The sequence below is a fragment of the Pristis pectinata genome, chromosome 11 (assembly GCF_009764475.1).
Source record: "Pristis pectinata isolate sPriPec2 chromosome 11, sPriPec2.1.pri, whole genome shotgun sequence".
Classification (NCBI taxonomy): domain Eukaryota; kingdom Metazoa; phylum Chordata; class Chondrichthyes; order Rhinopristiformes; family Pristidae; genus Pristis; species Pristis pectinata.
In genome coordinates, this window is record NC_067415.1 from 5,457,641 (window position 1) to 5,518,588 (window position 60,948).

A 60,948-nucleotide genomic window follows, 5' to 3' on the forward strand; every position below is an offset into this window, starting at 1 on the left:
TCTCACCTTAAACCTATGCAGAATTGTGCAGAAAATTATGAGGGGCATAGATAGGGTGGACCAGCAATATTTTTTTCCCATTATTGAGAGATCCAATACCAGAGGGCATGCATTTAAGGTGGGGGGGGGGGGTAGGTTCAGAACAGACATGAAGGGTACGTTTCTTACTGAGAGAGTGGTGGATGCCTGGAATGCGTGGAGGCAAATTCATTGGGGGCTTTTAAGATGGTCTTGGATGAGCACATGAATGAGAGGAAAATAGAGGGATATGGGCATTCTGTAGGTAGGAGGGGATAGCTATGTCGGCGCAACATTGTGGGCCGAAGGGCCTGTTCTGAGCTGTACCGTTCTATGTTCTATGCCCTCTAGTTCCTGATTCCCCCACCTTCGGAAAAAGATTGTGTGCATTCACCCTATCTATGCCCCTCATGATTTTATACACCTTTATAAGATCACCCCTCATTCTCCTATGCTCCAGTGAACACAGTCACAACTGCCCAACCTCTCTCCATAACTCAGTCCCCTGAGTTCCAGCAGAATCCTTGTAAATCTCCTCTGCTCTATTTCCAGCTAGAGGATGAGCCAACAGGCTGAGGAAGTGCTTCCTCTTTCAAAGGTGATCCAAATGTTTATGTGGTCTCCTGGGTTTTTGCCAATAGGATTATTTTAATCTGCTTTGTATTTAGTTTTGAAGGTTAACACTTTAAAGTTTGTGTTTATGAATATGTTGAATGCAATGTATACAAGTTGAATAGAATTAGTTACAAATCTTAAGTATCATTGACAATGTGTTAAATTTTCAGGTTTTTGAACATAAATACTTTCCCCGTGTGCAGTGGTTATTGTGTATACCGTGTATATATTAGTCCTTGGAAGTTAACTGCACTGGTTGGTATTTTAAAACATGCAAGTTTACAATGAATCTGCGTTGACTTGGTGTATGCAAGCCTCCAGTGTAAATGCACAGCAACACAAGAAAATAGAAGCAGGAGTAGGCCACTCGGCCCCTCAAGCCTGCCCTGCCATTCAATATGATCAGGGCTGATCGACACTGCCCTCAGTCCTCTTCTGTGTGCCAGTTCCCCATAACCCTCAGTTCCCTGATCTTTCAAAAACGTATCTACCGCCACCTTAAATACTTCCACATGAATACCAATCCAGCCCCCACAACCCTCTGGGGTAGAGAATTCAAGAGATTCACCCCCCTCTGAAAATTCTGTTTGAAATGATCGCCCCCTTATCTTGTAATTATGTCACCTGAGGGACTGCTCTCATTGTCTTACCGAAACGTGGTTTACACCTGCTTCACCTGACTGCGCCAGTCAACCTGAGGGCTCCTCAAGTCACCCGATGGACCATACAGCATCCTCGGGCAAAGTCAGAGGCAGAGGGGTTATTAATTTATAATTAATTAATTAATTATTAATCAATAACTTGTGATGCTCGGACGTGACGGTCCTGGTGAGCTTCTGCTCACCCAGCCTGGAATATCTAACGGTGAAGTGTCAACCATTCTATCTGTCACTGGAGTTCTCTTCAGCTATCCTGATGGCAGTCTACATCCCACCCCAGATGGACATGAAGCCTGCACTTGATGAACTCTACTCTGTGGTCAACAGCCTTGAAACAGGATACCCTGAAGCCCTCTTCATTATTGCAGGTGACTTCAACCAGGCCAACCTCAAGAGTGTGTTACCGAAGTACTACCAGCATGTCTCCTGTCCCACCAGGGGATCAAACACCCTTGAACATTCCTATACAACCACCAAAGATGCCTTCCGAGCCACCCCTCACCCCCACTTTGGTAAATCAGACCACCAGCCTGTGATCCTTCTCCCTGCATACAAACAGAAACTGAAACGGGAGGATCCAGTACAGAGAGTCGTGCAGTGCTGGTCTGAGGAAACAGATGAGCTTCTACGTGACTGCTTTGAGTCAGTGGACTGGTCCATGTTCAAAGACTCAGCTGCCAGCCTAGATGAGTATGTCACCACCATCGCAGACTTCATCAGCAAGTGTGTGGAGGACTGTGTACCAAAGAGGACAATCCGAGTGTTCCCAAACTGGAAACCGTGGAAGAACAGGGAGATCCACTCCCTACAGAAGTCTAGGACTGTAGTGTTCAAATCAGGTGATCCTACCTTTACAAGAAACCAAGATACGACCTCCATAAAGCTATCAGAGATGCCAAGAGAGTCCCAGCCGTCAGCCGTGATGGGGCTTACACGCTATAACCGGCTACAAAACAAGGTCGGGCAGCATCATCGACAACAATGCATCCCTTCCCGATGAGCTTAACGCATTCTATGCATATTTTGAACAGAAAGGGATTGGTATGTCACCACCCACCCTGACAGCCTCCGATGCAACTGAACCCATGGTCACCATCAAGGACGTAAGATCAGTCTTCTGGGGAGTGAACCTGAGGAGAGCATCTAGCCCAGATGGTGCCCCTGGCTGAGTGCTCAGATATTGTGCTGATCAGCTGGTGGGGGTATTTGCAGACATATTTAACCTCTCCCTGCTTCAAACTCAGGTTCCCACTTGTTTTAAGAAGACCACTATCATTCCAGTACCTAAGAAAAACAATGATGACTGACCGGTGGTTCTGACATCCACCATCATGAAGTGCTTTGAGAGGCTGGACATGGCACACATCAACTCCAGCCTGCCAGACAACCTCAACCCATTGAAATTCGCCTACCGCTGAAACAAGTCTACAGTGGATGCCATGTCCTTGGTCCTACACTCAGCTCTGGAGCATCTGGGCAGTAAAGACACCTATGTTAAACTGTTGTTTATTGACTACAGCTCTGCCTTCAATACTATAATTCCAAGCAAACTCATCACCAAACTCCGAGGCCTGGGACTCAACACCTCCCTCTGCAACTGGATCCTTGACTTTCTGACCAACAGACCGCAATCAGTGAGGATAGGCAGCAACACCCCTGGCACGATTATTGTCAACACTGGTGCCCCACAAGGCTGTGTCCTCAGCCCCCTACTCTACTCCCTATACACTCACGACTGCGTGGCCAGATTCTGCTCTAACTCCATCTACAAGTTTGCAGATGATACCACCGTTGTAGGCTGTATCTCAAACAGCGACGAGTCAGAGTACAGGAAGGAGATAGAGAGCTTAGTGACATGGTGTCATGACAACAAACTTTCCCTCAATGTCAGCAAAACAAAAAAGCTGGTCTCTGACTTCAGGAAGGTGGGGCGGTGTACATGCACTTGTCTACATCAATGGTGCTGAGGTCGAGAGGGTTGAGAGCTTCAAGATCCTAGGAGTGAACATCACCAATAGCCTGTCCTGGTCTAACCATGTAACACCATGGCCAAGAAAGCTCACTACTTCCTCAGGAGGCTAAAGAAATTTGGCATGTCCCCTCTGACACTCACCAACTTTTATCAATGCAGCACAGAAAACATCCTATCCAGATGCATCGCGGCTTGGTACAGCAACTGCTCTGCCTGGGACCACAAGAAACTACAGAGCGTTGTGGACACAGCTCAGCACATCACAGAAACCAGCCTCCCCTCCATAGAATCTGTCTAAACTTCTCGCTGATTCGGTAAAGCAGCCAACATAATCAAAGACCCCACCCACCCCGGACATTCTCTCTCCTCCCCTCTTCCATCAGGCAGAAGATACAAAAGCCTGAAAGCACGTACCACCAGGCTCAAGGACAGCTTCTATCCCACTGTTATAAGACTATTGAACAGTCCCCTAGTATTATAAAATAGACTCTTGACCTCTCAATCTACCTCGTTATGACCTTGCACCTTATTGTCTGCCGGCACTGCACTTTCTCTGTAGCTGTGGCACTTTACATTCTGTATTGTTTTACCTTGTACTACCTCAATGCACTGTAATGAATTGATCTGTATGGACAGTATGCAAGACAAGTTTTTCACTGCACCTCAGCACAAGTGACAACATTAAACCAATCCCATTTGTTCAAAACCCTTCCACTAGTGAAAACATCTCAACATCTCATGCCCCTCAGGATTTTATATGTTTCAATAAAATTAACCCTCATTCTTCTGAACTCCGAAGAACACAGAAACAATCTGTTTAATCTGTCCTGGTAGTAACATCAAACGCTCCTCATATGTTAAGCCTTTCATTCCCGGGATCATTCTTGTGAACCTCCTCTGGACCTTCTCCAGGGCCAGCACATCCTTCCTTAGATACAGGGCCCAAAATTGCTCACAATATTCCAAATGTGGTCTGACCAACACCTTATAAAGCCTCAGCCGTACATTCTTGTTTTTATATTCTACTCTCAAAATGAATGCTAACATTGCATTTGCCTTCTTTACTACCAACTCAACCTGCAAGTTAACCTTTAGGAAATCCTGCACTAGGACTCCCAAGTCCCCTTGCACCTCTGATTCCTGAATTCTCTCCCCATTTAGAAAATAGTCTATACCTTCATTCTTCTTACAGAAGTGCATCACCCCACACTTCCCCTCGCTGCATTCCATCTACCACTTCTTTGTCCAGTCTCCCAACCTGTCCAAGTCCTTCTGCAGCCTCCCTGCCTCTGCAACACCACCTACTCCTGCACCTATCTTGAATGAGTGAGATGAATGAATGATATTCATTCCATATGAATTAATGTAAAACAGAAAGTGCTTGGAACACTCAGCAGTTCAGGTAGCTTCTGTGGAAAGAGGGAGTTAACACTTCAGCTCAAAGATCCTTTGTCAGAACAGGGAGGGGTCTTTGATCTGAAACATTGACTCTGTTACTCTTCCCACAAATGCTGACTGAGCCGCTGAGTGTTTCCAGCATTTCCTGTTTTTGTTTCAGGTTTCCAGCATCTGTTTTTTTTATTTTCACTTACTGCATGGATGAGGGTCTGAGTTACAGGGAGAGCTTCAGCAGGCGAGGACTTTGTTCCCTGGAGTGTAGGAGACCTTACAGAAGTGTATATAGTCATGAGGGGCATAGATACAGTGAATGCACACCGTCTTTTTCCCAGGGAAAGGGAACTAAAAACTATAGATTTAAGGTGAAAGGGGAAAGATTTAAAAGAGAGCTGAGGGGCAAATTCTTCACGCAGAGGGTGGTGTGTATTTGGAATGAGCTGCCAGAGGAAGTGGTTGAGGCAGGTACAATAAAACATTTAAAAGACACTTGGACAGGTACATAGTTAGGAAACATTTAGAGGGATATGGGCCAAATGCGGGCAAATGGGATCAGCTCAGATGGGCATCTTGGTCAACATGGATGAGTCGGGCCAAAGAGCCTGTTTCCGTTCTGCATGGCTCTACGATTCTCTGAAGTATAGTTGTATTTAAACAGGTAAATTTTTTTTTATTGTCACATCTGCCAAGGTACAGTGAAAAACTTTGTTTTGCATGCCATCCATACAGATCATTTCATTACACAATGAGGTAGTACAAGAGAAAACAATAACAGAATGCAGAATAAACAGCTACAGAGAAAGTGTAGCAGGTAGACAATAAGGTGCAAGGTCATAGCGAGGTAGATTGTGAGGTCAAGAGTCCATCTTATCGAACGTTCAATAGTCTTATAACAGCAGGATAGAAACTGTCCTAGAGCCCGGTGGTACTTGCTTTTAGGGTTTTGTATCTTCTGTCCAATGGGAGGAGGGAGAAGAGAGAATGTCTGGCGTGGGTGGGGTCTTTGATTACGTTGGGTGCCTTAATGAGGCAGCGAGAAGTGTAGACAGAGTCCATGGAAGGGAGGCTGGTTTCCGTGATGTGCTGGGCTGTGTCCACAACTCCCTGCAGTTTCTTGCGGTCACGGGCAGAGCAGTTGCCGTACCAAGCCGTGGTACATCCAGATAGGATGCTTTCTATGGTGCATCGATAAAAGTTGGTGAGTGTCAACGGGGACACTCTGTTCATCTACTTTATCCTGTTTGTGTTTATGTAAATCTCAAATATACAAGAAGAATCCAAAGTACTCTACAAGCCTCAACAGTTTCTTGGGGAAATGCTCCTCATCTCCTGTATGTGAAGACGATATTCACCTCAGCTATATTGAAAACACTTCCCAAATCCATGCCCTCTAACACCAAGAAGAACAGGGGCTGCAGGCACAGGGGAACACCACCACCTACAGGTTCCCCTCCAAGTCATACACCGTCCTGACTTGGAAGTATATCACCAATCCTTCATCATCACTGGGTCTAAACCCTGGAAGTCCCTCTCTACCAAGACTGTAGGAACACTTTCACCACTAGGACTGCAGCAGTTCAAGTAGGTAGCTTGAACCTTCTTGAAGGGCTAGAAGTTTCAAGCCTCCTTCTTGAGGGCATTTAGGGATAGGTAATAAATGTTGGCCTTGCCAGTGATACCCACAGCCCCCAAGAAAGAGCAAAGAATCAAAAGGTACTTCCTGATATCACTCTGAATCTCATGGCCCTAATTTCTACCTCCTCATCCCATGGTCTGTGCTCTAAGTCCCACCACAGAAAACTGTTTCCTTCTCTCCTTTCTCATTGCTATAAACACGCCAGCCAGACCACCCTTAAAACTGCAGAGAGTTGTGGACACAGCTCAGCACATCACGGAAACCAGCCTCCTCTCCATGGACTCTGTCTACATTTCCCACTGCCTCAGTAAAGCAGAAGAACCCCACCCACCTCAGACAAACTCTATTCTCCCCCCTCCCATTGGGCAAAAGCCTGAAAGCACGTATCACCAGGCTCAAGGATGCTTCTATCCCGCTATTATAAGACTGTTTAACAGTCCCCTCATACAATACGATGGACTCTTGACCTCACAATCTACCTCGTCATGACCTTGCACCTTATTGTCTGCCTGCACTGCACTTTCTCCGTAACTGTAACACTTTATTCTGTGTTCTGTTATTGCTTTTCCCTTGTACTACCTCGATGTACTGATGTAGTGAATTGATGTAGAGACCCTGACATTGCCATCATGCCCCCTTCCACTCCATCACAGATACGTCAGGCCTCGGCCTCCTCCACTGCCAGGAGAATTCCAAGCGCAAACTGGAGGAACGGCACCTCATTTTCCGTTTTGGAACCTTGCAGCCTAACGGCATGAACATTGAATTCTCCCACTTTAAGTAATCCCCACACCCCTTCCTCCCCCAACACCCACCCCCAACCATGTATCCCCATCATCTTTTCTTCCCTTTCCTGGCCTCTTTTTTCCACCCTCCCCTTACCTTTGACCCATCCCCCAGTGGATCTGCTCTCCCCTGCTCCCCCGCACCTGCCCATCACCATCTCTTACCTGCATCTACCTATCACCACCTTGTGCCCACCTCACCTCCCCTCTTTTGCCCACCTATCACTTCTCTGCTTTTCCCTCCTATATATTGGGCTTCCCCTTTTTCCTATCTTCAGTCCTGAAGAAGGGTCCTGACCCGAAACGTTGGCCGCCTGCTTTTCTCCACGGATGCTGCCTGGCCTGCTGAGTTCCTCCAGCATCACCGTGTTTCTCATCATGAAGAAGTGATCTGTATGGATGGCATGCAAAGCGAAGTTTTTCACTGTACCTCAGTACATGTCAAAATAATGAAACATTTTAATTTTAATTTAATATTTTATGGAGGATTTCAAACTTGTGTAAGGGAAAAACCATAGAGAGGAAGTCAGGCAGGAAGCCTACCATTATCCATGACGTCTTGTAAAAAGATAGTTGTTGTGAAACAAGATGAGGGCAACAACAAAGATTTGTATTCATATAGCACTTGTAAGGTAATTAAAAACATTCCAAAACTCTTTGCTGGAGCCTTAATAAATAAGTGTTGAAATATTGTTGCATTGAACATGTTAAGGCAGGTAGCCAAAAAAAAATTCTGGTCAAGAGGTAGATTTCAAGGAATAAAAAACAAACTGTTGGAGGAACTCAAAGAGCAACTGGGGAGGCAAAGAAATGGTCAACTTTTTGGGTCGGGACTCTGCATCAAGACTGAGTGTAGAGGGGAGATAGCCAGTATAAAGAGGTAGAAGGGAGGGGTGAGACGGGGACTGGTAGGTGATAGGTGGAACGAGGTGAGGTGGGGGATGATGGGAAGATAGAGACAATCACCTTTCCCTCCACAGAGCTCCCCCCTCCGCTACCTCTTTTGCAGGGAGTGAGGGCCGTGACTTGGAGAGAGAAGCGGGACTCTCGGTGCGAGAAGTGGGAGCCATATAAAGAGGTGAGTGTCGGGACCTAGTTCTTTTCCAGGTATTTCCAGACAGTATAAGAGGCAGAGCTGTGAATTGTGAGGTGATAATTGAAAGGGAAATGAGCTAATTGGCAACAACCAATAAAAAGAAGGAAGGGGGGGGGGGTGGGGGGGGTCAAGCGGAGTAGCCATTTTGAATGGCCATGGTTAGAGTGGACCAGTGTTAGAGTGGGGTGCTGAGGCTTTGGCTCAAGAGGCATCGGCGAGAAGAGGGTAAGGTAAGTTTCTGGTCAGTTTCTTACTTTCTCTGTCTTTTAGTGCCTAGCTAATGTAGTGACAATGGATCCAGGGTCAGGATCAAGGCACGGTAGTAGGGCAGGGACGGTAGTGTTGTGGTTAGCGTAACGCTATTACAGCGCCAGCGACCAGGGTTCAATTCCGGCTGCTGTCTGTAAGGAGGTTGTACGTTCTCCCCGTGTCTGCGTGGGTTTCCTCCGGGTGCTCCGGTTTCCTCTCACATTCCAAAGGCGTACGGGTTAGGAAGTTGTGGGCATATTATGTTGGCGCCGGAAGCGTGGCGACACTTGCGGGCTGCCCCCAGAACACTCTATGCAAAAGATGCATTTCACCGTGTGTTTCGATGTACATGTGACTAATAAAGAAATCTAATCTTCTTCTTTGGTGGTGTGTTCTTCCTGCCAGATGTGGGAGATCTGAAGTCTCCCTGATAGCTACATTTGTGCATCCAGCTGCAGCTCCTTACGGACCCATATTACGGAACTGGAGCTGCAGCTGGATGACCTTAGGCTCCTACGGGATTATGAGGAGGTGATAGATAAAATCTACAGGGAGGTAGCCACACCTAAGTTGCAGGAGGCAGGTAGCTGTGTGACTGTCAGGAGATGGGAAAGGAATAGGCAGGTAGTGCAGGGTACCCCTGTGGCCGTTCCCCTCACTAACAGGTATACTGCTTTGGATACTGTTGGGTGGACGACCTCCTAGGGGAAAGCCGCAGCACTCAGGTCGCTGGCACTGAGTCTGGCTCTGTGGCTCAGAAAGGAAGGGGAGAACAATAGTGATAGGGGACTCTATAGCTGGGGGATCAGACAGGAGATTCTGTGGATGTCAAGAAGTCTCCCGGGTGGTATGTTGCCTCCCAGGTGCCAGGGTCAGGGACATCTCAGGTTGGGCCCACAGCAATTCTGAAGGGGGAGGGTGAACAGCCAGAAGTCGTGGTACACATTGGTACCAATGACGTAGGTCTGAAAAAGGATGAGGTCCTGAAAAGTGAATATAGGGAACAAGGTAGGAAGCTGAAAAGCAGGACCTCAAGGGTAGTAATCTCTGGATTACTGCCTGTGCCACGTGCCAGCGAGAGTAAGAATAGGTTGATTTGGTGGATGAATGTGTGGCTGAGGAGTTGGTGCAGGGGGCAAGGTTTCAGATTTGTGGATCATTGGGATCTCTTCTGGGGAAGGTAGAACCCGTACAAAAGGGATGGGTTACACCTGAACTGGAGGGGGACAAATATCTTTGCAGGCTGGTTTGCTAGAACTGTTGGGGAGGGTTTAAACTAGTTTGTCAGGGGGATGGGAACCCGAGTGATAGGTCAGAGGATGGGGTAGTTGGTATACAGATTGATGCAGTGTGTAGAGTGACTGTGAGGAAGGATAGGCATTTGATTGGGCAAAATACAGTTGGATGGGCTGAAGTGTCTATTTTAATGCGAGAAGTATCAGGAACAAGGGTGATGAATTTAGAGCATGGGTTAGTACATGGAACTACGACGTGGTGGCCATTACAGAGACTTGGCTGTCACAAGGGCAGGAATGGCTGCTGGATGTTCCGGGGTTTAGATGTTTCAAAAGGGACCAGGAGGAGGTAAAAGAGGTGGGGGAGTGGTTTTGCTGATCAAGGACAGTGTCACAGTTTGTAGAAAGGGAGGACGTCCTGGATGGATCATCCACTGAGTCAGTGTGGGTGGAAGTCAGAAACAGGAAGGGAGCAATCACTCTATTGGGAATATTCTATTAACCTGCCAATAGCAACACAGACACTGAGGAACAGATCGGAAGGCAGATTTTGGAAAGGTGCAAAAATAACAGGGTTGTTGTCAAAGGATATTAATTGGCACCTCCTTAGTGCAAAAGATTTGGATGGGGCGGAATTTGTTAGGTGTATCCAGGAAGGATCGACAAGAGGAGAGGCCATTCTGGATCTGGTACTAGGCAATAAACCTGGTCAGGTGTCAGACCTCTCAGTGGGTGAGCATTCCGAGACAGTGACCACAACTCCCTAACCTTTACCCTGCCTTGGGGAGGGATTGGAGCAGATGGTATGGGAATGCATTTAATAGGGGGGAGGAGAATTATGATGCTATTAGGCAGGAATTTGGGAGTGTAAATTGGGAGCAGATGTACTCAGGGAAATGCACAATGGAAATGTGGTGGTTGTTAAAGATTACTTGCAGGGGGTTCTGGATAGGTTTGTCCCATTGAGGCAGGAAAAGGATGGTAAGGTGAAGGAACCATGGTTGACAACAGATGTGGAATATCTAGTGAAGAGGAAGAAAGAAGCTTACTTAAGGTTTAGGAAGCAAGGATCAGACAGGGCTCTAGAGTTACAAGGTAGCCAAGGAGGAGCTTAAGAATGGACTTAGGAGAGCTAGAAGGGGGCATGAGACCTTGGTGAGTAGGGTTAAGGAAAACCCTAAGGCGTTCTACTTGTATGTGAAGAACAGGAGGATGACTAGAGTGAAGGTAGGACTGATTAGGGATAGAGGGGGAGACATGTGCTGGAGTTGGAGGAGGTAGTGGAGGTCCTTAATGAATACTTTGCTTCAGTATTCACCTGTGAGAGAGACCTTGATGTTTGTGAGGACAGCATAAAAGAGGCTGATAAGCTAGAACATATCGATGTTAAGAGGGAGGATGTGCTGGAACTTTTGAAAAACATTAAGACCGGACGGGGGATATTCCAGGATACTATGGAAAGCAAGGGAAGAGATTTCTGAGCCCTTGGCAATGGTTTTTGCATCCTCACTGGTCACAAGAGTAGTTCCAGATGATTGGAGGGTGGCAAATGTTCCTTTGTTCAAGAAAGGGAGTAGGGATAACCCTGGGAATTATAGACCAGCGAGTCTTATTTCAGTGATGGGCAAATTATTGGAAAAGATTCTTAGGGACAGGATTTATGAGCACTTGGAGAAGCATAGGCTGATTAGGGATAGGCAGCATGGCTTTGTGAGGGGCAGGTCGTGCCCTCACGAGCCTGATTGAATTCTTTGAGGATGTGACAAAACACATTGAGGGTAGAGCATGGATGTAGTGTATATGGACTTTAGTAAGGCATTTGATAAGATTCCTCATGATAGGCTCATTCAGAAGATTGGGAGGCATGGGATCCATGGAAACTTGGCTGTGTGGATTTGGAATTGGTTGCCCATAGGTGGTTGTAGATGGAGCGTATTCTGCCTGGAGGTCAGTGACTAGTGGTGTTCCGCGGGGATCTGTTCTGGAACCCACGCTCTTTGTGATTTTTATAAATAACTTGGATGAGGATCTGGAAGGGTGGGTTAGTAAATTTGCAGATGACATGAAGGTTGGTGGTGTTTTGGATAGTATAAAAGGTTGTCGAGGGTTATACAATGGGACATTGATAGGATGCAAAGCTGGGCAGATGGAGTTCAACCTGGAAAAGTGTGAAGTATTTCAGTTTGGAAGGTCAAATTTGAAGGCAGAAGACAGGGTTAATGGCAGAATTCTTAGCAGTGTGGAGGAACAGAGGGATCTTGGGGTCCACGTCCTAGATCCCTTAAAGTTGGCCGGGCAAGTTGATAGGGTTGTTAAGAAGGTGTATGGCATGTTGTCCTTCATTGGTCAGGGGATTCATTACCACGAGGTAATATTGCAGCTCTTTAGAACTCTGGTTAGACCACACTTGGAGTATTGTGTTCAGTTCTGGTCACCTCACTATAGGAAGGATGTGGAAGCTTTAGAGAGGGTGCAGAGGAGATTTACCAGGATACTGTCTGGATTGAAGAGCATGTCTTATGAGGATAAGCTGAGTGAGCTAGGGCTTTGGAGAGGAGGAGGAGGATGAGGGGAGACATGATAGAGGTGTACAAGATGATAAGAGGCATAGATCGAGTGGACAGCCAGAGACTTTTTCCCAGGGCAGATATGGCTAACACGAGGGGACGTAATTTTAAGGTGATTGGAGGAAGGTACACGGGGGGATATTAGAGGTAAGTTTTTTTTACACAAAGTGGTGGGTGCATGGAACACTCTGCCAGGGATGCTGGTAGAGGCAGATACATTGGGGACATTTAAGAAAACTTTAGATAGGCATGTGGATGATAGAAAAATGGATGGGCATGTGGAAGGGAAGGGTTAGATTGATCTTAGAGTAGGTTAAACATCGTTGGCTGAAGGGCCCTGTAATTTGTTCTACTATACTGTAATATTCTATGTTCTAGATGCTGCTCGACCCACTGAGTTTCTCTAGCAGTTTGTGTGTTGCTCCAGATTGCAACATCTGCAGCATCTTTTCAGGACAGTAATGGAGGAGACTCTTGGCGTGAAGGAGGGAGTTCTTGAGAGAAAGGTTGAGTAGGCTGGGCGAAGGAGAGGTGATCTCATTGAAACATATGGGCTTGGCAGGTAGATGCTGAGGGAGATGTTTCTTCTGGTTGAGCAATTCTAGAACTGGGGGCATAGTTTCAGAATAAGAGGTCACTCATTCAAGAAGAGGAGGGATTTCTTCTCTGAGAGTTGTTAATCTTTGCAAGTCCTAAACCCAAGGGAGTTGTAGAGGTCGAGCCATTGAGTCTGTTCAAGGAAACAAATTTTTGTCCGACAGGGGAGTTTGAGGGTTATGGGTTACAGGAAAGTAGAGTTGAAGTCAACATCGAATCAGCATAATGCTATTACAGTGCCAGTGACCCGGGTTCAATTGCCGCCGCTGTCTGTAAGGAGTTTGTACGTTCTCCCCGTGTCTGCGTGGGTTTCCTCTGGGTGCTTCGGTTTCCTCCCACATTCCAAAGACGTACGGGTTAGGAAGTTGTGGGCATACTATGTTGGCGCCGGAAGCCTGGCGACACTTGCAAGCTGCCCCCAGAACACTACGCAAAAAGATGCATTTCATTGTGTGTTTTGATGTACATGTGACTAATAAAGATATCTTATCTAATTGAATTGTGTGGCAGTCTTGAGGGGTCAAAGTGCTCCGACTTAGTCATAGTTGTTTCTTAGGTAAAAATGTGAAGAAGGCATACAGCGTGTTTGCCTTCATCGGTTGGGGCGTTGAGAATAAGAGGCAGGAAGTCATGTTACAGCTGCTATATAAATCTTTGATTAGGCCACACTTGGAGTATTGTGTGAAGTTCTGGTCACCCCATTACATGAAGGGTGTGGAGGCTTTGGAGAGGGTGCAGAAGAGGTTTGCCAGGATGCTACCTGCATTAGAGGATATGAGCTGGAAGGAAAGGTTGGACAAACTTGAGTTGTTTTCTCTTGAGCATCAGAGGCTGAGGGGAGACTTAATAGAGGTTTATAAAATTGAGAGGCACAGATAGAGTAGACAGTCAGAATTTTTTTCCCAGGGTAGGAATGTCAAATACTAGAGGACGCGCATTTCAGGTTGAAAGGGGGAAAATTTAAGGGAAATGTGCAGAGTAAGTTTTTGTACAGAGAGAGGTAGGTGCCTGCAATACACTGCCAGAGGCAGTGATGGAAGCAGACGATAGTGGTGTATAAGAGGCATTTAATCAGGCACATGAACAGGGAATGGAGAGGTATGGATCATGTGCAGGCAGATAGGTTTAGTTTAATTTGGCATCATGGTCAGCACACACATGATGGGTTGAAGGGTCTGTTCCTGTGCGCCACTGTTCTATGTTCTTATGAGAGTGAGATTTGAAGGGTTGGGCCTCTTAGGGTAAATAATCCACTGACACTCATTTCCTCAGGTTACATGTGAAGATCCAGAGTCTGTCAATACCTTGCGAAGTCTGACCTAACATGGGTCAGGAGAGAAGGAAGGTTCCACTCTGACAGATCCCATTGGAATGTTTCACGATGTTAGCCAACTCCCATCCATCCCATGGTCACTAACATACCTTCGCCACCAGTTAAGCAATGCCTCGATTTTTAAAAAAAAATCTAACCTGCATTTTCAAAATCTTCTTTGCACTGATCATTCCCTGTCGCGGTTAGCGTAACGCTATTACAGTGCCAGCGACACGGGTTCAATTCCGCACGCTGTCTGTAAGGAGTTTGTATGTTCTCCCTGTGACTGTGTGGGTTTCCTCCAGGTGCTCTGGTTTCCTCCCACATTCCAAAGGTGTACGGGTTAGGAAGTTGCGGGCATGCTATGTTGGCGCCGGAAGTGTGGTGACACTTGTGGGCTGCCCCCAGGATATTCTGTGCAAAGATGTATTTCACTGTGTTTTTCGATATACGTGTGACTAATAAAGATATCTTATCTTATCCTTTAGCTTTGTAACTTTCTGAGATCCTGCCCTCCTCCAAACTTGGCTATCCAATCCTCCCCAAATTTACTTAAATCATGATTGGTGGCCTTAACTTCAGTTACTTGGGGTTTGAGTTCTAGAATTCCTGTCCCTAACATCCTTCAAAACCTGCCTTTTTTGCCTTTGGATGTACAGCACAGAAACAAAACATTCAGCTCAACGAGTCTGTGCTGGCCTTTATGGTCCTTTCAAACCTCCTCTCACCTTTCCTCATCCAAATCTATCACCCTTCCTTCTCTTCCCCATTAGATGTTTGTCTGGCCTCTCCTGAAGTACATCGACAGCATCTGCTTCAAGCACTCCCTGTAGTAGTGAGTATCACATTCTCACCACTCTGTGGTAAAGAAGTTTCTTCTGAAATCCTTGTTGGATTTCTGGGTGACCATCTTAAACTGACAACCTCTGGCTACCCCACCCAGTGGAAGTATTCTCTGTCTAACCACTCCATTAAAATCTTTCATCTTTTTAAAGTCTTTTATTAGCTCGAGAGAATAGAGACCCATATTATGTGGCTTGTTGTTTGATCACGCTCCACTGAAGAAATTTGAGGTGTCTTATTAACAAAGATGTTGCTTCAGTTGTTGCCATATCAATGCATAGCACAGTGGTCACGTTACTCGTGTAGCATCCAGTCATCTCTGGATCCAGTGACCTGAGATCAAATCTCACCACAGCAGCAGAGGAAGTGAAATTCAAGTAAACAAAAGAATCTGGAATTAATAGAAGTTAGTAACAGTAACCATGAAACTGATGGATTATTGCAAAAAACATTCCTGATTCACTAATGTCCTTCAGGCTTGAGAATCTGCCTCCTTTAACCAGTCAGGCCTGTATGTGAGTCGACATCTAACAATGCAGTTGGCTCTTTAACTGCCCTCTGAAATGGCCCTGCAAGTCATTTTGCAACAACTGATGCCCTTGCCAATGACACCACATCCTGTGGGTGAAATAAAAATAGATGTTGTCAGTATATATTGGACATCTATTGCATGACCCTCAAAAACCTCAGTGAATCAGCACTGATTGTTCCAGGGGAATTATTCTACGGTTTGTTAAATCCTCGCAGAATTTCCTTTCATGTTTACGTTGATTGTTTTCTGACAGATCCCCTGTAAATCACTGAACTTGTAAGTTCTACTCATAGTCTATTCAGTATTATAATCGCCTGTTGAATGCAATTCTAATTTACGAGGATGTTGCCAGGACTAGAGGGCCTGAGTTATAGGGAGAGGTAGGCCAGGCTAGGTCTTTATTCCTTAGAATGTTGGAGACTTGACCTTACAGAGGTGTTTAAAATCATGAGGGGCATAGATAAGGTGGACGGTAAGTCTTTTCCCCAGGGTAGGGGAGTCCAAAACTAGGGGGCATCGGTTTGGGGTGAGAGGGGAAAGATTTAAAAGGGACCCGAGCAGCAACTTTATCACACAGAGGGCGGTGAGTATATTGATAAGATAAGATAAGATATCTTTATTAGTCACATGTACATCGAAACAGTGAAATGCATCTTCTGCGTAGAGTGTTCTGGGGGCAGCCCGCAAGTGTCGCCACGCTTCCGGCGCCAACATAGCACGCCCACAACTTCCTAACCCGTACGTCTTTGGAATGTGGGAGGAAACCCTCGCAGACATGGGGAGAATGGGGAGAATCCTTACAGACAATGGCTGGAATCAAACCCGGGTCGCTGGTGCTGTAATAGCATTACGCTAACCACTACACTACTGTGTCTGCCAGAGGAAGTGGGTGAGGCAGGTACAATTGTATCATTTAAGAAGCATTTGGATAGGTACATGGAGGGGCGGGGCTTATAGGGATATGGGCTGAACACAGGAAATTGGTTTAGCACCATGGTTGGCATGGACTGGTTGGGCCGAAGGGCTTGTATCTGTGCTGTGTTGCTCTATGACTCTATAACTACTTTTCTTTCCCTTTATTTCTTTGTTACTCAGGCCATTTTGAGTTAGTGTCATGGAATTATGCAGTCATACAGCGCAGAAACAGGCCCTTCAGCCCACCATGTCCATGCTGACCACCAATTGCCCATCTACAAAAATCCCATTTTCCCAGCACTTGCTCCTTAGCCCACTATGCCTTGGCGATTGTTGTGCCCAGAAATAACTTAAATGGTGTGAAGGACTCTGCATCCAGCACCCGAACAGGCAGTGCATTCCAAATTCCAACCACCCTCTGGGTGGAAAAAGTTCTTCCTCAGATCCCCTTTAAACCTCTTTCCCCCTAACCCTATAAACCCATGTCCTCTAGTTTTAGACAACTCCATAATGGAGAAAAGTTTCCAACTGCCTACCCTGCCTATGTCCCAAAATTAAGAGGGAACAGACAGCTTTAGTGATTTACAACTGGGATTCTGTTCGAAACCAATCCACTCAGCAGGATCAAAAGAAATTTGGATTTAACAGGCCCAAGTTGTTTGGCTTCAGCTGACATGGTGTCCAAAATATTACGGTACTACAAAGATAGAAACAGGATTGTCACTTATTCCTGCTGCCTTTTGTTGGGATTCTATCCCTGTGCCAATTGTTTATCATCCTTCTGTTTCCCACCTTTCCTGTGGAACGTGAAATCAATAGAGTAAAAAGTGTCAGCAAGCTCAGTTTTGTTAGCTGGTGTTCTGACTGAGATGTTGAGATCCTCTCTACTTACTTAGATGGACATAAAAAGATTCTATAGCCACTACTTAAAGAACAACATTGTTAAAACTTGATTTAAATCATTGTTGACTCTGGATGAAAACCTGAAAAGCGAACTCAGTTCCTTTCACCTCAGATGTCGGCTATTTAATGTTCCAACATCCACAGTACTTTCCTTTCGTATTACATTGTTGCTTTTCTTGGGAGCTTGCTGTGTACAAATTGGCCACCATGTTTCTCTATATTGTTTGGTTACATTAAAAAAAATACAGTGTTTGTTGTGAGGTCAAATCCTCCCTTTAAGTAAAGAATAATTAGTCTCCAGTGCTGGTACAGTGGTTATGTTACCGGACCAGTAACAAAGAATTCTGGAGGAACAATCATCATAGTCACAGAGCAATACAGCACGGATACAGGCCCTTCGCCAACCAGTCCATGCCGACCACGGTGCCCACCCAGCTGGTCCCAATTTCCTATGTTCGGCCCATATCCCTCCAAGCCCACTCCTCCATGATAGAGAAACATAGTGGCCAATTTGTACACAGCAAGCTCCCATGTACCTATCCAAGTGTTTCTTAAATGACACTATTGCCTGAATCTGAATATTCAGTGAAGATTCAATACACCTTGGGACCTTGGTGGGATCAGGCTGGCAGATTTTCTGGACTATTGGATGTTACCTCTATTAATACCAACCCACTTTTAAATCACTTTGTAAAGATATTAGGAGCAACACACAAAACACTGGAGGAACTCAGCAGGTCAGGCAGCATCTGTGGAGGAAAATGGACAGTCGACGTTTCGGGTCGAGACCCTTCATCTGGACTGGGAAGAAAGAGGGGAGAGAGCCAGTGCAAAAGGGTGAGGGAAGGGGTCAAGCAAGAGCTGGCAGGTGATAGGTGGATCCAGGTGAGGAGGGGCTGACAGGGAGGCGGGAGAGTGGGAATGACTCTGAAGCCGGGAGGTGATAGGTGAAAGTGACAAAGGGCTGACAATGATGGAATCTGATGGTGGACCATGGAATGAAGGGAAGGAGGTGAGGAGGGGAACTGGAGGGAGGAGTGTGAGGTGATGGGCAGATCGAGAGGGTGGGGGTGATGGGCCGTTGGGATAGATATTTAAGTTATTACACAATATTCATGGAGTCATTTCATAGAGTTGTACAGCGCAGAAATGGGCTCCTTAGCACCACATCCGTGCCAGCCTTTTTCCCCCAATGACACTAATCCCATTCGCCTCCACTAGGACCTGCTATGCCTTGCCTATTAAAAAAAAATTCAATATTTTTCAGTGAATCAGGTGAGTTTAGAGAGCTCAGAAAACGGAGCCCTTGGTGAGTTTAAAGGGAACATGGAAAACATCACTTGGTGAGTCAGGTTCCAAACCATGAAGATTTCTGAACAATTGGATAGTGGATTATCAGAGTTTTACTGTAAATTCAATTATTAAACTGGATTTTAAACAAAAAAACTACTCTTTAGTAATGATAAGCAGATTTACCATCTGGTTTACTAATGCCCCTTAAGGGATGAAATCTGCCATCCACATTCTTACATGGTCTGGTCTGTACGTGGACTTTGCAGTGAGGTGGTTGACTTCTAACTGCTCCCTGAAGTGTCTCAGCCAGACACTCAGTTATGGCTTAACGGTTACACTCAAACAGATGTGCCTTCACCAGGAGGACTGCAGTGGTTTAAGGTGGTGGTTCACCATAACCTTCTCAAGAGCTTAGGAATGGGTGATAAATGCTGGACTTGATGGTACTCCAACAGATTTTGACAGATGCACTGTAGAAAGTATCCTCACTGGCTGCATCACGGCCTAGTACGGAAATTCCAATGCACAGGAATGCAAGAGGCTGCAGAGAGTAGTGGACACAGCCCAGTCCATCACGGGCACAGCCCTCCCCACCATTGATAGTATCTACAAGAGGTGCTGCCTCAAGAAGGTGGCATCTATCATCAAGGATCCCCACCATCCGGGCCATGCCCTCTTCTCGCTGCTACCATCGGGCAGGAGGTACAGAAGCCTGAAGTCCCACACCACCAGGTTCAAGAATAGCTACTTTCCTACAACCATCAGGTTCTTGGACCGACCTGCACAACCCCAACCCTACCTCAGCAACGGAACACTACAGAGGAGTGATGCTGGAATCTGGAGCAACAAACAATCTGCTGGAGGATCTCAGCGGGTCGAGCAACATCTGTGGTAGGAAAGGAATTATTGACGTTTCAGGTTAAAACCCCACATCAGGACTGGGAGTGGAGAGGTGAGATAGCCAGTACAAAGAGTAGAAGAGGAGTGGTGAGAAAGGAGTCTGGGGCGATTGGTGGATTGAGGAAAGTGTGTAAGATGACAGACTGGTTGGGGAAGGGAGCAGGGGTGGAGGTGGGAGACAGTGGCAGGTGAATGGTGGCAGATAGAGAGAAAGAGAAAAAAATATAGAGAGGCAGATGGAGTGAGGTGTGGGTTGGAGGTAGCTGCTGGTATGGCAGCAGTCATATAGAACACTACAGACTGCCTCTTGCACTACAATGGACATGTTTCTGATTGCCTTTCTCTCCATTGTCTTGCACAATTTATTTATAATTTATATCCTGAGCACTGTTTGAACCTATGACACTGCTGCAAGCAGGTTTCTCATTGTACCTGTACCTCACTGTACCTGTGCACAGGCACGGTAGTGTAGCGCTTAGTGTGTCTCTATTACAGCGCCAGCGACCTGGGTTCAATTCCGCACGCTGTCTGTAAGGAGTTTGTACGTTCTCCCCCGTGTCTGCGTGGGTTTCCTCCGGGTGCTCCGGTTTCCTCCCACATTCCAAAGACGTACGGGTTAGGAAGTTGTGGGCGCGCTATGTTGGCACCGGAAGCGTGGCGACACTTGCGGGCTGCCCCCAGAACACTCTACGCAAAAGATGCATCTCACTGTGTGTTTCGATGTACATGTGACTAATAAAGAAATCGTATCTTATCTTAATAAACTTGATTTTGAGACAGGAGAGACGGCAGACACTGGAATCTGGAGCAACACACAAAAAGCTGAGGATTTCAGTTCATTTCCCTGCATAGATGCTGCCTGACCTACTGAGCTCCTCCAACTCGACTTGACTTGACTTGACTTGATGGTCACATCCTGAAAGAGAAAACGTACATGTCCCCACCACCCCAAAGCCCGCTGACATATGGCAGTAGACTTCAATGTAGAGCTTCTGATGAATTGTCAGTAAGAGGAAGAATTAACTTCCAGGGCTCATCATCCCAAACACTGGAATTCAAAACAAAACCTTCTGAGCGATGTGTGCAGATAAACAGGAAGCTGGCCAGCTCTGAGTGCAGAGCAGAGCTTTCCGATTGCAAAGGGAAAAAACATCCTGAAGGAATCATACAAGCAAAGCATCCTGGGCTGAAGGAGTCGGAATCCACACTGGAATTCCTCCATTTCATTGAAGCTGAGTAGCATTCCCAGGAATTGACGATGAGGAACACTGATTGTTAATTCCCTGCCATACCTATCCATACCATTAGTGGATTAAAATATAGAGCATTGACAGTACAGCACAGGACAGGCCCTTTGGCCCACGATCCTATGCTGAACTAATTAAACCAATGAATCCTAATTAATCTAATGCCTCTTCCCCACATATTGACCATATCCCTTCCTTCTCTGCATATTCATGGGTCTATCTAAGAGCCTCTTAAATGCCCCTATGCTATCTGCCCCCACCACCCTAGGGAGTGCATTGCAGGCCCCCACTGCACTCTGTGTTTAAAAAAAAACTTGCCCTGACATCCCCTTTGTACTTTCCCCCCTCTCCCCTTAAATACATGCCCTGGTTCAATTCCGGCCACTATCTGTAAGGAGTTTGTACGTTCTCCCTGTGTCTGCGTGGGTTTCCACCAGGTGCTCCGGTTTCCTCCCACATTCCAAAGATGTACCGGTTAGGAAGTTGTGGGCATGCTATGTTGGTGCTGGAAGTGTAGCGACACTTGCGGGCTGCCCCCAGAACACTACACAAAAGATGCATTTCACTGTGTGTTTCAATGTACATGTGACTAATATAGATCTTATCTTATCTAGTACTAGACATTTCAAACCTGGGAAAAAGATACTGGCTGCCTACTCTATCTGTGCCTTGAATAATTTTATAAACTTCTATCAATCTCCCCTCAGCCTCCGATGCTCCAGAGAAACAGCCCCAGCTTGTCCAACCTCTCGTCATAGCACATATCCTCCAAACCAGGCAGCATCCTGGTGAACCTCCTCTGCACCCTCTCCAAAGCCTCCGCATCCTTCCTACAATGAGGTGACCAGACTTGAACATACTACTCTAAATGTGGCCTCACCAGAGTTTTATAAAGCTGTAACACCAACTTTGGAATCGAAGTGTTGTAGTGCAGTTAGGTAATTCCTCAACAAATCCCAAAAAACTATTCATCGGAACAAAGAAAGACCCAGATCCATTGGGTTTGTCTCCTACTGTGGAGCAAATGCAAGATCCAATAACAATGGACCTGCTGGTAATCTCTACCGATTAGAGATAATCAAAGTCAGCCCAGTAATGGAGAGCTTTGAGGAATCAAAGATTCTAAGCCCTCTTGTTTCTTCCAAGCAATGCTACACTCACAACGTGCCAAGCTACCCACTCATAGAATCATCTTCAAGAATTTCCTGGGCCATTCTTTCCAATTGCTACGTTAGCCTTGCTGGCAACCCATGTGTCATCAGATGAATCAGGAGCCTGGGAGTTGGTAATCGTGAGCCAGCACTCTTCACTAGATACTTACCTCTGAGTCAGAAGGTTTTGGATTCTAGGGCCACTGTAAAGCCTTAGCACCAGATCTGCATGGAGACTTCTTGAATCCATACTGCAGGAGTGCCACACTGTTACAGGTGCCATCTTTCAGGTGAGACATTAATCTAAGGCTCCCATTTAAGGTGCAAATGGCCATTCTGAACCTGGTGGACATTGAGCAGAGAAACAAGCTTCAGCCTCTTTGGAATTTGCTGCTAGTTATAGCCCCCCTTCTGAAGTCAATATCTTCTTGAGGTCTTATTCCAGTCCCTACATGCCTATTTTGTGAGACAAAGACCAGCGCTGCTCACTGGACACCAGGAAGCACAACACGTTTGCTCATGTTTTTCAAAAAATATCTGCCTTTCCAGAAATGAATCCCACTGTTGATTTTTTTTTTCAAATTCAAAGTCAGTCGAGTTTATTGTCAGATGCACAAGTACATGTGTGCACAGGTGCAATGAAAAACTTACTTGCAGCAGCATCACAGGCACATAGCATCAGATACACAACATTCACAAGGAAAACATAAATTCAACATAAATTATGCACAAGTAGACAAGAAAACAGTTAGAACCAAAAAATAAAGTCCATTGGAATTAGAAGGCAGAATACAAGGTTAATGGTAGGGCTCTTAGCAGTGTGGAAGAACACAGGGATCTTGGGGTCTACGTCCCATAGATCCCTCAAGGTTGCCGTGAAGGTCGATAAGGTTGTGAAGGAAGTGTGTGGTGTGTTCACCTTCATTAGTCGGGATATTGAGTTCAAGAGCCGCGAGGTGATGTTGCAGCTCTATAGAGCTCTGGTTAGACCACACTTGGAGTATTGTGTTCAGTTCTGGTTGCCTCATTATAGGAAGGATGTGGAAGCTTTAGAGAGGGTGCAGAGGAGATTTACCAGGATGCTGCCTGGATTGGAGACCAAAGAGTGAGCTCGGGCTTTTCTCTTTGGAGAGAAGGAGGATGAGAGGGGACTTGATAGAGGTGTACAAGATGATAAGAGGGATAGATTGAGTGGACTGTCAGAGACTTTTCCCAGGGTGAAAATGGCTCACACAAGGGGGCATAATTTTAAGGTGATTGGAGGAAGATATAAGGGGGATATCAGGGGTGAGTTTTATAAACAGAGTGGTATGTGTGTGGAACGCACTGCCTGCAGAGGTTGTGGGGGCAGATACGTTGGGGCATTTAAGAGATAGGCACATGAATGATAGGAAAATGGAGGGCTATGTGGGAGGGAAGAGTTAGATCTTAGAGCAGGATAAAATGTCGGCACAACATTGTGGGCCGAAGGGCCTGTATTGTGCTGTTATGTTCTATGGAACACCCCTTCACATTTTTTTTGAAGTAATATCTCTGGTGTGCATCCCAATACATAGCCCTTAATCAATATTATTTAGAAGATCCCTGAAAGTTGTGTCACAGATGGACAGGGTGGTGAAGAAGGCTTTTAGCACACTGGCCTTCATCAGTCAGGGCACTGAGTATAGAAGTTGGGATGTTATGTTGCAGTTGTACAAAATGTTGGTGCGACCACACTTGGAGTATTGTGTTCAGTTTTGGTTACCCTGTTATTGGAAAGATGCCATTAAGCTGGAAAGAGTGCAGAAAAGATTTACAAAGTTGATGCCAGGACTTAAGGGACTGGGTTATAGGGAGAGGTTGGACAGACTAGGATTTTATTCCTTAGCATGTAGGAGACGGAGATCTTATAGAGGTATATAGAATCATTAGGGTGTGAATGCACACAGTCTTCTTCCCAGGGTTGGGGAATCAAGAATTAGAGGGCATAGGTTTAGGTGAGAGGGGGAGAGATTTAATCAGAACTTTAGGGGAAACTTTTTCACCCAGAGGTTGCAATGAGCTGCCAGAGAAAGTGGTTGAGGCAGGTACGTTAAGAACATTTAAAAGACATCTGGACAAGTACGTGGATAAGAAAGGTTCAGAGGGATATGGGTCAAATGCGAGCTAATGGGACTAGCTTAGATGGGTATCTTGGCCAGCATGGATGAGTTGGGCTGAAGGGCCTGTTTCTGTGTTGTATGACTCTGATCCTGACTCAATGTAAGTTGGTATTACAATTCAATTCTTACTCCTTTTTATCAGGGCAGATTTCTGCTTACATTAGTTTCCCTCTTCAGCCAAATCTCTCAATTAAGATCAAATTACATACACATGATAAGATAGTGGACATTGCCTTTTGCTTAAATGTATATTATGAACCATAGCAATAATATCAGTGCACTCATAGCTCTCTTTGTTTTACTAGACATGATGACGTCAGCAAGCTAATCACCGATTGTTGCGTGTGATGTGAGCAAGTTCATATTATCAGTTCCCAGGCTGACTACATCCAGAGCACCTGAAGTACCTGAACTTCCTGGTCCAACCATGTAGATGCCACGGCCAAGAAAGCTCACCAGCACCTCTACTTCCTCAGGACGCTAAAGAAATTCAGAATGTCCCCTTTGACCCTCACCAATTTTTATGCACCATAGAAAGCATCCTATCTGGTGCATTACGACTTGGTTTGGCAACTTCTCTGCCTGTGATTGCAAGAAACTGAAGAGAGTTGTGGACACAGCTCAGCACATCACGGAAACCAGCCTCCCCTCCATGGACTCTGTCTACATTTCTCACTGCCTCGGTAAAGCAGCCAACATAATCAAAGACCCCTCCCACCCCAGATTATTCTTTCTTCTACCCCCTCCCATCGGGCAGAAGATACAAAAGCCTGAAAAACACGTACCACCAGGCTGAAGGACAGCTTCTATCCCACTGTTATAAGGTCATTGAATGGTTCCCTAGTACGATAAGATGGACTCTTGACCTCACAATCTACCTTATTAATGACCTTGCACCTTATTGTCTACCTGCACTGCACTTTCTCTGTAACTGTTACACTTTATTCTGCATTCCGTTATTGTTTTCTCTTGTACTACTTCAATGTGTAATGAATTGATCTGTACAAACGGTATGCAAGACAAGTTTTTCACTGTACCTCAGTACATGTGACAATAATAAACCAATTTACCAATTTACACCATTGACTTCAGGAGAAGAGCATCCATACATTTTTATTTGGGCAGCACCATAGTGTAGCGGTTAGCATAATGCTATTACTGTGCCAGTGATCCGGGTTCAATTCCCGCCGCTGTCTGTAAGGAGTTTTTACGTTCTCCCCGTGTCTGCGTGGGTTTCCTCCGGGTGCTCCGGTTTCCTCCCACATTCCAAAAACTTATGGGTTAGGAAGTTGTGGGCATGCTATGTTGGCGCCGGAAGCGTGGCGACACTTGCGGGCTGCCACAGAAAACTCTACGCAAAAGATGCGTTTCACTGTGTGCTTCAATGTACATGTGACTAATAAATAATTATCTTATTTGCGAGTGTATTAAGGGTTAAGGAACAAAGGCAAGGAGATGGAGATGAAGTCACTCAGGCATGATCTACTTGAGCAAGGAAGGCCATTCGGCCCTATTGAAGGTACTAGTTCCAGCACAATGCAGAGAAGCATAATTCTTTACGGTTTAACTTCTTCAGTAGAACATATCCATTTCATTTTCATTCTCACATCTATGTCACCTGGCTCCTTCTGAAAACTGTGGGGCTCCTTTCCTTCTTCAATCTTTTTAACAGGCATCATTGAGTCATAAACAGGCCCTCCAGCCCACAGAGTGCGTCTCAAGCATCAATCCTACGTTAATCCCATTTTTAATCTCTCCACATTCTCATCAATTCCCCCCCAGATTCTACACACAGTTCACAGAGGCCAATTAACCCACCAACGAGCACGTCTTTGGGATATGGGATGAAACCGGAGCACCCAGGGGGAGATACGTGCAGTCACAGGGAGAACGTGCAAACCCACACAGACAGCACCGGAGGTTGGGATTGAACCTGGGTCTCTGGAACTGTGAGGCAGTGGCTCTGCCAGCTGCGCCACTCTGCAGCCCTGGTGTTGACAAATGTTTGCTTCTTCTTTTCTCCAAGTTCTTATAATGCCTTGCTGGGTTCGACAATCAAGTGGATTTTTCTTTGCAAGTTCTGTTTGAGTTCTTCCCTGCCTGAATTATCTACCAATAAATGATGTAGAACATAGAACACTACAGCACATTACAGGCCCTTCGGGCCATAATGTTATGCTGAAATTTTATCCTGCTCTAATATCTACCTAACCCTTCCCTCCCAAATGTTAACCCTTTCCTCCCATTTCTCTATCATTCATGTGTCTATTTAAGAGTCTCTTAAATGTCCCTAATGTATCTAACCCCACAACCTCTGCCGGCAGTGTGTTCCACGCACCCACCACTCTCTGTGTAAAAAACTTACCCCTGACATCCCCCTTATCCCTTCCTCCAATCACCTTAAAATTATGTCCCCTCGTGTTAGCCATTGTCGCCCTGGTAAAAAGTCTCTGACTGTCCACTCGATCTATGCCTCTTATCATCTTGTACACCTCTATCAAGTCACCTCTCATCCCCCTTCTTTCCAAAGGGAAAAGCCCAAGTTCGCTCAATCTTTCGTCATAAGACCTGCTGTCCAATCCAGGCAGCATCCTGGTAAATCTCCTCTGCATCTGTGTAGAGACGTGGAAGGGACCCCATGAGGTGGAAGGAAGGCAAGCAGGAAATGGCAATAAAACTACATTTTTCTGGTACTGATTAACAACTGTACATTGTTAACGGCCAGCGTAATAGTATTACAGCACCAGTGACCCGGGTTCAATTCCGGCCGCTGTCTGTAAGGAGTTTGTACGTTCTCCCCGTGTCTGCATGGGTTTCCTCCGGGTGCTCCGGTTTCCTCCCACATTCCAAAGACGTACGGGTTAGGAAATTGTGGGCATGTTATGTTGGGGCCAGAAGTGTGGTGACACTTGCGGGCTGCCCCCAGAACACTCTACACAAAAGATGAATTTTCACTGTGTGTTTTGATGTACATGTGACTAATAAAGATATCTCTTAAAGGTTGTTCACAGCACGACTCAAGAGTTCTCAGTTCCGAAGGCACAATACACTGTTGCGCTATGTTTTCTACGATCACTAGCAACCCTCCCATGCTTCATCCAAAAAAAGAGCTCAGCTTCATGTGTCTGAGAGTCGAGCTTCTTGGGTTATTGGGAAATATCACCATAAATAGTAGAATGTGCAGGACATCAGCAGGCCCTTCAACCCTTGGTCCAGTTGGTTGATGTCAACCATTGTGCTTCACCCCACCCTTTTACATCTCACTCTGTTCGTTGCTTTGTAGAGACATAGAGTCATACAGCATTGTAACAGGCCCAACTCATCCAACCAAGATCCCATCTGAGCTCGTCCCATTTACATGCATTTGGCCCATATCCCTCTAAATCTTTCCTCTCCACGTTGTCGGCCTGCACTGCACTTTCTCTGTAACTGTAACACTTTATTCTACATTCTGTTATTGTTTTCCTTTGTACTACTTCAATATGATGAAATGATCTGTATGGATAGCATGAAAAACAAAGTTTTTCACTGTACTTAGGTACATGTGTCAATAATAAACTAATTTAAATTTAAAATATAAAATTTTTATATTATCTTTGTACCTGCCTCAACTACTTTCTCTGGCAGTTCGTTCTAAATATGCACCATCCTCTATGTTAAAAACATCACTTTTAAATCTTTCCCCTCTCACCTTAAACATATGCACTCCAGTTTTAGATTCCTTTTCCCTGGGAAAAGACTGTGCATTCACCCGCTCTATGCCCCTCATTATGTTATACACCTCAATAAGGTCACCCCTCAGTCTCCTAGGCTCCAAGGAATAATGTCCTAGCCTGCCCGACCTCTCCCTACAACTCAGGCCCTTGAGACCTGGCACAGTCTAATAATTCTTCTTTGCAGTCTTTCCAGCTTAATGACAGCTTTCCTTTAACAGGGTAACCAAATCTCTACGCAATAGTCCAGTTGCAGCCTCACCAACACCTTATACAACTCCACATGATGTCCCAACTCCTATAACTCAGTGCCCTAACTGATGAAGACCAGCGGGCCAAATACCATCTTCTCCACCCTGTCTACCTGTGATGCCAATTCAAGGAACGAAGTACAAGGAGGGAATTATGTACTTGAACTATGTACTTCTTCATGGCCATTGGATAAACCGTGAGAAGACCTGAGCAGCTTTGAGGGCAATTTTATCCAGTATGTTGAGACTGGTTGGAAATTGAACTTAGGAGCCACTAATCTTTATAATTAAGTATGAGGACACTCAGACTATATTCCCAATAGTTATTAAGGAACAAGAAAATAATTCCCTTAAATAATTATAGGAAGTAGATGGGTGACCTTGTTTCAACATAACTCTCGAGTACGCAACAAGGTGATTCAACCCACTGCAGTTGAAAGACTTTACATTCTCCCTTGCCTGCTCATTTCCCGGCACTCTATAATCTTTTCCCCTTTTAAGTACTTATGCAACTCTTGGAGTAATACAGCATGGAAACAGGCCCTTTGGCCCCACTTTTCCATGCCAAAAACTTTCTTTGAAAGTCAACACTGAGTTAGCTTCCGAAGTACCATGGACCCCCAAACTCGCTGTTGAGTTTCGAGTTAACGTGCTTATGTTTACACTGCCTCATTTTATTTAAATTCCCCTGTTGTTAAGCACCTGTCCCACGGCCAACATATCAGGACTAGAGATTGAAGGAGGCACAGGTTCATAGAACCATTACAGAGGCCATTCAGCCTATCATTTATACCGATCTGAAGTCATCTCTTGGGGAAAGCTGCCGAGGATCAGTTGTTGATGATAAATCTGCCACTCCTGGGAGACAGGTCAGGTTAATGGGAAATAACTGGATTTTTCACCAAAAAAATCCCTTGGAGTTGGGCTGGGAGGGGAAATAGGAGATGGATACAGAACCATATATAGATTTATTCTCCTCATTTCACTTCATTTACACATTGACAAAGACAAAATTAAATCAGCTAGCTAGGCTTTTACATGGTGTACAAACATTTTGTTGACTCGCTGCCTGTGTACCAGGCAGCAGCCCAGGACTGTGGCAAAGCCCAAGAGCACAGTCACTAGTATCAGCATTAAGATGCCCCAGGTTGTCCAGTCCAGGGGCAGCTCCTGGCAGAGGTTGGGCTGAGCGTTGAACAAGTACGCCTGCGAGTGCCCGTTTATAGAAGGGTAATAACACAGGACTGACCACTTGTCCGGCACGTCAACCTGAGCCAGCCACCTGACCCACGTGGCCCGGCAGCAGTTGAACGGGTTTCCAGAGAGCTGCAAGGTCCGCAGGGTCCCGTTCAGCATCTCCATTGATGTCTCCTGCAAGCTGTCCAATGTGTTGTTGCGCAGGTCCACGTGTTCCAAAGAGAGGTTCCTGACAGTGACCAGAAACTCACTCAGTCGGTTATTGGACACATGCAGCGTTCTGAGGTTGTTAAAGTGAGACAGGTTCACACTGAGCGAAGACAGCCCATTGCCTTCCAAGGACAAATACGTCAGGGGGATTTCCAAGCCAGAGAAGCCCTCAGGATGGATATAGATCCCAGGATTCTGAGATAGATCTAACTCCGTAAGGGGAGTCTGATGAAATGCGTGAGGAGGCAAGTACTTAATGTTGTTGTTATGCAGATATAAATATCGAAGTGTAGTGATTCCAGAGAAAAACATGCAGTCATCCCTACGGTTCTTATGCCTGGGAATCCCCTGGCAAACACTGATGTTGTTGTTTTGAAGGCTAAGGATCTGGATGCTGGAGAGACTACTGAAGATATCAGAGGGCAGGTTGTGAAGGTAGTTGTCTTGAAGGTAGAGATATTTCAGATGGTGGAAACTGCTGCTGGACAGCGAGAGGTTCTGCAGGGCATTGGAACTCAGGTCCAGGTTCACCAGCGCATTCAATACATTCATCTCATCCACCACAAAGCTGTGGAGGCAGTTCTTGCTCAGGTTGAGGAACCTCAGGGACTTCATACTCCGGAAGAAATCCCACGGGATGGAGGTTATCTCGTTGTAGCTCAGGTCCAAGTACACCAACTCGGACAGGTGCGCTGTTGGGGTGGTGCGGCTTTGGTTCACTTCAGGATTCCAGTCCAACCTTCCTCCTGGATGGTCCATCCTGAGACTGACAGCATCCAGGGAAAATCCTTGGATGGAATTCCGCGACAGATCCAGGTGCCTGAGGCGGTTTCTCTTGGGGAAGGTGGGAAAATAGGGCAAGTTGTTATCGCTGAGATCCAACCACTGAAGATGATACTCTTCATCAGATTCTTTTATGACGAAGAGCTCGATGCTGTTTTACTCAGGTTCAAGACTTGGAGATGCTTGAGGTCAAACTCGGTGATGCAGGGGATGGAGTTCATGGCGAGATTGAGGACGGACAGATTGGAAAGTGACTGAAAAGCCCCGATTCTATCTTGATGATGATATTGTGCTGCAGGTTTATGTGTGTCAATGAGGGGCTCCCTTGGAATGTGCTCTCTGAAAGTTTGGTGATGCTGTTCCTGGCCAAGGATACTTCCTCAAGCAAGGGTGCCTCCTTGAGGAAACCCTCAACAACGCCAGTGTACAAACTGTTTCCGGACAACTCCAACCTTTTAACATGCGGCAACCTCCAAGTCCATCTTTGCTCAGGTCCAAGAGGTTGTTTGCAAGGTTAAGCACCTCCAGGTGTGGTAGAAAGGCAAAGGATCCTGGCTGAATAAACTCCAGGTGGTTGGACTCCAAGTCCAGGTGTTGGATGGAGTTGTACTGAGTCAAATTCTCCAAGGTCAGCTTCTGGATGTGGTTAACAGATAAATCCAGCTTCCATATGTCACGAGGAAGGTCCAATGGGATAATGTTAAGGGATTTGTTCCGACATAATGCTTCCGATTCTACCTAAAACAAAAGGAAAAATCAAGAGCAGTTAGTGTTTTATAAAACTAAAAACATAAACAAAATACGTTGGCGTACTCCCCCATCTCTCTTTTGCTCTCCTATCTGATGCTGCTGCTCTACACTGACTGGTGTTTGGTTCCATTCTAACATCTCTGTTGACCTCTTGGAGGAACTCAGCGGGTCGAGCAGCATCTGTGGGAGGAAAGGAATTGTCGACGCTTTGGGGTCCCGAGTCTATCCTTGCTCAGACCCGAAACATCAGCAATTCCTTTCCCCCCCACAGATGCTGCTCGATCCGCTGAGTTCCTCCAGCAGGTTGTGTGGTTGCTCCAGATTTCGGCATCTGCAGTCTCTTGTGTCTCTCTGCTGACCTCTTGTCTTCTTCCATTAGATTAAAATAGAGAGGGGACAAGAGCTGGAATACTTATAAGATAAGATATCTTCATTATTCACATGTACATCGAAACACACAGTGAAATGCATCTTTTGCATAGAGTGTTCTGGGGGCAGCCCACAAGTGTTGCCACACTTCCAGCGCCAACAATGCATGTCCACAACTTCCTAACCTGTACGTCTTTGGAATGTGGGAGGAAACCGGAGCACCCGGAGGAAACCCACGCAGACACAGGGAGAACATACAAACTCCTTACAGACAGCGGCAGGAATTGAACCTGGGTTGCCGGCGCTGTAATGGTGTTACATTAACTGCTACACTACCGTGCCTGCTACGATATCAGTCATTGAGTCTACAGCACAGAAACAGGCCCTTTGGCCCACCATGTCTATGTCAGCCATCAAGAATCTAATTCCATTGACCAGCAGTTGGTCCATAGCCCATTATTTAAGAATGCATGTAATTATGTTGGAAGCAGTGAAGAAAAGGTTCACCAGAGTAGTTCTAGGTTGATGCTGGTTGTTCAATGAGGGAAGGTTGAATAGGATAGGCCAATTATAGGAAGGATGTGGAGACTTTGGAAATGGTACAGAAGAGGTTCACCAGGATGCTGCCTGGATTAGAGGCTATGAGCTATAAGGAGAGGTTGTACAAACTTGGGTTATTTTCTCTGGATTCATCGGAGGCTGCGGGGAGACCTGATAGAGGTTTATAAGATTGTGAGAGGCATCGATAGAGTAGACAGCCAGAATCTTTTTTGCAGTTTAGAAATATCAAATACTACAGGACATGCATCTGAGGTGAGAGGGGGAAAGTTTAAAGGTGATGTGCGGGGCAAGTTTTTACACAGAGAGTGGTGGGAGCCTGGAACGGGCTGTCAAGGGTGTGATGGAAGCAGATGCGTTGGTGGCTTGCACCACTACCCCTGTGTTTAAGAGGCATTTAGATAGACACATGAATATGCAGGGACTGGAGGGATATGGATCATGTGCAGGCAGAAGAGATTTAGCTTAATTTAGCATTATGTTCAGCACAGACAATGTGGCCTGAAGGGCCTGTTCCTGTCCTGTACTATTCTATGTTCTACGATAACTCTATCATAATCAATCTTCGGGTCATTTTAAAAGGTTTCCGTGTCTGAATTATCTCCTTGAGAGACCAACAAGAAGGAAAGTGACGCACTGGAGACCAAAGAGGGGACATCAGAAGGACAATCTGCACAATGAGATTCTGGCTTTTCAAATGGAGTTAGATTCTCCAAAATAAGAAGCAGCAAGAGAAGGATTTACGTTGCCCCTTTCACAACCTTCGATCATCCCAAAGGCTTTACACTCAAGGAAGTATTTCTGAAGTGCAGGGATGCTGCATCATGGAAAATGGCAGTAAATTAGCACACAGCAAGCTCCCACAAATAGCATTGAACATAAACACATTAGAAATAGAAGCAGGGATGCGCCATTCAGCTCCTAGTGCCTGATTCATCATTCACAGAACACAGAACATAGAACAGCACAGCAACAGGACCTTCAGCCCGTCATGTGTGTGCTGAACACAATGTAAACTAAATCTCTTCTGCCTGCACATGATCCGTATCCCTCCATTCCCTTCATGTTCATGGGTCTATCTAACAGCCTCTTAAACACCAATATTGTATCTGCTTCCACCACTTCCCCTGGCAGCCTGTTCTAGTTACCCGCCACTCTCTGTAAAAAAACTTGCCCTGCATATCCCCTTTAAACTTTCCCCCTCTCACCTTAAATACAGGTCCTCTAGTATTTGATATTTCTACCCTGGGAAAAAGATTTTGGCAGTCTACTGCATCTATGCCTCTCATAATCTTATAAACTTCTATCAGGTCTCCCCTCAGCCTCTGACACTCCAGAGAAAACAGCCCAAGTTTGTCCAAACTCTCCTTGGAGTTCATACCCTCTAAACCATGCAGCATCCTGGTGAGATCTTCCACAGCTCATCGCAGAACCACTTTCCTGCTCTAATACCATATCCTTGCTCCATTAATATCTGAAAATCTATCATTATTGATAAAGGGCAGTATTGTACAGTGGGAAGAAGTTGGTAGAGAACCTTTACCCAAAGCCCATTTCTTGTCATGGTGGTTTAAGGATAGGCCATCACAGAGAACTCTTGTTTTTCTTTGAAACTGTTGAATCCAATACCAGTCGAGTGTGGAGGAGATCTCCCCAGTATCCTGTCCAATCCTATTACCCCAACACAAGTTGACTGAGAGTCATAGAGCTGTACAGCACAGAAAAAGGCCCTTCAGCCCATACTTGTCCATGCCGACCAAGATGTATATTTAAGCTAATCCCATTTCCCAGCACTTGGCCCATATCCCTCTAAACTCTTGTCATCCATATACCTGTCCACATAATGTATCTAATGTACCTGCCTCACCCATTTCCTCTGGCAGCTGGTTCCATATATCTACCACCCGCTGTGTGAAAAGATTTCCACAAATTGCCTGCTTAATTTCCTGTGTTACCACAGTGAGCGACTGTGCTTTAAAGAATGCACCCTGGCTGTAGAGAGACTTTGTGTAGGGTCATGTAGCAATGCAATGTAGCAAAGCATAGCCAAAGCAATGCAAGTCATCAATTGCAAAGTGATACATGGTTGAGGTGTACAGGGTGACCTAGCCACTGAAGAAATAATATCCTCCTTCAATAACTGGTGGCATCACCGCTATGAAACAGCATTCCATTGTTTTCTGGCATTCCCCCATTGTTACTCAATGCCCTACCCTGCATTGTGCTCTGCTTCCTTATAAAGCCTTAATTACAGGTGCTACATTAGTAAACCTGGGTCACCTTTCTCTTCTTCTTTCTAGGCCATCCCTCGGGATTGAGGATGACTTACTTCCACCCTGGTTCTGTGGGCTCTGAGGTAACTGATGAGGCCAGCGTGAGAAACCACACTCTTGGAACCACGTTGAGTTTGCCTGGGATTTGTCTAAGTGCCCTGCTGTAATGTCTTTAATGATAGCTTATAACAGATGGTGGAAGACTGGCAGCATCACAGAGTCCGGAACCACAGATCTGGCTCCAGTGGATAGGAGCAGGAGAGGGCTATTCTATTCATCCTGCCTTTCAATTAGATCTGGCCTGAAGTGTGGCTCCAGTAACATAATGGGAATTGGAATTGGTTTATTATTGTCGCTTGTACTGAGGGACAATGAAAAACTTGTCTTGCATACCATCCACACTGATTGATTCATGACAACAGTGCATTGAGGTAGTACAAGGGAAAACAATAACAGAATGTAGAAGAAAGTGTTGAAGTGCAGTGCAGGCAGACAGACAATCTAATGAGGTAGATTGTGAGGTCAAGAGTCCATCTTTTTGCACTAGGCAACCATTCAATAGTCTTATAACAGTGGGATAGAAGCTGTTCTTGAGCCTGGTGGTCCTTGCTTTCAGGCTTTTCCATCTTCTGCCCGATGGGAGGGGGGAGAAGAGAGAATGTCCGGGGTGGGTGGGGTCTTTGATTATGCTGGCTGCTTCACCGAGGCAGCGAGAATTGTAGACGGAAGGCAGTGAGCAGATCTTTAGCACCCTGTAATAAAAGGCCTTCCCTTGAAGTTTATGGGCAGTGCAGTGGCACACAAGGTGGAGCCTCTGCCTCATAGTGCCAGAGACCTGACCTCGGTCGCTGTCTGTGCGGAGTTTGCACGTTCTCCCTGTGACCGTGTGGGTTTCCCCCGGGTGCTCCGGTTTCCTCCCAGGTCGCAAAAATGTCGGGGTTGGTAGGTTAACCGGCCACTGTAAATGGCCCCCAGTGTGTGGGTGAGGGGTAAAATCTGAGGAGAGTTTGCAGAAATATGGGGTGAATACAATTATGGGATTAACGTAGGATTAGTGTAAATGGGTGGTTGACGGTCAGCACAGACTCAGTGGGCCAAAAGGCCTGTTTATGTGCTGTATCTCTCTATGACTCTGTCCCTCTATAACTATACTTACTTGTATACATCCAAAAGGCAGCTGACGCGACCTTACTCTTTGCGATTCGGTGTTACTGCATAGTAAAAAAAATTGCATTTCTATAGCACCTTCTGCATTTGCAGGACACTCTCAGGACAGTAAAAGATAGAGGAAATCTGATCTTGCTGTCTATTGACTCTGGCACTGTTACAATAAGGTCTGATGCAAGCTTGAGGAACAACATATCTTCTATCTGGGCACATTACAGGCTTCGGGACTCGATACAGCTGAATCAGATTTTAAAGGCAACATTGCCATCACATTAAAGTTATCTGGTCTCACCCTACCAATGGTATTCTCTTTGGTCTATACATCCCTCCCTCATCTGCTCTGCTACCTAAAACTAACTTGTTTTCTCTCTTTCCCAGTTCTGATGAAGGGTCCTAGATCTGAGACATGAACTGTTTCTCTCTCCACGGATACTGCCTGACCTGCTGAGTGTTTCCAGCTTTTTCTTTTTTTCTTATTTCAGATTTCCAGTATCTGCAGTTTTTCTGATTTTCATTTAATGAAATCTGTTCTGGATTAATATCTTTATGCTAAATTTGGCTGGCAGCAAACATAGTAACAAGTCTTCATTCAAGGGGGCCAGTCTCTCTCCATTGACATGGCCCTCTGACAGAAAGCTGTAGATATATAGTTTAATCCAGAGATTTGAACTCAGGATCTCTAAGAGTCTCTTAAATACCTCAATCATATCTGCTTTCAGCACCACCCCTGGCAGCGCATTCCAGGCACCCACCACTCTCTGTGTAAAACCTTGTCCTGCACACCTCCTTTGAACTTACCCCCTCTCACTTTTCGACCCTGGGAAGAAGATACTGACTATCTATGCCTCTCATAATCTTTTAAACTTCTATCAGGTCTCCCCTCAGACTCCGTCGCTCTGGAGAAAACAACCCAAGTTTCTCCAACCTCTCCTTATAGCACATGCCCTCTAACCCAGGCATCAACCTGGTAAACCCTTTCTGCACCCTCTCCAAAGCCTTCACATCCTTCCTGTAATGGGGCAACCAGAAATGAATGCAGATACAGCCTAACCAGATTTCTATAAAGCTGCAACATAACTTCCTGACTCTTGAACTCAATGCTTTGACTAATAAAGGCAAGCATGCCATACACCTTCTTCACCACCATATCAACCTGTGCAGCCACTTTCAGGGAGCTATGGATCGGACCCCAAGATCCCTCTGTACATCAACACTGTTAAGGGTCTTGCCTTTTTTTTATATATAAACATTTATTAACTAAAAGCTCTATAAAAGGACAACCAGTGTTAAGACACTACAACTAATACAGAAGAGAAGAAACAAACTAAGTAGCTACATAACTACAGTAAAATAATGTGAACTAATACCGCCAAACACACACGCAACACTACACCTGCTAATGCAACACACAACACTTCAGATAAGGATTGCATTTGTACCGTCCACGATACAGGTGATCCCCTGAGGGGCCCACCGAGCACGGAATTCAACCAGGGTGCCCGCGGAGACTGCAAGCTCCATCTCCAAGGACACCCACATGCACACATAAGCACAGAAGACGGGCAGGCAGGCAGACCGGCCAGAACCCTCGGCTGCCTGCTTCCGCATCCCGTGGATGGCCAGCTTGGCCAGGCCCAGCAGAAGACCCACCAGGAGATCCAAGGGTCTTGCCGTTGTACCTTTATATTTGATCACCAGGTGTATTGTATCTTCACATTTGACCTCCTTACATATGTTGCTCAACTAAAGTCAGTAAAACAGATCACTTGGTCAATGTTGCATTAATGTTTGATGAAGGTTGTTCTGATTAAGTCGGTTATCGTATTTCCTACACTAGGACTTTGACTACAATTCAAAAATACGTCAGTAATCAGGAAGTTACGCAGGAACCTCAAGACATGGGAGAGATTTCGGGTCGAAACCCTGCATTGCTCTCTCTCCCACAGATGCTGCTCGACCCGCTGAGTTCTTCAGGCAGATTGTTTGTCGCTCCAGATTCCAGCAACTGCAGCCTCTATGTGTCTCTCGAGACAGATACTCTGTTCTGAGCTCTGTCACGCGAAGAGACCTGCAGGTGGACAGAAGAAAAGATTCAAGGGTGTCCTCGAAACCTCCTTGAAACATATGCACTGCTTTCTGAGAATCCTTCACCTATGGCTGTTCAAGGTGGAAAAGGGAGGCTTTGGGGTGATGCTAAGATGCTCAAGTCCATGCATCAGATGCACACAGATGCTCAGCATAAACAGTGGGAGGAGCGCACCACCTCACAAACTACCCACCCATCCCATCAGGTGCCTCCTGCCCCCGTCTGTGGCACAGTCTGCACTTCCCACATTGGTCATATCAGTCAGCTCACAACCCATGGATCCTACAGCATAGAAACGGGCCCATTCAGCCCACCTTGTCTATGCCGATCATGACATCTACCTACGCTAATCCCATTTGCCTGCGTTAGTCCTGCATCTCTCTCCACCTTTTCTATCCAAGTACCTGTCTAAACGCCTTTTAAATGTCGCAAATGTATCTACTACCATCAGCTCCTCTCCTTACAGAGGTTCACCACCCTCTGTGTGAAAAACTTACCCTTCAGATCTCCTATAAATTTCTCCCGTCACCTTAAATCTGTGACCATAAGGTGCAGGACCATCGAGTCTGTTCCACCATTCAATCATGGCTGATTATACTTTACATTCTCCTGCCTTCTCTCCGTAACCTTTAATCACCTTTACCGATCAAGAACCTATCAATCTCTGCCTTAAATACACCCAATGACTTGGCCTCCACAGCCCTCTACGGCAACAAATTCCGCAGATTCACCGCCCTCCGGCTGAAGAAATTCCTCCTCATCTCAGTTCGAAAGGGATGTCCCTTTATTCTGAGGCTGTGCCCTCGGATCCTGGACTCTCCCACTGATGGAAGCATCCTCTCCACGTCCACTCTATCCAGGCCTTTCAGTGAGAGAAAGACTCTGACTATCTTATCTATGTCATTCAAATTTCATAAACCCCTCTAAAGTCCCCTTGCATTCCAGTGAGAGTACACCCAATCTCTCCCTATAACTACAGCTCTCCATTCCAGGCAACGCACAGGTCCCTTTCTCTCATCTTCCTATCTACACAGTTCCTCTCATACACACCCAACCCCCAACCCTCAGCCCCCTATCACCCAGATTCTTTCCCCTCCCATCCATCTGCCCATCACCCACACACCCCTCCCACTGGGTCCCCTCCCCCCCCCCCCCACTGTTCCCATCTGCCCTCCCCACCTTCCTTATTGGTTGCATGGTCCACCTTCCTCTCCTATCAGATCCCACCACCTGCAGCCCTTTGCTGCCTCCACCTCTCAGCTCCCAGCCTCTGTCACTAGCTCCACCCTTCCCTCCGCCACCTGACTCCATCTGCCAATCATCTCCTGGATCCACCTATCACCTGCCAGCTCTTGCTCCACCCCTTCCCCTCACCTCTTTATACCAGCTATTCCCCCTCTATTCTTTCAGTCCAGATGAACGGTCTAAACCCGAATCGTCCACTGTCCATTTCCCCCCCACAGATGCTGTTGAGTTCCTCCAGCAGATCATTTTCTGCTCCAGATTCCAGCATCTTTAGCGTCTGGTGGATCTCTTCTGAAATCTCAGCTGGAGTGGAGACAGTCCATCCTCAACCTTGAGGGACTGCCTAAGGAGAAGAGTGGCTGTGAAGCTCTTTGGGATGGCCTGAGAAGCACCTGAGAGACAGTAAAGAAATGCACTTCCTTTCTGTTGCTTACCCACAAGGGAAGCCATATTGTCCCTGCTACACTGAGGACCGTGAATCTTATCTTAGTACTTACTGTAATGCAGAGAGGCTGATTCTCAGGTCGATATGACGCTGTTGCACTGTACACAGCCACCAGAAGGAAGAGAAGCAAGCGTTCCATAGTTTCTGTGAAGGACATTAGGTGAAAGCAAAAGGATGTTTAGCAACATAAAGGCTGCAGCAAACTCACACAAAACAAAAATCAACGACAAGTTAAGCAGCACTATAATAGAATGACGGTACTGGAATTTTTACAGGACTATAATATAAATTCCAAACAGCACAGTAATATAAACATCGCTGTGGTGCAGAAGCAGTGCTGCAATATGTCATTAAAGGCACCCTATCATTAAATGTCACTGAATGTTAAGTGATAATTGTGGGGAAATATTGAACAGGCTGGGGCTGCCTTCTTTAGAACAGAACACAGAACAGTACGGCACAGGAACAGGCCCTTCGGCCCACAATGTTGTACCGAACTAATTAAATTAATAATCAAATGCCCAACTAAACTAGTCCCTTCTGCCTACACAATGTCCATACCTCTCCATTCTCTGCACATTCATGTGCCTATCTAAGAGCCTCTTGAATGCCCCTATCGTACCTGCCTCCACCCCCACCCCTGGCAGCGCATTCCAGGCACCCGCCGCTCTCTGTGTAAAAATCTTGCCCTGCACATCTTCTTTGAACTTACCCCCTCTCACCTTAAATATATCTCCTCTGGTATTAGACATTTCAACCCTGGGAAAAAGATACCAGCTGTCTACCTATGCCTCTCATAATCTAGTAATCCTCTACAGGATCTCCCCTCAGCCTCTGCCACTCCAGAGAAAACAACCCAAGTTTGTCCAACCTCTCCTTATAGCACATGCCCTCAAATCCAGGCAGCACCCTGGTAAACCTCTTCTGCACCCTCTCCAGAGTGTCCACATCCTTCCTATAATGGGGCGACCAGAACTGAATGCAATACTCCAGTTGCAGCCTGACAAGACCTTTATAAAGCTGCAGAATGACTTCCTGAATCTTGAACTCAGTGCCTCGACTAATAAAGGCAAGTATGCCAAATGCCTTCTTTACCACCCTATCAACCTGTGTGGCCACTTTCGGGGAGTTATGAACTTTATAAAGCAAAAGTTGCGAGGTAATCTGTTGAGTATTAGGGAAGAGTTTGATTGGATAGCTGTGGGAAAGGTGTTTTACTAAGACGTAAAAAATAGGAACAGGAGTAGGCCATTTGGCCCATTGAGCTTGTTCTGCTATCCATCGAGATCATGGCTGATCTACCTCAGTGCCATTTTCCTGCACTGTCCCCATATCCCTCGACTCCCTAAATAACCAGAAATCCATAATCTTTGTTTTGAATGAGCTCAATGTCTGAGTCTCCACACCCCTCTGAGTAAGAGAGTTCTAATGGTTCAATACTATCTGAATGAAGAAGCTTCTCCTCACCTCAGTCCATATGTAGTGCAGTTTAAAACTAGGGTTCTCACAGAAACAGGCTCTTAGGCCCACACATCCATGACCAATCAAGAACCTATCAATATCTGCCTTAAATACACCCAATGACTTGGCCCCCACAGCCCTCTGTGGCAAAGAATTCCACAGATTTACCACCCTCTTGCTGAAGAATTCCTCCTCATCTCAGTTCTAAAGGGACGTCCCTTTATTCTGAGGCTGCCCCTAGGATCCTGGACTCTCCCACTGATGGAAACATCCTCTCCACGTTCATTCTGTCCAGACCTTGCAGTATCCATGCCGATCTTCAAGTGCCCATCTATAGTAATCCCAATTACCAGCACTTGGTCCATAGCCTTGCAATTCAAGTGCTCATCCAGATACTTAAATGTTGTCCCTACCTCCACTGCCACCTCGGGCAGTGTGTTCCTGATTGCAAAGACATGGTGCATGAAAATATTCCTCCTCAGGTTCCCCCTAAACCTCTTACACCTTACCCTAAGGTTACGCCCTTTGGTTTTAGACACTACTGAGGAAGCAGGAGAAACTTCCCTACACAGCAACGGGTGAGAGTGTGGAGCTCACTCCCACTTGGAGTGGAAGCGGGATAACCAAATGAGGTAGCAAGAAATAAGTGGATGTGTTGATAGTTTGAGAGGAAAGCGAGAAGGCTTGTGTGGAGAATAAACATTTTCGTGGATCTGCCTTGCCGAATGGACATTTGTTATAAGTAAAATATACAATAAAACTCCAATAATTCATTATCCTTTGTTTCAGAAATCCCAATCGTTCAGCACTTGGCTCACTGGGAACCTGGTTTCCACGATCCCTTTAAACACACTGGGATCCTGGTTTCCACGATCCCTTTAAACACACTGGGATACTGATTCCCACTATCCCATTAAACACACTGGGCTCTTGGTTCCCACTATCCCATTAAACACACTGGGATCTTGGTTCCCACTATCCCATTAAACACACTGGGATCCTGGTTCCCACTATCCCATTAAACACACTGGGCTCTTGGTTCCCACTATCCCATTAAACACACTGGGATCTTGGTTCCCACTATCCCATTAAACACACTGGGATCCTGGTTCCCACTATCCCATTAAACACACTGGGATCTTGGTTCCCACTATCATTAAACACACTGGGGCCCTGTTTCCTGAACTCCCTTTAACCTCACCGATTCACAGAAAAATTTATGACGTTACCGAGAAACCATCAAAAAAGTTGAATTAAAAGGGTGTCAGTGTATTAATAGGAGTAATTTTGGGACTTGAGGGACTGAGTTATGGAGAGAGGTTGAGCAGGTTGGGACTTAATTCATTGGATCATAGGAGACTGAGGGATGATCTTATAGAGGTGTATAAAATAATGAAGGGCACGGATAGGGTGAATGCACTCAGACCTTTTCCCAGGGTTGGGAAGTCAAGAACTACTGGACAGAGGTTTAGGGTGAGAGGGGAGAAATTTAATAGGAACCATAGGGGCAACGTTTTCACCCAGAGAGTGGTCAGTATACATGGATAGGAAAGGTTTAGAGGGATATGGGTCAAACGTGGGCAAATGGGACTAGCTTAGATGGGAATCTTGGTCAGCATGGACCAGTTGGACTGAAGGGCCTGTGTCTGTGTTGTATGACTCCATGACTCTATAATATCTAATAGTCCGGAAAAGATGATTGGTCCAGCATCAGTAAAGTATGGGTTATAGGAGATTCACTGTAACAACAATGTAATAAACGGTACTCTCACACAACAATGATGGACAAGTAATGCTGTATTATATAAACTGTGCTAAAGTGTAACTAAATCCGTAGCTTAATCAGTAATGGAAATAATTAATAGTTTCCAAACATCTGTGATAAAACTGTTCATTAATATGAACAATGGTATTATATAAATAGCAGTTAATTATGAATTGCCATATTTTTTAAAGATACTGCATATAAACCCCACTATAAAAAGTGGGCATAATATAGTACTAAAGGCAATATAGATACAAAAACAGAAATGTGTGTTTATAAAGTACTTTCAAAAGTAGTAAAACGCTCAAAATAGTTTCTCAGAAGTATCATGCAACTAAATTTGACACTGGTCAAAGGTCAAATGTTTGGTCCAAGAGGGAGGTTTCAAGATGGTAATTAAAAATCTAAAGTACTGTAGATGTTGGAAATCTGAAACAAAAACACTCTGGAAACACTCAGCAGGTCAGGCAGCATCTGTGGGAGAGAAACAGAGTTAGTGTTTTAGAACCTTCATCAGAACTGGGAAAGACAGAGTTAGCTTCAGGTTCCAGAGAAGGTTGGGGAGAGGGACGGATGGGCAAGGTGACAAGGCTATTTTGGCTCATCCTATCACAGGCACATCCCTCCCCCACCTTCTGTCCAACTGAAAATCAGCTTGCATCTCTCTCCTTCCCAGTTCTGACGAAAGGCCACAAACCCAAAGCATTGTCTGTTTCTTTATCCACGGATGCTGCCTGACCTGCTGAGTTTTCCCAGAATTTTCCTTTAGTTTCATATTTCCAGCCTCTGAAGTTTTTATTTTGATTTTCATGAGGGAAAATACACTGTAGATTACCTACATTTTGCTATTTGAATTACTAAATCTGCTAATTAAATATTACTACAACATAGACATTGCAAAATTTAAAGAGTACATTTTCATAAAGAACACAGTTATATATGCAAATAGTATAATAATTTAAATGTATTTTACTGTATAATAACACAACCCAAAGATGTTAAAAACCATAACACCATTTAACTGTGACAGTTAAACATAATGGATGTGCATTAAAAACAGAGAGAATGTGTGGAGAATCACAATAACACAAGCATAACAAAGCCATAATATTAACAGTGCTGGATCTCATGGTCTGTGATGATGGAAACAGAATATATCTGGAATTTCAGGAGGCTTAGTGATTGGGCACTTCAGGGAAAATAATGTATAGGTAGTCCCAAGGTTACAATAGGTTCCGTTCCTGAGAACCGTTCATAACCAGAACTGTGTGTAAGTTGGAACTGAATGGAAACAGTGGTAAATGGTAAATTGGTAAATTGTTTTATTATTGTCACATGTACTAAGGCACAGTGAAAAACCTGTCTTGCATCCCATCCATCCAGATCATTTCATTACACAGTGCATTGAGGTAGTACAAGAGAAAACAATGAGTGCAGAATAAAGTGTTACAGCTACAGAGAAAGTGCAGTGCAGGCAGACAGTAAGGTGCAAGGTCATTGCAAGGTAGATTGTGAGGTCAAGAGTCCATCATATCATACTAGGGGACCATTCAATAGTCTTACAACAGCGGGATAGAAGCTGTCCTTGAGCCTGGTGGTACATGCCCTCAGGCTTTTGTATCTTCTGCCTGGTGGGAGGGGGAGAAGAGAGAATGTCGGGGGTGGGAGGGGTCTATGATTATGTTGGCTGCTTTACCGAGGCAGCGAGAAGTGCAGACAGAGTTTATGTGGGAGAGCGAGCAGGCGCAGGAAGAGTGACCGCCAGCCGGCCTCACTGACCCTGTGAGTGAGCAAGTGAGTTTGCTCAGTGCTCCCCAGCTCTGCTCGGCTCCACCCAGCCACAGACAGTTGCAGCTCAGGGATGGGGGGGTGTGGACAGAAGGCAGGCAGAGATGTCCCCTTCCCGCCCAGCAGGAGATAGAACATAGAACGATACAGCACAGAACAGGCCCTTCGGCCCACAATGTTGTGCTGACATAGCTATTCCCTCCTACCTACAGAATGCCCATATTCCTCCACTTTCCTCTCATTCATGTGCCCATCCAAGCCCCTCTTCAAAGCCTCCAATGAATTTGCCTCCACCACCCTATCAGGCAGCACATTCCAGGCATCCACCACTCTCTCAGTAAAAAATGTACCCCTCACATCTGTTCTGAACCTACCGCCCCTCACCTTAAATGCATGCCCTCTGGTATTGGATCACTCAATAACGGGATAAAGATATTGCTTGTCCACCCTATCTATGCCCCTCATAATTTTATACACCTCCAACAGATCACCCCTCAGCCTCTGCCGCTCCAGAGAAAATGCCTGCAGTCCCACAGCAGCTGACAAATCTGTCCACATCCATCCCACTGTATGTATGGGCAGTCCATAAGTCAGGCATTGATAACCCAGGGAGACCTGTCATACCCAGGTGGAAAGATCCTGATCTTTATAAATCCATGTCTTAGTGGAATGGGCTGTAGGATTGCTGTACAAGAGACAGGCACAGATTCTACGGAATAAGTTACCTTTTTCTGTGCAATAATATGTAAACTGCAGTGTAATATACATAAAATGGCATAGAAATAGTACTATGATATCACATAGTTGAAGATCATATCATATAGTCACAGAAAACCTCAGGTGAAGAACAAGGCCATTTGGCCCATTGTGTCTACGCCAGTCAGGAAAGAGCTATCCAACCTAATCTCCCCTTCCAGCACTGGGTCCATAGTTCACAGTTCTATCAATGGAACTTCTTGGTGAAGAAGGCATTCAGCACGCTGGCCTTCACCAGTACTGAGTGTAGGAGTTGGGACGTTTTATTGCAGTTGTACAAGATGCAACTGGAGTATCGTGTGCATTGTGTTGGAGTATTGTGAAAAGCTAGGACTGTTCTCCTGGAATGTGAGTGGTTCAGAGGAGAACTAAGGCTTTTCCAGATGTTGAGAAAGTTCAGTAGAGTGGATGGAGTGAATTAATCCCTCTGGTGGCCAGTTCAATAACCAGAGGTCAGAGATCCATTGGATAGAGATTTAGAGAGAAGAAACAGAGAAATGCTTCCACCCGGAATTTCAGGATCAGGAACATTTTCCTGAAAGGATGAGAGAAACCAACTCCATGGAAGGAGAGTTGGACAAGTTCACTGATAAAAAATAGGAGTGTGGGACTGAACACAAAATTCTTCTGCAGTTGGTTTCTGTGATTCTGAGATAATTACCCAGAAGGTAAATAGAAATACTGCACAGAGTGCTGGATCAACACTCCAGCCCAGTTCTGAGGGAATGCTACACAGTCCGAGATGACGGCTCTTGGATAAGACACTAAACCAAGGCTCCTTCTGCACACCTGAGTGAATATGAAGGATCCCATGACAATATTTCAATGAAAAGCCCCAGTATTTATCCCTCAGTCAATGTTTCTAAAAAGATGGGAGTCCCCAGAGTAAGGGTGTCCAAAACTAGAGGGGCATAGGTTTAGGGTGAGAGGGGAAAGATTTAAAAGGGACCTGAGGGGCAACTTTTTCACGCAGAGGGTGGTGAGTATATGGAACGAGCTCCCAGAGGAAGTGGGTGAGGCAGGTACAATAATATCATTTAAGCAGCACTTGGATAGGCACGTGGAGGGGAGGGGTTTGGAGGGATATAGGCTGAACGCAGGAAATTGGGACTAGCTGATTGGCACCGTGGTCGGCATGGACTGGTTGGGCCGAAGGGCCTGTATCCATGTGATATTGCTCTGTATCTCAATGTGTTATCTAGTCATTAGTACGTGGTTGCTTTTGGGACCTTGCTGTGTACAAATTGAATGCCGTGTTTCCAATATTATAACAGCGATTACACTTCAAAAGCTCCCCATTGGCAGTAAAGCATCTGGGGGTGTGTTGCAAGGGATGTGAAAGGTGTTACATAAATGAATATCTTTCTGGTATAGGCAGTGTAATCTAAGTGGTCTATAGTATAAACAACTGCATCACATGAGTTACACCATAGCGTAAACAGTGGAAAACAAAATAGTTCAGGAAACAATGCTACTAACCCACAGTGTAGTGGAACATAAACACTGCAATCTTTTAAGCAGTCTTACATACAGTGACATCAAGGACTACCATGTTTCTCTAAATTGGAAACGCTGTCAGCTGAGTTGCAAAAGGAGCACTGATACAGAATAGTGTAGATCTTAGTTAATTTTAGATCTTAATGAGTACAGATCTGTACCACATTTACTTCCCTGAGTTTAGGTAATTTCATTGAAGTATTATTACAGGGCTTGGCAGGGTATATACAGGGATGATGCTTCCCCTGGTTGGGGTGTCCGGAACCAGGAATCACACCTCAAAATAAGAGACTGGACATTCAGGACAACGAGAGCAGAGATGTGGAAAAGACTTTTCAGTCAGAGGGTGGTGGGGATTTGGAACTCATTGCCTGAAAGAGTGGTGGAGGCAAAAACCCTTGTCACATTTAAGCAGTGTGGTCTTAAGTGCTGGAAGGTGAGCTTAGGCTCGATAGCCCTTTGTTTCCAAGCAGCACAAACACAATGGGCTGAATGGCTTCCTTCATGAATGGGATGGATTAGATTGATTTGTAAAGAGCCAACACAGTGGGTGGCACAGTTGCACAGCTGGTGAAGTCACTGTCTTGCAACACCAGAGACCCAGGTTCAATCCTGATCTCGGGTGCTGTTTGTGTGGAGTTTGCACATTCTCCCCGTGTCTGTGTGGGTTTCCTCCGGGTGCTCCGGTTTCTTCCCACAGCCCAAAGACATGAGGGTTGGTAGGTTAATTGGCTGCTGTAAATTGCCCCTAGTGTGCAGGTGAGTGGTAGAATCTGGGAGGAGTTGATGAGAATGTGGCGAGAATAAAATGGGGTTAATGTGGAATTTGTGTAACTGGGTGGTTGATGGTCAGTACGAACTCAGTGGGGCAAAGGGCCTGTCTCGTGCTGTATATCTCTGTGAGATTGAATGAGTCTTAGTTATAGTAATTCTTCAATTCTAAAACAAGAATGAAAGAAGTATTTCCTTACCCCAAGATTGTTTTTAGAATTTGGCAGATTGCAAGAAACATTCACCTGAGGTGTTCCAAAAGAACAGAAATTCAGCCTCGTGGGGTTTGAAGAATCTCTCCTAACCTCCCCGCATTATTCACTGTTGGTGACTGACCAATTGTTACATTATCTACAGAAAACAGACAAGTCAAAGTAGATCAAAACTCCAGACATCAGCTCTGACCTCATCACTTCAGACATCAAAGAGCAAGAAGCACTTTATCAGTTCGTGACAAGAAGTTTCTGTGAGTCTTTCTCCCTGATTAGAGTTAACGGACACAAGCCGACATCCAGATAATGGCAATGAGGAAAGCAAGGAGGAAATAGGTTGGCTGACCTGACACAGGGGAAAACTCTGTTCTTGCCACCCCCAATCTCTGCCATCCATGCTGACACATCAATTACAATTTTGAAACCGTATTCTGGGGTGTCCCCAGGTTACGAAAGGCTCTGCAGTAAACCTCTGATCATCTGCAATCCGACTATTCAGGAATCCCAAATGGTTTAACATCTGGCTCACCAGTTACTGCTTGTCACACTCTCTTCCCATTCACCGGGGACCCAGATACCATGCTACCTGCTCACTCACTGAGGCCCTTGTTCCTTCGCTCCCCGTTCACTAACATCCTGTTCCCGCATTCCTTTCTCATTCACATGGACCCCTATTCTAGTGCTCCCTCGAAACTCACTTGGTTCTGCTTGAATGGACCTCTGTACGAAGAAGATGAACTCTTGATCTCTCAATCTACCTTGACATGGCCCTTGCACCTTATTGTCTGCCTGCACTGCATTTTCTCTGTAACTGTAACACTATATTCTGCATTCTGTTATTGCTTTTCCCTTTGTATTACCTCAATGTACTTGTATTTGGAATAATCTGTCTGGATAACGTATAAAATAAAGTTTTTCACTGTATCTCGGCACATATGAAAATAACAAACCAATTCCAATTGCAATTCCATGCTCCCTTGAAATTTACCAGGACCTTACTTCCCTCGATCCCCTTAAACTTACCACTTTAATTGGAACATTTATCATTGTACGGTGCAACACATTTAAAAAAAAGTGTGTTGGAGTTAATATAATAACATCAATTAGTCTGGAAACTCTGCTAATGTGCCAGATTAGAGTTTTACTGGATATATTTGCAAGTCCTCTCTGAGCTTTCTGTCCATCTTTTCCCACAGAGGCTCCAGTTCAACGGGGGGGATTAAAGCATGAGAATATTCCTTCCCACTCTTTGTCTGTCTGGGGGCTTTCACCAGCTCAACAGTTAGAAACATGAGCATGTTTTAAGGGCTGACTTCTCAAACATCACATAGTGGACAGTGAGTGGACTGCTCTGCATCAACTGTAATAAGGAGAGACTGGAAACACTGGGGAATTCTTCCCTGGAGTGTCGGAGGCTGAAGACTGACCTTGTATATAAAATCATGAGGGGCATAAATAAGGTGGTTGGTCACGGTCTTTTTCCCAGGGTCGGGGAGTCTAAAACTAGAGGGCATAGGTTTAAAGTGAGAGGGGAAAGATTTAAAGGGGACCTGAGGGGCAACGTTTTCACACAGAGGGTGATGGATATGTGAGGTGAGCTGCCAGAGGAAGTGGTAGAGGTGGCTACAATTACGTTTCAGAGACATTTAGACAGGTGCATGGAAAGGAAAGGTTTAAAGGGATAAGGGCGAAATGCAGGCAAATGCAACTTGCTCAGGTAGGCAACTTGGTCGGCATGGACGAGTTGGGCTGAAGGGCCTGTTTCTGTGCTGTATATCTCTATGACTCTATGACTCTAACCCCCAGTTGGACTTGGCTACTTGACCGAACCAAAACTGACATGCAAGCATTGTAAACCCTGAACCTGTCCATCAACTTCCTTTTATGTAAACATTACCCCTGCTGGCTCCTAAATCCCCCCTCCTCAAAGAGCAATGTTAACACAGGAACAGCAGGAGGCCGTTCAGCCCATCAAACCTATTGCACTATTCAAAGTCCTGGAACTCCCTCCCTAACAGCATTGAGGGTACATCCACACCTCAAGGACTGCAGCAGTTCAAGGAGGCAGCTCACCACCACCTTCTCAAGGGCAACTAGGGAGGGGTAATTAAATGCTGGCTGAACCTGAGAAGCCAACGTCTCTTGAACAAATAAAAATAAGAGCATGTTTAATCTATTTTTAAAATTTCCTTTCATGCACATTGTCCATAATTGTCATTTTCTAACAAAAATCTATTAATGATTTTAGATAGGGAATTATTATGGATGGCAACTTGATGGTTATCATGGACATGATGCGCTGAAGGGCCTTTTTCTGTGCTGTACGACTCTATGACTCCATAATCTTTATTGGACTCCAGAGAATTTTAGGGAAAGCAAACAGTCTGCTGGAAGAACTCAGCCGGTCGAGCAGCGTCTGTGACGTTGACATTTTGGGTCCTGATGAGTCCCGACGCAGGGTTTCTGCTGGATATGTTGACAGTCCCTTTCCCCCCACAGATGCTGCTCGACCCGTTGAGTTCTTCCAGCAGACTGTTTGTTGATCCAGATTCCAGTATCTGCAGTCTCTTGTGTCCCCAATTTTAGGGACAGCTTCAGTTTTCCCTGCCCCTTTGTGTGGAGAAGAGCTTCCCGGCATTGAGTGGGGCTGCTGTCTCACATCTGTGTACACCCTCTGTGTATTGTCCTTTATCAATCATGGAATTGAATTTAGGAGCCGAGGGGTAATGTTGTAGCTATATAGGACCCTGGTCAGACCCCACTTGGAGTACTGTGCTCAATTCTGGTCACCTCACTACAGGAAGGATGTGGAAGCCATAGAAAGGGTGCAGAGAAGATTTACAAGGAAGTTGCCTGGACTGGGGAGCATTCCTTATGAAAACAGGTTGAGGGAACTCGGCCTTTTCTCCTTGGTGCGACAGAGGATGGGGGGGGGGACCTGATAGAGGTGTATAAGGTGATGATAGTATAAGGTGGATAGTCAGAAGCATTTTCCCAGGGCTGAAATGGTGGTCACAAGAGGACACAGGTTTAAGGTGCCGGGGAGTAGGTACAGAGGAGATGTCAGGGGTAAGTTTTTTACTCAGAGAGTGGTGAGTTCGTGGAATGGGCTGCTGACAACGGTGGTGGAGGCGGATGCGATAGGGTCTTTTAAGAGACTTTCGGATAGGTACATGGAACTTAGAAAAATAGAGGGCTATGGGTAAGCCTAGTAATTTCTAAGGTAGGGACGTTTTCGGCACAACTTTTTGGGCTGAAGGGCCTGAATTGTGCTGTAGGTTTTCTACGTTTCTATCTCCAGCGACCCTGGTCTGATCCTGACTTCAGGTGTTGCCTGTGCATGAGTTTCTCCTGGGTGCTTTGGCTTCTACTCACTAAATGCTGGTGGGTTGCCTCCTGTAAATTACCCCTAGTGTGGGGGGGGGGGGGGAGCAGGGTGAAGGGAAAATTGAAGGGGCATGTGAGAGAGAATAGGTTACAGGAAACGAAGTCGAACTGACAGCCTGCATGGCCTCCACCGATGTCATTAGGAAATATAACATCAGCTCTGAACAGCTTGGCTCTTATAGTAAAGTTACATCCCCTCATGCTGTAGACACCCCTCCCTACAAAGAAGTGTTTCTCCCAACTCCTTTGACTCCTTTTAAGTCAGTTTGAGCATCTCGACTTGATTGGGAAAAAAACCCTGCAGATGCTGGAAAGGTGAAATAAAAGCAGAGCTGTTGGAAACACTCAGCAGTTATGGCATTCTGTTTATACCACGGAATATGTCTGTAATCTTCTTACTCCATGGGTCACAAGTTTAATCCGTGCAATCAGAGTCCTTCTAACAGACACAATTCTGGAGGTGGTGAAAGGTCATGGAATCACAGAGTCAGACAGTATGGAAACAGGCCCTTCGGCCCAACTGGTCTAGGCCAACCAAGCTGTCCAGCTAAGCTAGCTACATTTGGTCCATATCCCTCTAAAGTAATGCATCTTTACTTTCTTAGAAGGCTCGGGAAGTTTGGCCTGTCACCAAGCACTCTAACAAGCTTCTGCAAATATGTAGTTGAAGGTATCCTAACTGGTTGCATCATGGTCTGGTACTGTAATTCGAATGCGCAGGAATGCAAGAAGCTGAGAGAGTAGCAGACTCAGCCCAATACATCACGGCCACATCCCTCCCCACCGTCGGGAGTATCTACAGGAGGCGCTGCCTCAGGAAGGCGACATCCATCAAAGATCCCCACCATCTGGGCCATGCCATCTTCTCGCAGCTCCCATCGGGCAGGAGGTACAGAAGCCTGAAATCCCACACCACCAGGTTCAAGAACAGCTACTTCCCTTCAACCACTCAGTTCTTTTAACCAACCGGTACAACCCTAATCACTACAGTTTAGCAACACTGTGACCACTTTGATCACTTTGCACTAAAATGGACTTTGTTTTTTTGTTCTAATTGTGTTCTTACTTGTAAAAATAGTGTATAATTTATTTTTTGTGAATGCTCCTTACATGATGCTATGTGCCTGTAATGCTTCTGCAAGTTTTTCATTGCACCTGTGCACACATGGACTTGTGCAGATGACAATAAACTCGACCTTGACTTTGACCTTTCCTGTCCATGTACTTAGCCAAATGTCTTTTAAGATGCTACAGAAATATGTGACAGAAATGCAAAATCTTTCAAGCTAGAGAAACAAGCACTTTATCATGTCCCAGCAGCAGAAAGAAGGGTCTAACTTATCAATGAAAATCAAAAACTAATGCAGATGCTGGAAAGGTGAAACAAAAACTGAAAAAAATGGGAAACACTCATCAGGTCAGGCAGCATCTGTGGAGAGAGAAACAGTTAATGCTTCAGGTCAAAGACTCAGGGTTCTGATGGAAGTTCTTTGACCTGCAATGTTAACGTTGCTTCTCTTTCCACAGATGCTGCCTGACCTGCTGGGTGCTTCCAGCATTTTCTAACCTAATAATAACAATCATCACATTCTAACCATGTTCCTTGATGAATTAGTTATTTAGTTATGAGACAAATCTAGCAGTCAGCTTGTACACAGCAGTAAATAAGATAATGGATTGATTGTCCAACCCACTGATCTGCATTGATGGGATTAACTCCCAGCATTCAGAAAGCATCCTATCTGGATGCATCATGGCTTGATACGGCAACTGCTCTGCCCAGGACTGCAAGAAACTGCAGAGTCGTGGATACAGCCCAGTCCATCATGGAAACCAGCCTCCCCTCCATGGACTTTGTCTATACCTCTCGCTGCCTTGGTGAAGCAGCCAGCATAATCAAAGACCCCACCCACCCAGGTCATTCTCTCTTCTCCCCTCTCTCATCAGGTAGAAGATACAGGAGCCTGAGGGCACGTACCACTAGGCTCAAGGACAGCTTCTATCCCACTGTGATAAGACGATTGAACGGTTCCCTTATACGATGAGGTGGGCTCTTGACCTCACAATCTACCTTGTTATGACCTTGCACCTTATTGTCTACCTGCAATGCACTTCCTCTGTAGCTGTGACACTTTACTCTGTATTCTGTTATTGTTTTTACCCTGTACTACTTCAACGCACTGTGTAATGAATTGATCTGTACGATCGGTTTGCAAGACAAGTTTTTCACTGTACCTCGGTACAAGTGACAATAATAAACCAATACCAATACCTGCATTTCAGATCAGAAGGTGTGTACCCACCAACAACTCTGATCAATCACACCAGTCCCTCACTGTGTTACAGGGAGCTTAGAGTCTCCCGGTCCTTGTGTCAGTGGACTAGCTCTGATATTGTGAACAACAATAGCAGGCCATTCTGCCCTTCAAGTCCATGCTCACAGCAGTGCAATCCCAACAGTTCCAGTTCCCCTACACCTTATTCTCTCTCACAGACCCACTGACTCCCCTCTTTGACTCCTTTTGCCACCCACCCAACACTGAGGGATAACTTACCAATTAACCTGGTACGGCAATTTGAACACGCAGGAATGCAAGAAGGTGCAGAGAGTAGTGGATTCAGCCTAATACATCACGGGCACATCCCTCCCCACCATTTGTAGTATCTACAGGAAGTGCTTCCTCAAGAAAACAACATCCATCAAAGATCCCATCTTTGGAAACATGTCTTTGGGATGTAGGAGGAAATCAATGCCATTACAGGGAGAACGTGCAAGCTCCGCGCAGACAGCAATGGAGGTCAGGATCGAGGCGACAGCTCTGACTGATGCACTGCCTTGCCGGACTGAGATGTTTTGGAGCTCCTGTACTGTGGATGGCTCAGGACAACACAAGGAAGCAACAAGGTCTCTGGATCTGTCAGGGACTCGGAACTGTGGGGGGCAGGAGAGCTGAACCTCCTGTTAGGGATGACACTACTTACTACATTAGACAAGTTTGCAGAGACTTGAGTAGAAGAAAGCTATGACTTAACTTTTCATTCTCAGTGTACAATCCCTGTGTTATACACAGAGCTCTGGCTACAATCATTATAAATTACCATCCTTATGCTAATTCTCATGGGTGGCAACAGTAAAAGACTTTCTCCTGTACTTTCCATTGAAGGAGAGTATTCAGTCTCAGCACCCAGTTGCAAATCAGCCAATCAATAGGCACAGCACATACTTCATAGTCCTAGAGTCATACAGCATGGGAAAAAGCCATTCGGCCCACCATGTCCACACTGGTCAGTGGGCACACGTCCGTATTAATCCCATTTTCCAGCACTTGGCCTTCTATCCCTGGGTGATTCAAGTGCTCATCTAGACACGTCTTGAATGTCATCAGTGACTCTGCTTCCACCATTCTATCCGGCAGTGTATTCCCGGTACTCACGGCTCTCTGGGTGAAACAGCTTCCCTCAGACCTCCTCTAAATCTCTTACCCCTTACCCTAAATCTATGTCCTGTAGTCCCAGAGAACTACTGAGCAAATTATGCCATTGTTAAGTACATTTTGATATATTGTGCATGGTTAATGATGTAACTAAATGATCAACAACTATAAGAACAAGAAATAGGAGCAGGAGGAGGCCATCTGGCCCATCGAGCCTGCTCCATCATTCAATAAGATCATGGCTGATCTGGCCATGGACTCAGATCCACCTACCTGCCTTTTTCCCATAACCCTTAATTCCCCTACTGTGCAAAAGTCCATCTAACTGTGTCTTGAATATATTTAATGAGGGAGCCTCTGCTGCTTCCCTGGGCAGAGAATTCCACAGATTCACCACTCGCTGGGAAACGCAGTTCCTCCTCATCTCCGTCCTAAATCTGGTCCCCCTGAATCTTGAGGCTACGTCCCCTAGTTCTAGTCTCACCTACCAGCGGAAACAACTTTCTCGCCTCTATCTTAACTATGTCGATGAAGTAATTTCTGAGGCATTCATAATGATTGGAAGCAGGCAGTTGCACTACATTAGCAAATGCAAGCACTGCATGTGGTATCAGATTAATATTCTATACTCTCACTTGCACCAATGTGCTAGCGTTATAGAAATCTAAGTATTTCCAGCATTTCTGTTTTCACCACACAGTGCCTGTTTCAATAATCAGAAACACAAGATTCTGTAAAATATGGTTCTAGGAATGAAATATGATCAAGGTGCCATGCATTATCAATCAAAGCATCAGTTTCATTGAACATGGAACGTAGAACATTACAGCACAGTACAGGCCCTTCGGCCCACAATGTTGTGCGACATTTTATCCTGCTCTAAGATCTATCTCACCCTTCCCTCCCACGTAGCTCCCCATTTCTCTATCATTCATGTGTCTACCCTAAGAGTCTCTTGAATGTCCCTAATGTATCTGCCCCCACAAACCTATGCCGGCCAGTGTGTTCTGCGCACCCACCACTCTTTGTGTAAAAAACCTACCCCTGACATCCCCCTTATACTGTCCTCCAATCACCTTAAATTATGTCCCCTCATGTTAGCCATTGTTGCCCTGGGAAAAAGTCTCTGACTGTCCACCCGATCTATGCCTCTTATCATCTTGTACACCTCCAGTGGTTTCCAATGGTTAAGTGTTATATGTGCATGCATCTTGTATAGAACAAAGAACAGTACAGCACAGGAACGGGCCCTTTGGGCCCACGATGTCCGAGCCAATTAAACTAAATCTCTCTTGCCTGCCACATGGTCCACATCCCTCCATTCCCTGCATATTCATGTGTCTATCTAAAAGTATCTTAAACACCACTATCATATTTGCTTCCACCTCTAACCTTGACATCCGGTTCCAGGCACCTGTGTAAAAAACTTGCCCTGCACATCTCCTTTATACTTTCCTCCTCTCTCCTAAAATGCATGCTCTTTAGTGTTTGACATTTCTATCCCGGGATAAAGATTCTGACGGTCTACCCTATCGACACCTCTCATAATTTTATAAACTTCTATCAGGCCCCCCCCCCCACCACCACCACTCTCAGGCAGTTTCCAGAAAAAACAACCCAGGTTTGCCCAATGTAAAATAACTCCTGGAATTTTACATTTCTGCCATTCTTAAACTTCCTTAATTTATTTTGCAGACCATGGTGTCCCTTACTATCGAGTACGTTTGAAGAAAGATTAATTTTAATACATCACCCACATTAGATGGTATCTATATTGCTTTAGGACATAGGATCTGAGGGCACAGCCTCAGAATAAAGGGACGTCCCTCTAGAACTGAGATGAGGAGGAATTTCTTTCAGCTAGAGGGCAGTGAATCTGTGGAATTCGTTGCCACAGAGGGCTGTGGAGGCCAAGTCCATTGGGTGTATTTAAGGCAGAGATTGATAGGATCTTGATTGGTAAGGGGGTGAAGGGTTACAGGGAGAAGGCAGGACAATGGAGAGGGTGGTTTGAAAAAGATCAGCCATGAACTGAATCGGCAAAGCAGACTCAATGGGCTTGTATCTTATGGTCCTTACTGTCTTTTCCTGATTATTGTCAATTATTTTGAAGTTTATATTCTAGGGGAATTCTGCACACAAAATGCAGATATTTCCTCAATGAAAGTGAATACTGTGCATTCTGCATCAGTGCCAAGAAGTTTCAGGTGAGTTGTAGATCTAATCAGGAACAAATAAATGCAGCATAATCAAAGACCCCACCCACCCGGGTCATTCTCTCTTCTCTCCTCTCCCATCAGGCAGAAGAAACAGGAGTCTGAGGGCAGATACTATCAGGCTCAAGAACAGCTTCTATCCCGCTGTTATAAGACTATTGAACGGTGAGATGGACTCTTGACCTTACAATCTACCTTGTTATGACCTTGCACCTTATTGTCTACCTGCAATGCACTTCCTCTGTAGCTATGACACTTTACTCTGTATCCTGTTATTGGTTAACCATGTCCTATTTCAATGCACTGTGTAATGAATTGATCTGTATGAACGGTATGCAAGACAAGTTTTTCACTGTACCTCGGTACAAGTGAATAATAAACCAATACCAATAATATCTGTGAGATGGCATTGATGTTTTAGTGCACATAGGAACTGAAATAAAATTAAACGAATGCTTTAAACTTGGCAGAAGGAGACAGTTTCACATCTTCTCATATATTAAACCCTATCCCCAGCATATGGCATTGGAGTATTCCGGTACGTAAATGGATACAGGTTTCCAGTGGATTCTTCTGTCAGCTTATAGAGTCAGTCACTCTAACTCAGAGTCATAGAGCAATACAGCACAGATACAGACCCTTTGGCGGAACCAGTCCATGCTGACCACGGTGCCCACCCAGCTAGTCCCAATTTCCTGCATTTGGCCCATATTCCTCAAAGCCCCTGCCCCTCCACGTACCTATCCAAGGTGCTTCTTAAATGATCCTATTGTACCTGCCTCAACCACTTCCTCTGGCAGCTCGTTCCATATAATCACCACCCACTGCATGAAAAAGTTGCCCCTCAGGTCCCTTGTAAGTCTTTCCCCTCTCACCTTAAACCTATGCCCCCTAGTTTGGACTCCCCTACCATGGGGAAAAGGACTATTACCATTCACCTTATTTGTTCCTATGTTCCAAGGAATAAAGACCTAGCCTGGCCAACCTCTCCCTGTAACTCAGGGCCCTCTAGTCCTGGCAATGTCCTTCGTAAATCTTCTCTGCACTGTCCAGTTTAACCACGTCTTTCCAATAACAGGGTGACCAAAACTGTACACAGTGCTCCAAGTGCGGCCTCACCAACGACTTATACAACTGCAACGTTATGTCCCACTCACTCTGTAATTCCCAAGTTGTTGACATCTGAACATTTGCAGTGCAGAGTATTTCCTAGGACTTATCATTGGCATTCTCTCAAGTTACAATAGAAATTCCATTTCTTTTTCCCCACTGCATTTGATTTCAAACGTGTTAGTGGAATATCAGTAAAGACCTTCAGTTAAAACTCAACACTCTAATTATTTTTTTTAGCATTCAAATCATGAAGTGCTTCAAGAGGCTGGTCTTGACACACATTAACTCCAGCCTCCCAGACAACCGCGACCCGCTGCAATTCACCTACTGCCGAAACAGGTCCATGGCGGACGCCATCTCCCTGGCCCTACACTCAGCTCTGGAGTATCTGGACAGTAAAGACACTTATGTTAGACTATTGTTTATTGTCTACAGCTCCACCTTCAATACTATACGTTGGACATTCTCTGTTCTCCCCTCTCCCATCGGGCAGAAGATACAAAAGCCTGAAAGCACGTACCACCAGGCTCAAGAACAGCTTCTATCCCACTGTTATAGATTACTGAACAGACCCCTAGTACAATAAGATAGATTCTTGACCTCACAATCTACCTTGTTATGACCTTGTACTTTATTGTCTGCCTGCACTGCACTTTCTCTGTAACTGTGACACTTTATTCTGCATTCACTATCACTGATATGACAGCCTCCCACACTATCACTGATATATCAGTCCTCAGCCTCCTCCACCGCCAGGAGAATTCCAAGCACAAACTGGAGGAACAGCCCCTCATTTTCTACGTGAGTCCCTTTCTCTAGTATTCTGCATTCTGTTATGTTTTCCCCTGTACTAACTCGATGCGCTGTTGTAATGGAATCATCTGTCTGGATGGCATGCAAAACAAAAGCTTTTCACTGTATTTCAGTACACGTGACAATAATAAATCAATATCAAACAGAAAATGCTGAAAATACTCGGCAGGTCAGACAGCATCTGTGGAGAGGGAAAGTGAGTTCATATTTCAGGTCGATGACCTTCCATCAGTGTTTTATTTCATATTTCCAGCACCAATTTATTCTTTTGCCTTTATCTCATTTTCTTTTAAATTCTGAGACAGGTCAAGGGAAAAAAATAATTTTTCTATCAGAGAAACCATTGGTGTCTCAGTGTGTGCCATACTTTGCTTCAAATAAGTTGAATTTCTGGAGAAGTTCAACCAAAGGTTACACCTGGATTGAAAATTTACCTGGACTGTTTCACTTGGAAGTTTCACCCGGATTGGCCTTTAGGGTGTTGGGATAAATTGGTAAATCGGTTTATTATTGTCACATGTACAGAGGTACAGAGCAAAACTTGTCTTGCATACCATTCATACAGATCAATTCATTACACAGTGCATTGAGGTCGTACAGGGTAAAAACAATTACAAGAAGATGTGACTTCCTCCACTGAATGATTAGTTGAATTGAAAAGCATTCGGTCTCCTCACTGTAGGGAGGCGAAGTCTGCGCCACTCATTCTACAAGTCCGGTGCTAAGATCCATCAGTTCAGCGAGAGGCGAAGGAACAGACGGCAGATCGGAGGACTCAACCTAGTGGGATATGCTCCTTCAATAGTGGGATGAGTACGGGACAGGACTCTTGGGGATCCTGACCAGGGACACTGGATTTCAATTCAACATCCCATCGGGAAAGACGCACCCCTGACAGCGCAGCACCGCCGCAATACCTCACTAGGAAGATCCTGAATAGCCCTGGACTTCTGGCTGGCCCGTTACCCCTCGAGATTAGTCCTTGGGATGAGATTCTTCATGATGCAGGAGAGAGTGGAGTTACATTCACCGAACGCCTGCTTTTGCGTCACTCTGTTCAATTCAAGTTCCCTCCACGGTCACTGCACCGTGCACTGTCGACGCGGGACCATCCCATTCAAAGCTTCAATCTATATCATTGCCTCCACACCAGGCTCCCCCATTCAACAACCCAAAGAAACACAGTTTCCAGAGCGGGTTATGAACTCCTCCCTCCTCCTCAAAATAGAATACCGCGCAACACACACCACCCCTTTAAATGCCTATTTAAAGAAATTATAATCGCAGATAATTATCTAATTGCATGTTGGCAAGTGCCTTGCTCATCGGAATGCAGGGAGTCTGAGATGCACACACGCTGGTGTGCCTGGCCATGGAAATCTCACAGGGGTTTCCGATTCAACGCTGACTGCTGTCAACTGGGACAATCCCCTTTGGATATTGAAATGGCCCTCAGTGGGAAAATTCAGAAGTGTCAATGAAGCAAGCGCCCGGGCAAAACGCTTGCAGGAAAAATAAGTGTAAAAGAAATATTGCAGATATTAAATAGAACTAGATATTCGCCAAGGAGTATAGACAGGGTGAAAGCGCATAGTCTTGATCCCAGGGAGGGGGTGCTATAAACCAGAGGACGTAGGTTTGAGATCAGAGGCGAGAGCTTTAAAAGGGACATCAGGGGCAGCTTCTTCACGCAGGGGGTGGGGTGTAGTTGGAATGAGCTGCCAGAAATAGTGGTTGAGGCGGGCACATTAGCAACATTTAAAAGCCATCTAGATAAGTCCATGGGTAGGAGAGGTTTTGAGGGCTATGGGCCAAACGCGGCCAGATGGGACTAGTTCGCTGGGCTACACAGTTGGCACAATGTCCACGCTGTGTTACTCTTTGACCAGAATCCCGCGTTACAGACAGCACACGTTCTAATCCCGATTTGTTGATATCAATTTATCAGAAAGAAATCCACACCCTTGTGATTTCTTTGGTGACATGATTTTAGCAACTTGTGTTCGGTCCATCCCTAGGAGCGGACTGTCAGCTCTGCGTTGAATGAGCAGTCGAGATTACTTTAAAATGCATTTTTTTAAACTGTCGCCACAGTCTGAAATCAGTGGTGAACGGAAATAAACAAAAGGCAAAGCAAACTATTGAACAACAGTCCGGAAACACAGAAACATACTGCTGGAAAAGTTTGCTTCCACTTGACAAGAATTTAGCCGTTACCTGACTGGAGATTGACTCGGTGGAGAGAGGGGATGCTAAATAAATCCCTCACTTTCTCTCACATCTTTGACGTTCTGTCTAAGTCCCTGCTGATCTCGGAGGTCACTCGCCGTGGACCCATTTAGTACGAGTGAGGGCGCTTTGCTCCTTACGGAGCGTTTGTCAATCCCATCTCATTGACTGAACGGGAGAGGAGGGGAGAGTTGGGAATATATCTCTGGTCGACGCGGAATCTCAACCATATTAGGAAGACTGCATTCAAATTTTCGAGGACTATTTGGGACATACAGTCAGAGCCTCTTATAACTGGTTAGCGAAAACTCACGCAGTGGGAACTAACAGCTCTCTGTGTGTATCTCTATCTAACACACAACTTTCTCTCTCTGTTCCAGCTGTACAGAATGTTGGTG

General features: G+C 45.5%; 1 protein-coding gene across 1 annotated transcript; it reads right to left on the bottom strand.

The window, feature by feature from the left end:
- Positions 1-23,661: 23,661 nt before the first annotated feature.
- lrrc32 (leucine rich repeat containing 32) lies at positions 23,662-60,694 on the bottom strand. The gene is given in 6 exon segments (XM_052026072.1): positions 23,662-30,373; positions 30,376-30,483; positions 30,486-30,686; positions 30,689-30,953; positions 39,161-39,252; positions 60,539-60,694. Coding segments are annotated over 5 exon segments (1,983 nt in total). The 5' UTR covers positions 39,248-39,252; positions 60,539-60,694; the 3' UTR covers positions 23,662-29,051.
- Positions 60,695-60,948: the final 254 nt, after the last annotated feature.